The following is a 66258-nucleotide window of genomic DNA, read 5'->3' on the forward strand; positions in this document are numbered from 1 at the left end:
TATTGGTCCGCTTTGGTTTATCGGTTAAACCGAATTTTTTTGTGTATCCTATCACCTACAAAATGATTATAAAGCGGGGAACAAAATGAGTCAGGCCCAAAAACTAAGTGTTGGGCTCAAGTGGCCCAGAATTTGTGAGAGCTGATGCATTATTGACGTGTGGTGTGACAAATAATCATGTAACATGTTCTGTTTTTCCTAAATACGAGGTTAACCCATTCAACAGTCTCCACAACCAATCATTCCATGGGAGAGCTTTGTCTGCTAGGAGGAGACAAATGAGAAGGAGCTCTTACTTAGATGGTTTTGCCTTCTATTATTTTGTCCAAACAAAAGTTTCCATTTTCTGGTCCTTAATTTTGGCTCTCATATTTTTATCCCTCTTTTACTTTCCACTTTATACATACATGTGTACTTTATACATATATGCGTTGTGTGACTGTGTGTGCCCAATCCACTTTGCCAGTGCAATGCTCCACAGAAAATCCTAGTTGGCATGGTTTTACTTAAAAATATGCTAAACTCGTTTGTCAATAATTATAGATATTTCGAATTTACGCTCTCATGCTTGTTATATCCTTGGTCAAAGTATTGAGCGTAGGTGCCTAACACAATTAAATTTGTTTTTAAACATATTATTTTCGGTGTGAAGTAATATGTTGAAACTAAATTTATTTGTATTGATAATTATAATTTATTCGTTCCAAAATAAGTGTCATATTTTTTATTTTTGTCTCTCCCAAAATAAAAGTCCACTTTTATTTTTCAAATACGGAGTAATATATTTCATATCTTTCCATATATGTCCTTTGAGTTTAAAATTTCAAACTTAGCCCATACACTTTATACACAATACCATCTACATCCCACAAATATCTACCTTTAATATATAGATATAGATATATACATATATACGAGAAAAGTTCATTATGCCCCTTTCTTAAAATGGCAAAATCGGGAGAAGTTCCCGAGTTTAAAAATCGACCCGACTTCTGAAAAATTCTAAAAATGATACCATCACTTCTGATTAACTTAAAGTGATTAAAAATAAATTTCCAAAACCCTAGACTCAATGAATGACCAAAACGCCCCTCGGGGCCCACGTGGCATACAAAACGAGGTAAGGATTAAAATAATCCAAAAAAATCAAATAAATTCCAGAAAATAGGAAAAATCGATAACATTACAAGTAAGGGATTTAGTAAACTAAAATCCTTTATCGAATCCAGATTACACACCTTTTCACACCACCCCATACCCTTGAACATAATGGTATAGCTGAATGTTGTCACCGTCATATTCGAGAAACGAGTCTCACACTTTTAAGTCAGCCTCGCTTCCTCTAAAAATTTTGGTTAAATGCATTTCTCATTGCCGTCTATCTAATTAATCGCATGCCAACACTAATTTTGTCTCTCCAATCTCCGTTTGAAATATTATTTGGTAATTCACCAAGTTATACCAAACTACGTGTTTTTTAATATTTATGTTATCCTTGGTTAAAACTTTACACTAAGAACAAACTTGAACCTCTTACATAAAGTGCATATATGTTTAGATCCCACCACCAATCTTTTCTTTGTTTCCAGACATGTTAATTTTGTAGAGACAATCTTTTCATATTTTTCTTTTGACCAAAACTCTACACACATTAATTCCACGTGGACCTCCCATGCAATTACTGAACCTCCCATCTTTCAAATTCCAATCCCCAATTCTCCTACTTCTTCGATCTCTAGCCAGATTTCCTCCCTAGAAATCTTGCCAACATATTCTCTTACAAGTAATCCTTAGTTTTCAATTCTATGCATGAGATGACCAACTCACCGATTCAATCAATCCCTTTATGTGGTTCCTCCCCTTGCGAAATTCCTCTCTCCCATGAGAATTTCGATGACCCTGTTACTATTACGGCTCCTCCTACCATGAACCATCTCTTCAGCCCATGCGAACCCACACCATAGTCACCCGTTCGCAAAATAACATACACAAACCGAAGAAACTCTTTGTGACTACAACTCACTCTCTCAGTGCATCACTTGAACCTTCATGTGTCTCACAGGTAATGGAAATTCTTGAATAGAGAGCTGCTATGTCGGAGGAGTTTGATAGGGGTGGCAATTCGGGTTCGTGTGTCATAATCGTGTCGTGTTGAAGTAGGGGTATAACACTAAACAGGTCAACCCGAACACGACACGATTAATAATCGTGTCACATATCCTAAACCCGAACACGACATGTTTATTAAACGGGTAACACGACACGACACGTGTAACCCGTTTAATAAACGTGTCGTGTTAGACACACCAAACACGACGTGTTTAACGACCTATTTAACATGTTTACCGTTTAACTTGTTTAACCCGTTTAACCTGTTTAACATGTTTAACCCGTTTAACATGTTTAACCCGTTTAACCTGTTTAAAATGGCTAAGGCCCAAAGATTAAAATACTAGCAAACATCCAAAAGAGAGATTAAATGCCAAAGATAAAGATTAAGTCACAAGTCATAAGTTACAAACTGAAATAAAGATAAGTCATAAGTTATTACAAACCGAAATAAAAATATTTAATAGAAATGTCAAGTAACATGCAATCTTCTTAAAAGCCAAAAATCCACAACTCAAAAACTTCCTTCTGGAATTTGCATGCACTCTTTTCTGAAACACCCAAAAGTAGAAATTCCTACAAAATAGGTTAGTGTAAAATAAGTTTAGATAATAATAATTAAAAAAAAAAAACAGATTGAAATATAAAAGATTGCATATAACAAATTATGTGAAAAATAAAACAAATGTAAAGGGCTTTTTTACCTAGCTGAATTTTAATATTCGGTCACGCTAACACTAGTGGAACATTGGCCTTCAACGGGGTCATCATTGTTGATATTAAGTTTCATCACATTATCAATCAAGTCATCCACTTGAAGCTTCATTGTATCTATAGTAAAACATACACAAAAAATTTATTACTTCACTATTTTCTGTAATAATAAAAATATAATTTGAAAATTATTATAAGTTATTTACCTTTCAAACCAAAAAGCCAATCCCTCGTGCATACCAAAGCCTCCACATTTTCTGGTTTAAGTGCACTACGATATTGATCAAGAACCCGACCACCAACACTAAACGCAGACTCAGAAGCAACTGTAGTGATTGGAATGCTCAATATATCACGAGCCATTTGAGCAAGCACGGGATACCTAAACTGATTGGCTTTCCAATAGGTAAGCACGTCAAGGTTCGCATTCCTATTGATTTTTGGTTCATCTAAATAGAGTTCCAACTCTGATTTTTGGGCATTTCCAAGCAATTTATCATTCTCAAATGAGTCAAATTCCTACATTTCAGTAATTAAGAAAAACAAATAGATCAATCAATGCTAAAAGTAGAAAAATAAATAGATGTAATGAATAAAATAGGCATTAAATGAATTTAATATCTCACAAAAGTATTATTCACCTTCATAACATCAATGAACTTTTTAGTTAACTGTCCTTCATCAACTTGCCGGTTCCCACTTTCATCATTTGGTGAAGATGTGGATTTGGTGGTACAAGCCATAGGAGAATTCAACAAATATTGATCAAAAAGGTTAAACAATGCATCACGAACTAGTGTGCTCTCAATGTTGTTATCACCATTAAGCTTGTTATAGCTAAAAATAACAAACCCAAGCTTGTATCTAGGATCTAAAATCACAGCAATAGCAAGAATCATGCTATAATCAGACCAATACTTTGCAAACTTTGAATACATTTGAGTTGCCATCTTGCTCATAAACTGATCCTTACTATCCATTTCCTCTCGCAATGTCAATTGAACCGAAAACACAGATGAAAAATACAAGTTTGCTGTAGGATACTTGGATCCAGAAAAGATGTTTGTAACATCATAAAAAACAGTCAAGAACTTGTAAATCTTTTCTATCCTACTCCACTCCTCTTGAGATGGGCAGAACTTGTAATTTGAATCACTCAACTGCAAATGACAAAAAGCCCGACGATAATAAATGGCTGACTCAAGCATAAGATATGTCGCATTCCATCTTGTAGGAACATCTTGCCTTAACCCTCTTTTACATTCTAAGGAAACATGAGAGACACATTCCAAGAATTTTTGTTTCCTCATTTGAGAACCTTTGACATATTTAACACTCTCACGAATCTTTATGATAGATTCATCAACCTCTTTTAACCCCTCTTGCACTATCAAATTTAAGATATGTGCACAACAACGAATGTGAAAAAACTCCCCACCACTTAATAAAGCATCATTCAAATTGAGTTGAGACTTCAGCAATTCAACAAATGAACAGTTTGAAGAAGCATTGTCTAGAGTAATTGAAAATAGTTTCTTTTCAATCCCCCATTCAGTTAGCAATGTATAAATCTTTTCTGTCAAAACAACACCATTGTGTGGTGATGGCATGTAAGAGAAGTTCAAAACTCTTTTTTGTAAGCGCCAATCCACATCAATAAAATGTGCAGTAAGAGATAAGTAACCATCAGTAGTCAGAGAAGACCACAAATCAGATGTTAGAGAAATCCTACCATTTGTTGATTCCAACATATGTCGAAGCCTACCCTTTTCATTTTTATGCATCCTTAATATGTCAGCCTTGGCTGTGTTCCTACTTACGGGCTGAGCCTCCTCATTTAAATAACGACACATGTTTCTAATGCCCTCATATTCAACAAATTGAAATGGTAGATCATGCATAATGATAGCAGCACTCACTAACTCACGAAATTTATTAAAATCAAACTTAGAAGCACGCATAGATATGGATCTAGATGACTGAGATAAAAGCAACTGACCTATGTCCCGTGTATCCCTCCTAACACACGAATCTATATGCCTCTTTAAATTACCAGTGCTATACCTGCCCTCCGCAATATACTCAGTCCCACACTTTTTACATCTGCATCTTCTTTTCTTGTCCTTGCCGGGTGGAAGTATATCATAGTGCAACCAAACTTTTGATGTGAGTTTTCTTTTGCGCTTCGAGTCCTGTTTCTTTTTCGGTTGCACTTGCACATCTGCATTTTCATTCTGATCCACTTCAAGGTCAATTAAATCAAGATCATATTCTGATCCACTTTCGTCAAGTCTCATGGCAGAATCCATCTAAATATTACCAAAAATAAATAAATAAATAACATATATAATAATTAATAAAGAGGATATATATATAATAATTAATCAAACAAAAATTAAACAACTTGACATATTCACCCCCTTTAAATTATTAAGTGTGAATCACAACTTAATCAACATAACAAAATGTTCGACTAAGACGATAAGGGTGCAGGATACAATAAACGTTTTATAAAAAGCGTTATTGTGTTACGGTTCCAATGTTTCTATGATTTTATTAATAAAAAATTGTTGTAGTGCAAAGTTGAATATGTCTTGAAAAAGAACCCACAATACCCTCTTTTCTTTCATGATTTTATTTCCCAACTTCTATTAATATAAAATTGTTGCAGTGTTTGCATTGTCTTGCTCTTTTATCTTTCATGATTTTTTTTTTTCCTTTTATTAATATAAACTATATCATTCCGGTGGAATAAAATTGGTCCGTTTAGATCTTCCTAGTCACAGTGCCGCTCATACTCTCTACAATGAGTTGGCAATTTTAACTAGTCAAACTGTCACATAGTTGAATATCTATTGACCTACATTACAAGTAAAAAACTTTAGTGGTGGTAGAGTTTAAATTAACTTAAACTTCTATAAATAGTAATTTGTAAGTGTCAATTAATTAAAAATTATATCATTTTTTTTAGATATATATTATTACTAATTAATTCTTTATTATTCTATTATTTATTTTATTATTTTACTAAATAAGACAAACGACGTAAAGCCACGTTCGCCTTAACAAAGCCCTTAATTAAGATATGATTGTCTCCTTAGAATGAGACCAAAGTGAGAATAATTGTAGATTCTGTAAATCAAACTTTTGACTTTGATCATAATAGTGGTAGTATTCGAACCATTTTCCAATTGGAAATTGTCCCCCTTGGTTCAAATGAAATAAGCTTACCAATTCAACTCCAGTCAAGCTTTGACTTTGATCAAACTACTACTACTACCTACTGCACTAATAAATTGATGTCACAACAACTGAAGGCGATCTGAAAGAAACAATAATAATGGAAAAAAATAACAATAATAATGGAAAAAAAAAATAACAATAATAATGGAAAAAAATAACAATAATAATGGAAAAAAAAAATAACAATAATAATGGAAAAAAAATAGATAAAACTTGTTTAAAAGTAGATCTGAAAGAAAAAAAATTAAAGAAAACTTGTTTTCAAATAGATCTGACAGAGGAAAGACAAAAAAAATCGACCTCTTGTTGTTTCAGAGTAGATCTGAAAGAGAGAAGACAAAAAAATTAAAGAAAAGTATAAAACTTACTTCGTGTTCTTCGCTGGTTCGCTCGAAGTGTAGACTGTAGTGTTCTTGAACTTCTTGGTCGCTCGAGGTGTGCTGGTGTGGTGTGGATTTGAGAGAGAGAAGGAGTTGTCTGGGTTGAATTTTTCAGAGAGAGAGAGAGAGGAAAGAGGAGAGACCGAGAGACTGAAGAGTGAACCGTGATTCTGTGAAGCACTGAAGGCGCCGCGTAAGGTAGTGTTCAATGATTTCAATCTGTTGATATAATTTGTATAATAGCCTTAATAGGGTTTCTTGTGTAACAATAAAATGACCAAAATGTCCCTAATAATCAGGTCAAAACAGGTAACGGGTTAGACGGGTTCATGGGTGACACATTTAATTAAACGGGTTAAACGGGTTGAGCCACATGAACCCGAACACGACACGTTTAACTAAACGGGTTATTCGTGTCAACCCGTTTACGACACGAACCCGTTTATGGTAAACCCATTACCTATTTAACTCGTGTCGTGTACGTGTCGTGTTGGCGGGTCGTGTCGAACTTTGCCACCCCTAGAGTTTGATGCACTTATTCGGAACAACACTTGGGAACTAGTTTCCCTCGTCCAACTCTGGATCATATTGGTTGCAGTGGGTATTCTGTGTTAAACGAAATCCCAACGGCTCAATTTCATGCTACAAAGCTCGCTTTGTAGCAAAGGGCTTTCATCAGCGCCCTTGAATTTATTATACAGATACTTTTAGTCCCATTGTCAAGCCAACGACGATTCAGGTTGTTCTATGTCTTTCATTTTCTCATAGCTAGCCACTTCGCTAACTTGACGTGAACAATGCCTTTCTTTATGGGCATCTCACTGAGAAAGTCTACATGTCTCAACCATCAGGTTTTATTAATCCCACATTTCTAAGACATGTCTGTAAATTGCGCAAAGCTCTATACGAACTCAAACAGGCACCACGAGCATGGTACACTGAACTCAAGCATTTTTTACTATCAGTAGGTTTTTAAAATTCTCATTCGGATACATCATTGTTCATATACTCTCATGATAGAACTTTTATTTACTTGTTAGTATATGTTGATGATTTAATTATGACGGGTACCAGTATATCCATGATTCACAACCTTATTGCTCAGCTTTCTGGTAAATTCCCTATCAAAGATCTTGAGGCTCTCAACTATTTTCTTGGTGTCGAGGTCATTCCCACTCGTCAGGATCTTTTTTTGTCTCAACACAAATATATACAAAATCTCCTTGATAAAATTGCCATGCTTGGAGCAAAGGAGGTTGAGACACCGCTATCCACAAGCTCATCTATCACTATTACTGCTGGTTCCAACTGTTGGCACAAAGCCTTTAACCAAGGACAATCTAGTGTTTTTTATGATCACAAACCATTAATGGTGTTTATAGATTAATATTTACATTGAGTGTTATAGATGAGTCATATTCCAAGAATGACCTCAATGAAGCAATAAAGATCACATAAGTGGAAAAAAATAAATGCAAAGAAACATGAAGTTGTAAGGAACCAAAGATAGCTTGGACTACAATGAACAATCAAGCAACTCAAAAAAATGAAGAAACCAAGAATACCTCAAAGCCTAAACGATCATGGACAAAATATGAAGAAATGGGTAGACAGTATGGTGAGTGTTTAGGATTCAATATCAAATTATTTATGAATCTATTTGAAACTCATCTCAATAGAACCATGCATATCATATCATCATTCACATGTTCCTATATCCACTAGCAATAGATTATGCACGTCATCACACATATATCTGACACATGAAGTCATTGCTAGAGAATGAGTGAGTTCAAACTTGCATAAACTTTGAAAAAACTCATCACTTGAGCTAGAAATGATATGACTATGCACATTTATCATATGTTTTATTTTGGTCTTTAGAAAGTAAAGTCTAAGGCATTGAACTCACTTTTTCATCCACAAAGCCTTTGTTACCATGACTTGGTAAATGACTTTACGATCTGGGCATTTCTAATGAAAAACTGTCTTTTGTTTTTTTAGCCAAGTATGGAAAATATGATTTTTTGAAATAAAGATATTTCAAAATATTTTTTCCTATAATTACTCCCTAAACTTCAAATAGCCTAAACTGATTTTATAGGATTTTTTCATCAATTCTACATAGGCCTACGCGAAGGATCAAGTTTCACAAAAACTGTCGAGAACCCCAATTTGTACTAAAACTGATTTTCTACATTTTGATATAGTTGGATTTCAATTTTCTTATATTTTTTGTTGAATCCATTTTTTTTTTTTTTGGGGGTGGGGGGATACTTCCTTATTTACATTGTAAAACTTAAAGAAAATGGACATATAAATAATGTAAAAACATTTACTTGGCACCATTATGTCGATCAGATGACCAAAACAGAAAAAAAAATAAAATAAAATAAAATAAATCATTTTTTCATTCTGTCATCTAACCGACTAGATGACCATGTACTTGCACAGATCAGTCCATGTACTTGATCAGATGGCCCCATGTAGTCGATCAGATGCTCAAAACAGTGAGCACACTCTTGAATCGCATTTCACCATGTAACCGACTACATCATATATGTAGTCGATCATATGAGATCTAGATCTAATGTACTCGATTAGATTACTAATGTAATCAATTAGATGGTTTGCTGAAAGTATCCTAACGGGCAGAAACTTCATGGGAACTTACCATATTGCCCCCTAGCGGCTACATTTTTCAAAGGGGTTATATTTTTTCCTAAATGAATTTTTTTTTATATAAATATAAAACAATATCGTACAAAGCAATAAGTGAGGAAAACACCTCACTGAAACAACATTAGGAAAATAGAAACAAACCCCTATTCTCTTAAATTAAATAAGCACATCTTGAAGACACATTCCAACAACATCTAAAACATCCCACACAATACTTTTAACAAGATTTGAGGGAGATCTCAAAATATCTCTGTGAAGCCTGCCATTCCTCTTATTCCACAGGTAGTACATGGTAGTTGAGAAAACCATCTTTGATATCTTGTTCCACACAGACTTCACTATAAATAGCTGTGCTAAAACAGCAGCAAAATCCCCACAAGTTGTCTTCTGAACCCTCCAATTAAACATACCATCCAATTCATACCACACCTGCCAATAATAACTACATTCAACGAACACATAATCAACTGACTCCTCATTCTTACCACATAAACAACATCTAGAAGCTAGAGAAATTTCCCTTTTATGTAAATTATCACCAGTGAGGACTGCATTTTGTAATATTAAGGCACAATACACTGACCATCTCGGCCTACCACCATTCCAAACCAGAAAATACCAAGGAACAGCTGGTGTAAAAGTTCTGCAAACCTCCCACGCAACTTTAAAAGTAAACTCCTTATTCTGCCTCAAAATCTGATCACACCCTCCATAAATTCTGAACTGTTGTATGAAATTTTGAACCTCCAAAGGTACATCAATAAAATACCACTGATTCTAAACAATACAAGTTCATAAGTCACTCTGCTTGTTGGTAGAGATACTTCTCAAAGTCCTGAAATTGAAATTTTCAGACAGAAAATGTACATCACACTATGGATCCAAAAACAACTTCAGCTTCTGTCCATTGCCTATACGAAATTTGCAATTTTTTTCAATATTTTCCTAACTAAAATAATGTTTTTCCAAATGGCTGAATAAGCCTCTCTAGGCACCACCAACCAGAAATTTGAGTGCTTGATATAACATTGCTTATACGAAGCAGCCCATAACTTGTCCTTAGATAAAAAAAGATCCCAAGCCAAGGCACACTTGGCTGCTTTATCAATATCCACAAGTTTTCTTAATCCCATACCTCCTTCTAGTTTTAGAGCAATGATTTTCTTCCAACATAACCAATGCAGCTTAACAGTGTTATCCTCATGCCCCCAAGCAAAATTCCTTATCCTTCTCTTAATTACATTGATGACAGCTACTGGTAAAGTGAAAACTGAAACCTAGTAGTGCACCATTGGTGCACCATTGGGATAACAACATATCTTAATAACTCAACCCTACTTGCCATAGAGAGATTCAATTCAACCCATCTAGTAGTGGCTACCATCAATTTGTCTAACAAAGTCTTACAATCAAGTCTCTTCAATCCTTTATCAGAGATAGGTAGTCCTAAATAAGTGAAAGGAAGAGTGCCCTACTTGCAGCCAAGAATTCTCAGAATATTAGCTTTTCTTTTGACAGAGGAAGTAAGAAAAACTGCTGACTTATCCTTATTTACAGACAAACCAGAAAAATCCTCAAAATTCTATATTATTCTTCTAAGAGTGAACACAGAAGCCATGTTTGCCTTTACCACCATAAGCAAATCATCAGCAAAAAATTGGTGAGAGACCATAAGATTTGCTTTCCCAGCTACATTGGATACAACCAAATTCCCTCTTCTTCACTCATACTCAAACATTGATGAGATATATTCTATAACAAGGGTAAACAACAAAGGGAACAGGGAGCACCCTTGTCTAATTCCTCTAGTTGGTTGAAAGAAGCCACAAGGGCTTCCATTGACAAGAATAAAGAACCAAACAAATGATAATAGGCCTTAATCCAACCAGTCTACCTATCACCAAATCCAAACAGCTATAAAAGAGTTAACAAAAACTTCTAACTAACTGAATCATAAGCCTTTCTGAGGTCCACCTCCCAGGCCAATGTAGGTTTAGTATGCTTGGCACCAAAGCCCCTCAATAACTCACTGGCTAATATCAAATTATCTTGAATTTTCCTTCCACCAACAAAAGTGTTTTGCTCCTTGCCCACAATTTTGTCCAATACTAATCCTAGCCTATCGGCCAAGATTTTGGTTATAATTTTGTATAGCAAGTTACATAGGGAAATATGTCTGAATTCCCCTACCTTAATAGCCTCCTTAGCCTTGGAAACCAATGTAATAAAGGTACTATTCAACCCTTTACCTAGTATAGGATGGTTGAAGAACTACAGCACTGCATCTGTAACCTCAACTCCTATGACATCCCAATAATCTCTAAAAAATCTAACTGTGAAACCATCTGGTCCAGGGGCTTTGTCCATCCCCATACTGAAAAGAGTTCCTTTAACTTCCTCCCTACTAATTGGAACTTCAAGAGCTGCAGCATCTTCACCATTAAGAGTCTTCCTTAATTTTGTATGACACATTACAAAGGGGTTATAAATACATAATGTTTAGACATTATAGGTATGCATCGGAGAGAAATAGAGAAACCTTCTTGAGTATCAAAGAGCTTTTGTTCTTCATCCTCTCATACATATCATTCATAGAGTATTGAGCTTCTTTTGTATTCATTTATACTCTAATTGTGAGCCTTGATTTGCATATCAATCTTTAAAAGATATTCTTGTGCAACAAATTTCTATCTACAATCAATTGTAAGGATCGGTGTGATCCAGCAGAAGTCTAAGAGAGGATTGTTCTATTAGCAAGAAAAATTAGAAGCGGTGTGCTTCTTATACCGGTTTGCTCTCCACCCGTAAGGAGGTGCCATAGTGGGATTGGGAAAGTCTTAAGAAGGATCTTGAGCTGAGGGGTAGGAGTTACTGAATCTCGCTAAATCGTTGTATCAAGTGTTTGCATTTCTTTTCCCCTTTCTCTTTTACAATTGTGCTATTAATTGCTTGAGTTTATTTCCTGGTTATTGCATAATTGTTATAAGGTGTTTATTAGATTTTGTAAAACAATTAAAACCAAAAATTGGTTATTGTTTGCCATAGACTCTATTCACCCCCCTCTAGAGTCAATACTTGAGCAACACCAACCTCTCTGATGCTAAAAGTATCGACGGTTTGTCAGCAGTTTTCAATATTTGTCAATCACCCGTTCGGACATTGCATTCACAGTGAACAAGCTCTCACAATTTATGCATAAGCCCACTACTCTTCATTAGGCTACTGCCAAATATCTTCTTTGATACCTCAAGGGCACGATGTCTTATGGTCTCTTTCTCAAAAATAACTATCCACTACATCTTCATGCCTTCTCAAATGATGATTGGGTGGGGTATAAGGATGATCGCACCTCCACCAGTGCCTATGTTATTTTTCTGGGTCATAATCCAATTTTGTGGAGCTTCAAGAAACAACGTTCTGTTGTTCGTTCCTCAACAGAAGCCGAGTACCGAGCGGTTGCAGCAACAACTGCTGAATTAGCATAGATTCAATCCTTACTAAAGGAACTTTGTGTCACACTCCCACAATAGCCAACTATTTACCATAACAATGTGGGAACTACTTATTTATGCGCCAACTTCGTGTTTCATTCTAGGATAAAACACATCGCTATTGATTTTCACTTTGTTCGTGACAAGGACCAGCTCGCGAATGCTCTCACAAAACCAATGTCAAGGCAGCGACTTCTGTATCTTCAGTCCAAGATTAGTGTCTCTGATGGGAGCACCATCTTGCGGGGGCATATTAGAGATACTCCTTCATCAATGAAGCTTCAATTGTCAACGCAATCCTCTACTAATTCACTGCAACATTTACGTAAATATCCCGATTATAGCAGCAATTTATGTAATTAGTTTTCCTGTTTTTGATAGTTGACTGTATCATATAATTAGGATCTGCCTTTATTTATTTACCATACTTAGATAGGGTTTTACCTGTATATAATTAACACAGTGAATCAATGATAATTGTGTGCATTATTTCACTTTCTTATTCGTCTTTATTTCTTATAGCATACCCAACTCTACCTCTATTTATAAAGTCTTTAATCAATTCCTTCTTGAACAAGGATTCTTATACATTGTCTAACAAGAAGTTACCAAATATATAACAACTCAAATAATAAAAACTTAATGAGACACAATTTCTTTTTTAGAATGTCTTCAAATTGTTACCCGTAAAAGTCCCATGACATGGGTGAGATTTAAGTCGCGGAATTACACATTAGATGGGATTCGAAACTCACACTCGGTACACTAGATACAATTCGTAAATGAGACACCATTTCCTCCACAAGTTTACACTCTCTAGGAAAGAACATCTTCTATTTAAGAAAGTAAATCCATAACTTATCAAGCAAGTGCGGCCGATTGGACTTAAAGTGCGACCTATGAGACTCAGAGAAGTGTTACGACAAGAACGAGTTGGACCGGTCGAACTCAAGTTAGACCTGTTAGACTGCTTCGAACATCATCAGTCTTCAAGAATTTGGGATACAAGCCCAACAAAGAGGTCACATACCAAAATACACATGCGTATATTATCATACAAAATTGGTACCATACAAAAAATGCGAACCATCATTCTTATTAAAGAAATTGATACGAATAATGTCAAATTAAGCAGGTAATGAAGCAATTTATTCCCCCCTAAGCATCATTAGATGCATGTACCAGCTGGTTTATATGCTGGTGTTGACATTTTATGTTTTTTTATATAAATAGACATGGCAACCACTTTTAGTTCTCTTTAGTGCTTGCTTCCAACCACTCTTTAGTCACCAATTTTCCTATTGGAAGAATGTTTGATAATTATTATGATTTTGAACCTTTTGGTTATACATACATTAGTGAGTTATGGATTCAGAACCATTATCTTAGTGATTTCTTTCTCCACCTAAACCACTACCATCAAAGGCAGAAAGGTCGAGGGTTCAAATTTTCACAAGAACATTGTGAGTGTGTAAATGTATTTTTTGTTAATAAAATATATATATATATATATCACAAAAGAATATTATACATTAATTACTAGTGTTAATCACATGATTATTATAGATAGCTTGGATGACTTTATTTTTTCTTCTTTCTTTTTGTGTGTGTGTGTGTGTGAAAACAACATCTTAACTAGTTAAGCTTTGGTGGAGTGGGGCTACTGAATTGAATACTATATATTATGATTCTGATATTTAAATTTGAAGATTGTACAGATCAGGATTCCACTTAATTTATTGTAAAATACATATTTTAGGTTTGTATGCCAATGATGATAGACCTTTTCTAGGTATAACATACAAAAAGCACTATGACATACTCTTTTCTATTAGCCATAGCCACCGAATATCTTCAAATTAATCACAATTAATCTCACTGTAAGTTTTACAGAACATTCAAATTAACAAGTAAGCCAATGCTAATCAATGCTAATTAATAAGTCTATAGGGTATGACCTATTACCCTTGGACTCTCTATTCTCCAAGTCATGTTTCAGCTGAGTTCAGAATGATCCCATGTAAGATGGTTTTAAGAAAGAAGATTCGAACAAATGACCCTGACATCATGAAAACGGTCGGGACAAATTCTTGATTAATAATGTTATTCAGGGTAAATACGGACAAACCACAACCACAATCAAAAAATGACTGGAAAAAACGTAAAATATGCATCACACAAGACATAATGATTTACGTAGTTTGACATGTCCATGAAGAAAATTTACTAAGAAATTTTGTTCCGCTTTCAGTGTTCTTTGATGCACATAATACAAATTCTAGCACTCTAAGATGTTACAACAGATATTAGAATACGAGTTCACCACCTACAGTACATACAACCTACTTAAATAATTTCTTTGAGTCAAAACTAAATTGCAATGTGAACCAAAATAAAAAGGGTAAATTACACTGACCTCTTTCGAGATTTGAACAAATTACATACGGATAAATCATTCAACATTTATTACTTTGGCTTTCTTTGAGTTTTACCGCATGTGCTCAATAACACCTTTTGCATTTTCTTTCTGACTTGACCAAATTTTATAAAATGATAATTTTGTTCTTCCCTTGTATGAGAAGATAATAGGGCAAATTACATTGACTTCAGTCTGGGCAAATTACACACCGTCACAAGAATTTTCAGGTTAACAAAAATTTGTAATATAATATTATTATAATGAAAGGGCATTATTAACTTTTCGCATTCGAAATCACCTGTAAAGTAATAAATGTTGAATAATCTAGTCATATGTAATTTCTCCACGGATTTGGAATCTCTCAAGCCAAATCTCTCTTCTGAAATCAAAGACCTCAATCATGTGATTTAGATTCAGCCACATCATCATGTTAAAGTCCAACACTTACAAATCCAGTTGTAACTTCAATATGAACTCTAACCAGACGATGACGTGTCTGAATTTGAACTACACTATTGAGATTTACGAAGTTCAGAAAAAATATTTGACCAAAAGGATCCTTTTTTGTCTTAAAAACCTAGAGAGAGGTGAGTGTAATTTATCCAAATAAAAATTCAGCCACAACTTGACAAACATGAAAGCGTAAATTAGCGGATTAAAGAGTTACATGATTGAGATTAAAGTTGTGGATTAACTGCCCTAGACAAGAAACTACCAACACTATTAACCATAAAACTGTCTCTACTCCACTTCTTTATTAACTTTTAACAGTCTCCATCTTTAAGGTACCCTTTATTGCCTTTACTGTCTCCTCACGATATCCATTATGTCAGACAACAACAAAATAGAAATACTCCCTATTTCGAAGTCATGCCTCAATTTTTGCTTCTCTCTAGAAGGTCTCACACTGTCCCTCTCTCTCTCTCCCCTTTGAAAATGAAATGAATCAACAAACGCGTTTATTAATGCACACAATGGGACTCGGTTATGATATAATTAATGAGAATGAAGAGAGAGAAAGATGATGTATATAATATATACATATATAGAGAGAGACAATAAAGAATGATGTTAATGCTCCCTCTCTCTCTCAACAATGCCACCTTTCCTTTACCATTAGTTTACTTTTCAATTGTTTCCACTCTGTTCCTGCCTTTCTTGAACCAGACTTAGTCCACGCCTGCCATTCTCAACCATTTCCTCCACCATATATATATATATAAACCCCTCCTCCTTCAAATTTTCTTCTTTTACAATTAATGGTATTACAAAACATTCACATCTTTTGTTCAATCCACACATTAAAATCAGTGCTTGTGAATTAGGAGGGATGCACAGATGGGTACGTGTTACTGTAATTGCAGCCTCCGTCGGCCTCCTCATCGTCCTCGCAGTGGCCTTCATCCGGTGGTGGCGGTGTTGCTGTTCGAAGCAACGGAAAGCTGTTGCAGCAGACATGAGAAGGGGCAGAACTGAGGGCATCCAAACCGGGATTGCACAGCTTCACCAAGTGAGTGTTCACCGCCAAGCCGATCATCTAGACAGCAAGAGCAGAGCAAATTACTCTCTGTTTCGACGCGGGGCTTCGACGAGACCTCTCTTCAGTTGGGCTGACAATCCTGCCCTCGTCACTGACGCTGTCGAGAATGGGTGGTCGCGGTTTGCTTTCGTAAACTACACTTCCTCTCCGTCAATAAGATCCACCAGGTCGGCCTTGTTGGGCGTCTGCGCAGCCGGAGATTATAGCAGAGGAATGGTGGAGGTGGAGATCAGTTGGGAAGTATGTCAAGGATCGGCGGATTTCATGCAGAAGATCAGGATGAATTCCGGGTTGAAGAAGATCAATATCAGCAATTCCATCATGGCTGCAAAATCTGTGATCAAGACAGCTTTACCTTTGCCAGGTCCTCCTCTAGGGAATTCTTCTTTTCCCCAAGAAGCCTACTTTGAAATTACAATCTTGCCCTCTTCGAGTCAAGATCATGAACATGAGAAGCTAAAGGTAGGTAAGACAACGGAAGGCGAAAAGACGAAGCTCATCCAAGAGAGTTTTAATGGGAAAGTGAATTCGGAATCTTTGGTTCATGTCACAAGTAGTCATAGTCATGGCCATGGCAATAACAAGCTGGAAGAATTGAGACTTGGAGGGAAGGATGATGGCAGAGGAGGAGGAGAAGTTGTGACGGTGTCGGTGGGGCTTACCGGAGGAGGGGCTCTTCCTTTGAAGCTTCCGGGCACCTATCCAGGCTCGATTGGATTCAACTCTAGTGGTTCTGTCTATCTTGATGGTAAGCTCTCTTCTATTTTTCTATCAATAGTGATCATTGTTAGAAAATGCTCAAATTGCAATTTTTTTTCTGGCAAATGCTTGTAGAATACCAACATTCACATGTCATAATAATAGATGTCATAGGGAAATTAGGGTTACGTCCTCAAAGTCTCCGAGATTTCACTATGATGAAGAGCATAACAAAATTATAGAGTTCAGAATGGTTAACCATCACCCCGCGTTATAGTATCAAGATTTCATTATGATGAAGAGCATAACAAAATTAGAGAGTTCGGGATGTTTAACCACCTCCCACATTATGCTACAGAATTAGGACTATACAACAAGTGTGAAAATACAAAAATATCCTCAAAAAAATTCGAAATAAGAATTACAGTATTATAAGGCTCTACACTACCTTACAACTATCCTCTCTATGCTTGTGATACTATGTCTTCGCAAATGATATTTTTTCTGTCATTAGTATCTTCAAAAATTGAAATGTGTATTGATGGTTTTGCTTTCTCAGGAATCAAACTTGTGTTTGAATCTGAAAAAGGAGAATGGGGGAAAACAGAGAAGGTGATTGGTTGCGGGTACAATCCAAGCCAGGGTAAGGTGTTCTTCACGGTAGATTCAGAACTTGTACATGTAATTCATTGCCAGTCTGAGGATTTTGGGACTCCACTCTATCCAACATTGGCAGCAAACACTGACACTGCGGTTTTGGTTAATTTCGGACAAAGTGTATTCAAATATGCAGCAGCAAATGCACAAAGAACTCCCAATCCTTGCTTCATTGGCCCTCTTGTGAATTCTCCAGTTCTGGGATATGAAGACAGCAAAGAGCTTTTCTCGATGGGAAGAATCGACTCACAGTGGCTCAACCGGTCTGCAACCAGAACCGGCTATAACAATGGAAACAACAACAGAGGCCTGGATTTTGATGAGGAGTCTGAAGGCGATTTGTTTGAGATCGTTTTGGAGAGTAGTGGAAGATCACCATACACAGCATCCCGTTGATGCAAAATTCAGCACGGTCCTGAAACAGAGCCTTCCTTTGACTTATAACGGCTCAAGTACTAACTTGAGCGTTGGAGTGCACAGCTGGCACCATGCTGGTGGTCACTTCTCTTTTCTCGCAGGAAAGCCCCCCGCTCCGGACCTGCTGAATTTTGCATCAACAATACAAAAAGATGCAAATATAGCTAACAATTGGCACAGGTATATATATATATATATATATATACACACATATATATATATGTATATCATGCAAGTTCTCATTTTGGTACGGTCAAATGATATGAACATGTTGCACATGAATTGATATAGAGAAACAGCAGCAACTTGAATGACTTGCTCTTCATCATGAAACATCAAGCGGCATATTGATTTCCGCTATAGTTGAACAGAAACAGTTCCTTAAAGAACTGCACAAATTTTTTTTGTTAATCCTCTTCTAACTTGAGGTTTTCTGTTTTTGCTTTTTGCAAATAGACATTTTTTTGCTTTGTATATAATACAATACTAGTTGTTCATCAAATACTATTGTTTTTCCTTTGAAGTGCATTGTCAAGATCAATTTTTACAAGATATTCAACAGTGCTTGTGACTATGTATTTTTATTTTTTTATTATTATTTTTTTATCATGTTTCATTCATGGAATTTCCTTCTATCGTTTTTGCCTCAAAGAATAATATATTAATGTTTCGCAAAGAATCAATATAAAACAAATGTTGTCAAAATGTATTAATGTTGCGCAAAGAATCAATATAAAATAAATGTTGTCAAATATATTAATGTTGCATTTGAAAATACCGAATTAGTGGGTCTACTTGGTTTGTCACTCAGAAAACAGTTCAAAAAAAATAGAGAAGTGTGTTCAGAAAATTATAAAAGACAGTTATCTGAAAACATTGCTTAGTTTGTAACTCTGATAACAGTTTTCTGAGAATAGAAAACTGTACAAAAAACTCTGTTTAGTTCAGTTTTCTGAAAACTGTTTTTTGAAAACTCAGTTATAAAAAAGTTTGTTTTCAGATAACTGTATTTTATTATTCTCTGATAACTGTTTTCAATTCTCTGAATAATTGAAAACTGTTTTCAGAGTTACAAACCAAGCAAACCCTATACTTTTTTTAACTGAGTTTTCAAAAACAGTTATTAGGTAGTCACATCGGGAAAGTGAACAGACGAGTAATCCTAGCTCATAAACTCATAGCTTAGGTTAACGGTCAACCAAGCAGGTTTTTGTACAATTTTTTAAAAATTAAAAAATTATTCTCAAAAAACTGAACCAAGCGGAACAAAATTTCCTTCCATTCCAAGTTTGAAATCCCCGATTTGATGCTTCAAAATGTAGTTTGACATTTGTCGATTCTTGATGTTACAATTGGAAAAACAAATTATCATGGTGTATTTGATACAGGGAATAAAGTAGAAATAATTGAGAGGGCTGAGAGTTTGAGTTGAGGAAAAGATGCTTAGCAAAAGCTTTTGGTATTCTGTGAAACTTTACATGATTAAAGGGTTGAAATGGAATATTTGCTAAAAATGGGAAGGGGGGCACATTTGATTCAAATTTCAGTTGGCAGGTGATAAAAAGGAGAGAGAATAAGAAAAGGAAAGATAGTGATGAGATCTTTGTTGGAATGGGTCAAGGCTCAGGATAAGAAGCATGGACACGGTGTTAAATGTGTGTGTGTGTGTTGTGAGAGTTAATATTTGACACGAATGCGTACATCAGTTGTTGACTTGGCAGAGTAGAGAAGGGGTCCAAAATTCAACATTCAAACGGCAAAACTACTTAAAAGTCATATTCGATTCGTCTTGAAGCTCTATTTAGGACAATATTGCAGTTGTGTGTGAGAGATTGCTTAAATCTTACTTTTCTTTTTAAAGCAAAAAAAATTAAAATTTAATAGCGTGACGTAAAAGCGTGACACAGATGAATGGAAAAAGATATTTAGATAGTAGGACAGAAACTGTATCTAGTATACTAAATGTGAATTCGAATTCTCTCTGTTGTGCGTCTACGACTTAAATCTCACCTGCTGGACCTTTAAAAAATAATAGTAAAACCATTAATTCTGCTATTATTACACTTTATAGAATAAATTAAAACTTTTAGAGTATTAAATTGAAAATAATATTTAATGAATTTAAAAATATATAATTAGGTATTACAAAAGGTAAAGTTGAAAGTTTGGGAGATTTAGAACCAATATGAAAACAAGGATTTAATGGTCTTATTATAAAAATTAATAAGATTTATTGACCATTAAAAGAAAAAGAAAAAAAATGGCCAGGCACATAGGTTGGCGTCTGTCGTAGACAAAGACTAAGCTAAATGAGCTAAAAGGCCTCTATCAACAAACTGAGCTGCCTGGTTTGTCTCCACTCCAAGAAGTCAAAACTCTTTTTTACATATAATCAGGGGGGAGCCTAAATTGCAAAATGGACCGGACTAAGAGGGAGTCAGAATTACAAAATGAACCGAACTAAGAGTAAGAGTAATATATTATATGAACCTAAACTGATGTACAGTATTACTATTTTTTTTTTTTTTTGGGACCTATACTTAACCCAAGTTAGCCCTTCAGTAGCTCCACCTGAGCATATAATGTTTCTGAATCTTTAACCAGATCCTCCAAAATTCTGCTAACTTAGATTGCCAGTGCTCGTAAAGCTAGACAAGCCACTTATAAACACGAGTAGTCGCTAGAACACAGTTTTAAAGAGGAGATTTTGTGGAGAGGATGAAGAACGATGGCAAAGAACGACCTCAAGGGGTGGGGAGTCATAGCGATCTCCTCCTGGCACTTCCACCGGTCAAAAGTCAGGTATTCGTCCGGAGGGATGGCGCCAAAGCCCTTTGTTGATGTTATTATGTTCTAGGATATGTAAATCTGGCTAGTGCTCCTCCGTGGGATGAGAATAAGGATTCCACTTTCCGTTTTGACTCCACAAATGTCGATTCTACAGCACCCTGCCGCCAACTGTGGGGCAATAGTACATCTTCCGTTTCTATTTCTTTTCCTTCCGGGCAATACAATGTACTGAAACCCAAGCTCCTAAAACAAACCGCACGGATCACTTATGGCCATGGCAGCATTATATACAAGACAAATAGTCATCGAGCATCATTTTGCAAGAAAAGAGAAGGTGGTCTCAGAATGGTGAAGCCCTCCAAAGAAACCTCATCATTCTATCATTCCATGGAGCTCAATAATATGGGGTAATAAAGGTAACAGCATGCAGCTAGAAAAATCATGGCACTAGCTATTGAAATGCTAATATCAATGCACACTTAGGGGGAAAAAAATTGTCAATCAATGCACTTCAATCCTTTAAAAAGAGATGGAAAAAAAAATAAAAAAATTCCAAAGCAATTCGAAGCCATAGGGAGTTGCATCATTCCCTCTAAATCCTTTTTACTACAGACATCGATTTGTAGTGATCAAAGTTCAAAACTATTTAGCGCGCCAATGACACCACATTGACCAATAAGCCCTTCGAGGTAACTGTAAAGTTGGATATTTATCAGGCAAAATTTTCATAAAAGATCCACAAAAATATAAGTGTAATCTTCTAGCTCTAATCAGAGACATGATCGAACCTTTCAGTTTTCTCTTCCCCGTAAAAGTTGCTTGGTAGGTCATTTTGTGGATCTCTTACCAGCAAACTCTTCCAAGTCAAAATCGCATGGTAGGACAACTTCATAAATCTCTCTTACAATCACATTTCTAGTCAGCAGACCAGCTCTTGATACCATCAACACCAATGTCAAACCTATAATATTCTCCATAATGGAAGTTAACAGCTTAAGAATCACATTTCATAATAGGTAAACCATATTTTTACATTTTATCTAGAATAGGGACATAGCAAGTTATGGTTAAAGTTCTATGACCATAACAAAGCAAAGCAAGTCCTGAAATAATCATCACATTGCCATATAGCAATGCAAACCATAACAAAACATGCATCTCCACACAGCTGATATAGCCAACTAGCAGGATTAGAGTTCTCCTAAGCCATGTTTAATCACCACCACAAAAACTAACACTAACAATATAAGTTAATCACAACCAGACAAAAGACACCTACAGTCTACTATAATTACCAAGCAAAAGCACACAATGACATTACACAAGAGATGGGTACTGCTTCGCCTGCTGTCTCACCCTTCTCTTGTACTCCGCAGTATCCTGCAAATGCCAGTATCACATTCTTTAAAAAAGAAGAATCCTGTTCCTCAGGAACAACACTTTACAAAGATTACTCACAAAAACAAAAATAATAATAATAATAAATAAATAAATAAACAAAATCAAGAACGTGAAATTTTAAGAGGGATAAATACCTGCATGTAGAGCTGATACCCATCAGTTTGTGCAGGATCCGCAGGATTGGGCTGGTCAAGCAAATCCTGAATCCCCACTAGAATTTGTTTCACTGTTATTGCCGGTCTCCATCCCTAGACAAAACATTGAACAAATTAGTAACTGACGATTTAATTGAATGGTGTATACACCAAACAGCAGGATCAGCAAAAACATGCAAGAACAGTAGCAAACACTTACACTGTCCTCATTGAGGATGGACAAACACACAGTTCCAGAAGGGTAGACATTAGGGTGGAAGAAACCTTGAGGGAACTTGCACTTGGGGGGTTTGCTAGGGTAGTCCTCACTGAAGTGGAGTGTAAGTGGATAGAAACCACCATCCCAGTCGGTCTGCAACAACAAAAAATTCTTGATTCACTCTCCCTCAACTCTTGTTCAATCATTTTTACATTTGAGACATGATGACAGCAAAAACAATGTACCAAATCAGGATACCCAATCATAATGAATATTGTAAACAAATATATTTAAAAAAATAAATGATAATGCAAGCTTAATAGGCAAAAATCCAACAATGACAATCTCCAAACATAAATGTCAGTCATCACGTGTATATATATTTGAAAACAAACAGAAATAACATGACAATAACACGCATCCAGATGAACGCCCAAGCTTTTGGCACCACCATTCAGAGAGAAAGAGAGAGAGAGATGGGTGAGGTGACGAAGGAGAGGGAGTAATGAAAATAAACAACGAACTGGAGAAAAATGGAGGAATGACACAAGAAAGAAAAAGAAAAAGACCAGAACAAACAGGTAAAGGTTTAATGAGAGGAAACCATAGTGACGTGAAATGCAAAAACACAAACCGCAAGTACTAAGAGCTTGTATACACCTCCAGAGGAGCATGTCTCCTTACCAGCAGACAGACCTCCTCATCGACATATCCAGACCATCAGTATACTACCAGTGTATCCTCATCAACATATCCAGACCATCAGTGTACTACACGTCTACACGGCAAGGGCCAACAAAGATTGCAAATCTCAGGTTTTATACATGAGAACTCCTTGGAGTAACAATGCAATAGGATACTTAAAAACAGCTGATGGGGATAGACAATTGAAAGTGGTGATTAAGGTAATAGAGGTATCAGTCATGACAGAGGTACTTGGGCTTATAATGAGATTGGTCTGTCAGGTAAGAGTATTTTGGCCTCTTAAATGCAAGGCCAAGGCTAACTTACAGTCATAGAGTGTAGGTGAAACAATGCCCTAGCAGATGTCTAAAGAGAGGATGGATGACACTTGTGAACTCTCTAAAGGCTGCAGCTCAATGGGACAATCCACATGGCTCCGTGATTACTTGCTTGTGAGCGTTTAGGAATTAATAGCATGACGTATCATGATCACTTACAGGGTACCATGAGTAACTAATGAGGCATATGTACGCTAAATACAATGAGATGTTATTGTTGAAATATTATATTTATTATTATTTATATTATAATAAAAATAATATTTTATTTTTATTTTTATGAGGCAAATGTACGCTAAATATCTGTATTATTATTATTTTTTTTTTATTACCTGTTTTCAGCCTTTAATTAGATTTTTTTGTAAGATCTCTATTATCATGGGATCACGTAGATAAGATCCCCGTAATTATGGGATCACGTAGATTTTCGCATATTTCCTGTTTTTCTTTGATTTGGTTTCCTTTCTTTGTACCCTATTCTTGCATATAAATATAGCTATTGGCTCTCGCTTTGAGCAAGTCAAAACCCAAAACTTCTTCCTTTTTGATATCAAAGCAAAACAAAAACCTTCGCCTCTCCCATCTTCCTCCCCAATGCCGCCACCTTCTCTCTCTCTCTATCCATTTTCCCTCACCCCTCACCTCCGGCGAACCTCCATCTCCTCCCAGCCCTTGCGCCGATCCCCACAGGTAACCCTCTGTTTTTTACTCCTTTTTTAGGAGAATTCCCTTAGGTTTTTTATGACCTAAGGGTCCTTCCATAGTTGTTAAAGGCTCAAAGCGCACAAAAGCGCAAAGGCCTCCTGGAGCCTGAGGCGCAAGGTGAGGCACGCCCAACTGAAGCAAGGCGCATGTTGAAAAAAAAAAAAAAAAAAAAAAAAACCACCCAATAAAGATGCAATAGTATATATAAAGATGCAAAAGTCAACTAAATCAATTACTTAAGTTCAATATTCAACATACAGATGCCAAGGCCAACTAAATCAAGTACTTGAGTTCAACAGTGAATAATCAACATATTAATATAAACAGAGCTGTCCAGTTCTAGTTCAAAGAAACAGATTTCTTTAAAAAAAAAACTGAGCTACTAGTAGATGAAGAAGAAGAGTAGTATCAAAAAAAGAAAAGAAAAAAAGACATAGATTTCATTAAAAAAAAAAAAAAAAAGAAAGAGAAAAAGAGAAACAGACTTCATAAAAAAAAAGAAAAAAGAAATGCAAAGCTACAACTTGATGAAGAAGAAGAGTAGTATCAAAAAAAAAAAAAAAAACCAAAAGAATCAAAAAAATATTTCTGCCAAAGAAGAAGGAGAGAGAAAAAAAGAGAGAAAAAAGAAGCCTGCCAAATAAAAGAGAAGAAGAAGTCTGCCGAAGAAGAAGGAGAGAGAAAAGAAGAGAGAAGAAGAATTCTGCCGAAGAAGGAGGAGAGATAAAAAGATTTCTGCCGAAGAAGAAGAAGGAGAGAGAAAAAAAAGAGAGAGAAAAGAAAAGAGGAGAAGAAGTCTGCCGAAGAAGAAGTTGAAGAAGGAGAGAGAAAAAAAGAGAGAGAAAAGAAAAGAGAAGAAAAGAACTTACTTGGATTCGGATGAGCAGAGATGAGATCGTGATTCGTAAGAGAGCAGTCGCAGATTCACTTTGATTCAATCGCAAGCCCTAGCCCCTTCTTTGAGTCTCTCTCTTTGATTCACTTGAATCACTTTCCTTCTATTTTTATTCTTTTTCTTTTTTGTTTTGTCAAGTTGTAAACTAAAACAATAATAATAAGTTATAAAAAGTATAAAAATAATAAACATAGCATAGCATTTAAATACGTTAATAAAAATAATAAACATATCATATAAAATGGTTAAGCTTACTAAGGCGCGCCTTTTACACGCCTGGAGCTCCTCGCCTCTGATGTAGAGGCGCACACCTGATCAAAAGGGCTCGCCTGAGTCCCTTGCAGGCGCAACTCATGCACCTGTAGGTGCCTTGCACCTCCAGCGCCTTTAACAACTATGGGTCCTTCTGGTGTTGTTTTTCTTTGTGGGCTGCCGGTGTTTGTTCGGCAGCATATTTGGAGGAAAGCGCCGATTTTTCCGGCCTTGTTTTTTTTTTCTTTCCTCCTGCTTTGACGTGTAGACCAGTCTTATTTTGGTACTATAACTGATTCTAGTAGCCAAAAGGACACTTTATCCTCCATCCAGCATACTTTATCTTCGGCACATCAAACTCCGAAACAGCGGGTTACTAGTGTGCTCTTGAATGGGCGCAACTTCTTGGTCCCGTTATCTTCAACGCTATATTGGAGGGAAAGGGAAAACTGGTTGGCTTTTGAGCCTAGTCAAGGAAGGAACCGGAAAAGACGGATACTAAATATATTGCATGGGACATGGACAGGTGCACCATTCTGGGTTGGAACTTCAACTCAATAGAGGAGCGTATCTATAATATGTTCATGTTTCACACTTCAGTTTTTTTGTCTGTGGCAAGCCCTTAACAAGATGTATGCCCATTCCTGCAATGACGCTCGTATCTTTGAACTCTATCAGGAGATTGCTCATGCATCTCAGGAGGCACTCAAGCTGTCAGTATCAGAGTATTTTGGGTACCTCCAGTCTAGGTGGGAAGAATTAGCACAATATGAACCTCTCTCCGATTTCTCTGAAGAAGCTGCAACTCTTTTGGTCAAGAGACTAGACCGCCAGCATACCTACTAGCTTTTTAAAGGTTTACGATCAGAGTATGATGCTCTTAGAACTCAGATCATAAATGCCTCTCCTATACCTGCTTTATATGATGCCTTCGCTACTGTTGACCATGAGGAGCATAGACGTTAAGTCTCTCAACCAGTAGCTTTACTAGAGACTCCAGTGAATCAGATGGCTCTTGTTGCTAATTCTAGACTTTTAAAGGGGAAGGTTATCTGTCAACATTGTGGAGCCACGGGTCATGTAAAGTACCGTTGCTTTAAGCTTCATCCCGAGCTAAAGCATAAATTTTCTTGCAATCGTCCTTCTGGCCGTGGCCGCATTGCCGCAGTAGCCGATACTATTGGTGGGTATACTACTCCACAGATTGTTGTCCCTCCTGCTCACAGTTGTTAAAAGCGCCCAAGGCATATGAGTTGCGCCTATAAGGGACTCGGGCGAGCTCTTTTGATCAGGCATGCGCCTCTGTATCGGTGAGGAGCTCAAGGCGTGTAAAAGGCGCGCCTTAGTAAACTTGACCCTTTTAAATGATATGTTTACTATTTTTATTAACTTATATAAATACTATGCTATGTTTATTATTTTTATACCGCTTATAACTTATTATTATTGTTTTAGTTGACAACTTGACAAAACAAAAAAGAAAAAGAATAAAAAAAAAAAAGGATAGTGATTCAAGTGAATCAAAGAGAAAGACTCAAAGAAGGGGCTAGGGCTTGCGATTGAATCAAAGTGAATCTGCAACTACGATTACTCTCACGAATCACGATCTCATCTCTGCTCATCTGAATCCGGGTAAGTTCTCTTCTTCTCTTTTCTTTTCTCTCTTTTTTTCTCTCCTTCTCCTTCTTCGACAGACTTCTTCTCTCTTCTTTTCTCTCTCTTTCTCTCTCCTTCTTCGGCAGAAATCTTTCTCTCTCCTTCTTCTTCGGCAGAATTCTTCTTCTCTCTTCTTTTCTCTCTCCTTCTTATTCTTCTTCGGCAGACTCCTTCTCTCTTCTTTGGCAGACTTCTTTTCTCTCTTTTTTTTTCTCTCTCATTCTTCTTCAGCAGAAATCTTTTTTTGATTCTTCTTCTACTTTCTGATTCTTCTGGGTTTTTTTTTTTTTTTTTGTAATACTACGCTTCTTCTTCATCTAGTTGTAGCTCTGCTTTTCTTTTTTTTTTTATGAAATCTGTTTCTCTGTTTTCTTTTTCTTTTTTTATGAAATCTGTTTCTCTGAACTAGAACAGGACAACACTTTTTTTTTTTTTTTTTTTTAAGAAATTCTGTTTCTCTAATCTGGAACTAGACAGCTCTTGTTTATATTAATATGTTGATTATTCACTATTGAACTCAAATACTTAATTTAGTTGGCTTTGGCATCTTTATGTTGAATATTGAACTTAAGTAATTAATTTAGTTAACTTTTGCATCTTTATATATGCTATTGCATCTTTATTGGGTGGTTTTTTTTTTTTTTTCAACGGGCGCATTACTTCAGTCGGGCGCGCGCCTCGTCTTGCGCTTTAGGCTCCAGGAGGCCTTTGCGCTTTTGTGCGCCTTGAGCCTTTAACAACTATGCTCCTGCTTCAACTCCTCCTAGACCATCTTTTCAGTTCTTCAATCAGTTACTTGGTCAGCTTCAGGAGCAGTTTGGAGCTTTATCTACTAGGGCTGGCTCTTCTATTCCCACGGCTACTATAGCTACATGTACTCCTGCTTTTCATGTTAAAGCAGGAAATCCTGCTTGGGTTTTGGATTCCGGAGCCAATGATCACATGACTGGTGAGTTGTCATTATTTTCTACTCTCGTTACCCTGTTAATCGGGCTGTTAGTCTAGCCAATGGGTCAACCACCATTATTCGTAGTAAAGGAGATGTCCATCTATCCCCTGATATTATTTTGCCATCTGTTCTTCATGTTCCTAACTTTGCATTTAATCTTTTATCTGTTAGTAAACTTATCAAATCACTAAACTGTGCAGTAATTTTCTTTCATCATTACTGCATTTACAAGACCTGTGTTAGAAGGGGATTTTTGGTAAGGTACTTGCTTCAAGCCTCTGTCCTTCCAATTTATAGATCTTATGATTTTTCTTTTCAGACTTTAAATCTATGGCATGCTCGCCTTGGGCATGTAAACTTTCAGAATTTATTTTGCTTTTCCCTTCATTAATAACGGCTTGTAAGGATTATAAGTTTCAATGTGAGATTTGTGAACTTTCTAAACACACTAAAACCAGTTATATTTCTCATATGCATCATGCACCTAATATGTTTGATCTCATACATTCTGATGTGTGGAGTCCTTCTCCCACTACTACTTTTTCGGGGCATCGTTATTATTTCACATTCATTGATGATTATTCCTGCTGCACATGGGTATGTTCACTCAATTCTTCAAAATGATCAAAACTCAATATAAAACTGTTGCTAGGAATATTAGGTCTAACAATGGTTGTGAATATGTTTCCAATGAGTTTCAGTCTCTACTTAACCAATAGGGTATTCTTCATCAACTTAGTTGTCCATATACCCCTGAACAGAATGGTGTGGCAGAGCGTAAAAACCGCTAACTAATGTCAGTTGTTCGATGTCTTTTAAGTGGTATGAATGTGCCAAAGTCATACTGGCACATGGCGGTTCTTACAGCTACTTTTTTCATTAGTTGTACCCCTAGTAGAGTATTAAATGGTAAGGCCCCCTTACAAGTGCTTCAGCCTGATATTACTCTTTTTTCCATCATGCCTCGGGTGTTTGGATGTACATGTTTTGTTCAAAATCATAGCCCTTCTTGTAATGATCCGGTCATTTTACTTCTTTTCTTTTTTTGGTAATTTTCTTTTTTCGTCTTTTCCCTATTTCGTCTTTTTCTCGTTTTTCATTTTTCCTTACATAACCTCACTTTTTGTGCTCAGATTTGACTCCGGCCTTACATACATCCATGATATTTACATTCCATGATATCTACATTTTTACTTTTGTAGAAAAACATGTTAATTGTTTACTTTCCTTGTAAAGGGCATGGATGCATGACTTTTTGGTAAATATTCATAACTTGAGGGGTTTTTGTGTAGTTAAATAAAGTAATTATTTTTCGTCTTAAGGACCATTTTGCAATTTAATTTAGAAGATATTTTGAAAAAGAACCTTTTTGCAATTTTTGGAAAGTGTGACAAGTGTCACACTCCCATGGAGCCACTTGTTGGCATTGTGGTGGAATTACTTGGAGACTTAGTTTGATGACACATGGAGGGTGGAGATTGACCCATTTGTTAGCTTAGGATATGAGCACTTGTTGGCATGGATGGTTGACAAATGTAGGCTTAAGATCAAGCCTTGGATGATTACTTAGGATGGTGACAAGTGTAGGCACCATATTTTGTCTTGCATTTGTGTGTGTGTGAGAAGTAGTGTAAGAGCACATAGTGAGTGAAGGAATACTAGATCCTCCACTCACCTCTTTTTCATTTTACTTTTCTTATCTCTTTACTCTCAAATCCTAACCTAGCCACCATTGAAGGAAAAGCTTGGTTTAAGGCTTTAGGCTTCATTTTGGTGCCCTTCCACTCACCTTAGAACCTAAAACTTGGAATACTTTAGCTTCCTCTCACTCTCCTCTACAAAACCCTAGATTAGTTTACCATTTAAGCTTGGTTACTTTGGATTACAGAGATTCAATTCTCTATTGAGATAGGGGTGGTTGTATGTTTATCCTCTTTGGGTTTTATATATATTGGAGCTTGATATATATTGATTACATGCCTTTTAAATTCTTGTACTAGCATGTAAATAGAGATTTTATATGCTTGTCTTAGGATTTATGGATTAAAGCATGTATATGACTATTAAATTGTATAGGTAGGTTATTATCTAATAATTTGCCTAATACTTGTGATTTCATTGAGGGTTTATTATGGATATCTTGAGATTACACTTATGATGTTCTGTAATGTAGATGTCATTGAAAACTTAGGATGAAAATCTTTTGTGTGGCACTTATAATTACTTGTAGATAGAATTCTATATTGCATGATTTGCAATTATAGCCTACATCGATAGTAAATTGATATAACATGATGTGTAGTATCATTAACTTGCCACTTTAGACATGTAACCTTAAGACATGGGTTGTGTGGTTTTACCCTACTTGTGCTTGGTAGGTAGTTTCATGCATTGAGATTGTATAAATGTCATGGATTTGTTGATTTTTGGAAGCTTGTAAGGATATGAAATGTTTGATGGCTAGGGTTTGGCTCTAGTATGGAGGATAGGAATTCTCCTAAGTCATAGTGCGCACTAGGTAGTACCTTGTGGGTCGTAATTACCCAAAATAACTTGTATGGTCTCGTGGCCACATATCCTAGTCTTTTCATTATTTGATTTCGCATTACTTTCCAAGTTGTAAATCATAGATTACTTGTAGCATGTGATTTAAAAAATCTTAGTTTTAATGCATTAGTGTACTTGTTTATATATACTTGGATGCCATGTGTTTATCAATTCAAACATTTGTAACATTTGTATAGCTTGAGATGATCCCTTAGAGTGCCTTGAAAACATAGACGTTAGGTGGAATGCACCCTTGTGATGGTCTATGTTTGGTTCACATTATACTTGAAACTATAGGGTATGCGCATGCACCACATCCTACGAGTAACTTGATTACTCACCCTAGTTGTTTGGGTTGTTTTTCAGGTAAAGAAGCATTGTTGTGGGATGCACAACACTCTTAGGATTGCTAGTCTACTTGGAGCATTTTTGTTATGTTGGGATATGCACCTGTTAGCATATCATGCTCTATTTTTGTTTATTTTGACAATATATGTACCTAATGTTCAAACTATGTAATGTGCACTTAAGTACACCTTTTAACACTCCTAAGATATGTATGTAGTGAGGCCAAGGGCCAAAGACACTCATATGCCATGTATACTACTTTATTTACAAAGTTTGTGTATGGATTATAAGGGATTTCATGCATTGAAGGGTCATATTTTGCATATGACATGCCATGAGGCCGTAGGCCATTCTAGCGCGTCTAATTCATCATTTTACACATGCGAGCATGATTACATCTCAAGGAATACATGGATTTCAACTTTTGAATTATTTTTGGATGATTTATGAAGATTTCAGCAAAATTCATGCATTGGAGCATCATTTAAAGCTTCACTTCGATTTAGCATGTAATGGTTGTTCATTTAAGGTTTAAAGATGTTTTGAAACTTGTTTGGATCACTTAGGATGCATGTGTAACCTTAGAAACAAGCCAAGCACCTTCCCTTGGGTTAAAGCAGCTTTTTCTGTTGCTGCTAGGTCCATCGGTCGACCGAAACGTGTTAAAAATGAGATCCCGAGAGTTTGCACCTGAAAAAGGGCGTTTCGGTCGGTTGATACTGTACATCAGCCGGCTGATGAAGGGGTTTCGGTCAGCTGGTACTGTACCGTCAGCCTGCTGATCCTCCCTGAAGCTTGGTTTACTTTCAGCATCTCGGACAGATTTCTTGGGTCAACTTCAGAGGGCCATAACTCCTTCATTTCTAATCCAAATCAGGTCATTCTTGAGCCTAAACTCAAAAGCTTGAAGTCAGCTTTCCAATGATACCAATTACACACAAAAACTCCAATCGTACTGAGAGTTATGACAATTTTAGTGGGATAGGGTCGTGGTATCTCTAAATCGAAGATGCCCCTTTGTGCTAATTTTATATCTTTTCTATTCGGACTCTGAATCAAGTAATTCTTGAGTCTAAATTTATTAATTTTTCATTGTCTTTCCAATGGTATGCTTGGTAGCATCCATTTCTCTATTAAATGACCATTTTACCCTTGATCCATTTCTTGTAGAATTTAAAAATCCTTGTTTGCTTCTTGCTTCCGTCGAGTCTCAGGGCTCCTCGAGAAGTTACTTCTGAGCCCAGGGATAACGTACATCTCTAGAGACCTTGGTTTCACCTTTTGCTTTCGCACTCTGATTCATCATTGGACTTGCGTTTGGTTTATCTTAGGACGCACTGGCCTAAAAACCAGGGCCGTCACACTTCTTGTACTAAACTTGATGACAAGGCCATTAAATGTATCTTTTTAGGATACTCTTCAATGTCAAAAGGTTACCAGTGTTATGATCCTGTACACAAGCACATGTATCACTCGAGCATACCCCTTTTTATGGTTCTAACACTATCTTGCAAGAAACTTCTAGTCTCGATCAAGAGGCTTCTCCTCTTGCTCGTCCTCTTCCAATTTTTCAAGAAGGGTCTTCTCTTGTGGTTTCCTCGCCGCCCTCGTGCTCCGCCTCCACTACCTTCATCCTCCTCAGACACGTTCAGGTACATATCCACTCTCTCCTTTACATTTCCCTAACCTTATTCTTGAGTCTTGGTATCCCACTCGGGACCGTAAACCCCTTGCTCGATTTGGATTCGCTTGTAGTACTGATCATCCTATTTCGTAGTATATCTCTTATTATGGTCTTCCAAGGTCTTACCGAGCCTTTCTAGGCAAACTTGATTCCATTTCCATTCCCAGAAATGTCTCTGAGGCTCTCTGGAATCCCAATTAGATGTCTGCTATGATGGTAGAAATGGATGCTTCGCAGCAAAATGAAACATGGGAGCTTGTATCTCTCCCTCCTAGTGAAAATATTGTTGGTTGCAAATGGGTATTCAGTGTTAAATATCTGGCCAATAGCTTTTTTGATCGGTATAAGGCCCGTTTGATGGCCAATGGGTTTACTCAGATTTCTCGTAAAGACTTTAATGATACCTTTGCTCCAGTGGCTAAATTGACCTAAGTTCGTTTGCTTGTCTCCCTAGCTGCCTCTTCATCAGCTTGATGTGAAGGATGCTTTCCTTAACGATGATCTTCTTGAGACTATTTATATAGATCCTCCACCCAGTTTTCGAGCTGAGGGGGAGTATGCTGGAAAGGTCTGTCGATTACGGAAGTCTTTGTATGGGTTAAAACAATCTCCCAGCGCTTGTTTCAGCCGCTTCAGTGATGTAATTCTATCCATAGAGTTTGTTAGGTGCCATTCTGACCATACATGTTTTATCCACCGCTCTTGCACTAGTCGATGCATCATTATTCTTGTCTATATTGATGATATCATCATTACTGGCAATGACATCCCTGGGATTGCTCAAGTAAAGCTTTAATTGGCTAAAGCTTTTGATGTGAAAGACATTGGGCAGCTCAGATATTTCGTGAGGATTAAGGTGCTAGATCTAAGCAGGGTATTTCTTTATCGCAAAGGAAATATGTCTTAGATCTTCTTCGAGACACGGGTATGCTTAGATGTTAACTTGCTTCCACTCCTATGGATCCTAATATGAAGATGGCTGAGTCTGGAGATCTCCTTTCTGATCCCTCACAGTATCAGCGCTTGGTAGGAAGATTGATTTATCTTACCAACACCCGTCCTGATTTAGCTTTTGTTGTTAGTGTTGTGAGTCAGTTTATGCACGCTCCTCGTACAGCTCGATGCGGTATATCATATTCTTCGATAACTAAAGTCCTGTCCTAGACTTGGATTATTATATTCTTCAAGCAGGCAGGTTGAGCTATCCTGTTTCAATGATGCAGACTATGCTGGGTCCAAGACTAACAGACGTTCCACATCTGGCTTCTAAACTTTCTATTGAGATCATCTTATATCCTGGAAAAGTAATAAGCAACCTATAATTTCGAAATCTTCAGCGAAGGCAGAGTACGATGCCATAGCCCAGGGTACTTGTGAGATTCTCTGGCTTCGATCTTTCTTGGAGGAACTAAGGCCAAGTGAAAAACAGTCCTCAGACCTGTTTTGTGATAACAAGTTAGCCTTCATGCTTGCTTCAGATTCTGTTCTTCATAAGAGGACTAAACATATAGAGGTAAACATTCATTTTATCAAAGAGAAGATTCGTTCGGGAATTATTAAGCCGTGCTTTGTTCGGTCCTCTAATCAATAGGCAGATGTGGTCACCAAATCCATTGGTCCATCTTTGCTTCATTTCTCAATTACCAAGCTGGGCTTGATTGATATCTTCACTCCAGCTTGAGGGGGAGTGGTAAAATATCTTTATTATTATTATTATTATTATTTTATTAGATGTTTTCAGCCTTTTATTAAGTGTTTTATGTAAGATCCTTATTATCATGGGATCATGGAGATAAGATCCCCGTAATCATGGGATCACGTAGATTTTGGCATATTTCTTATTTTTCTTTGATTTGGTTTCCTTTCTTTGTACCCTATTCTTGTATATAAATATAGCTCTTGGCTCTCGGTTTGAATAAGCCAAAACCCAAAACTTCTTCTTTTGTTATCAATATAGCACAATGCTTGTTACATGCTAAAAGACACTGTAGAAATTTGTAGTCAGGTCATACCAGGCAGAGGCCATTTTGGAACTTGAAGGTCCCTCTTTCTTCAAGCCATTACGTATTATATATAATAGGGTAAACTAGTGTGACCTCCCATGAGGTTTGCAACTTGCACGGTTGACCCATTACAATAAACTCTCTCAAAAACTACTGTAGCACCCCCTGTCAAAGTCAGAAGCCCGAATGTCTCCATGCTTAGGTTAGGAATGAAATGACAAGTTTACCCTCATTATATTACAGCAACGAAAATCTAATTTGCTAATATCATTTTAATCGTGTGAAATCACTGAACTGACCTAATGAAAAATGAAGCCTAAACAAATTCTCTCTCTCTCCACCTTCACTTAAACTTTCTCAAAAAAATGCCTTCTTCGGCAAGGAAATCCACATTTTTTGGATAGCTTGAGGGTAAAGGCTTTGGCTTGATTTTGTAATTGGGATGCACTTCCCTTTTGAGTGCTTTTCTATTGAAACCTTACTTATCAAGAAGTAGAAGAAATCCACATTTTGGTCTGTGATCCCAGTTGGAAAACCCGCACTGGGTTTAGTTGTATACATGGTGGTCGGGGGCTAGGTGTCCAAAAACGGTGGTGGATGATGATGATGATGGGTTATGTGCGCGAGTGTACTGGTAGCTGAGAGGATGACAGAGAGAATCTATGGACAGTGCTGTTGACTATGAATATAGCCATAAGATAGGATAATAACTGGTTTTCATTGAGAAGCCATTAAATAGTATAATACATGGTATGGCCGGTGAAGAAACATGTTATAGCGCACACACACAAAGTATGTGTTTTATATACAAAGGTTCAATTTATACAAATGGGATTTTGATGGGCTTCAAAACCCACCCAAGGATGTGTGTGTGTGTGTGTGTAGGGTAAATTAAACTGACACACCCTTAGATACGGCCTAATTACACGTTATTTAAATGCTTGCCCCTGAGATTTGGCGCATGATAACCACCAATCCGAACCAGTTAACTAACTGTTGGGTCTGTAACTTGACACGTGCCCTTGACTGACTAAAAACGCATCTTTAACCCTGAAGTATGACATGAAATAATCAAAGTGTCGCTTTAACGCTTTTATTACTAGACAAGGTTATCCTCTTTTTTTCTTTCCATTTTCCATCTACCTCTCATCCATCCACCACTCTCTCTCTCTAAAACTTTCTTCTCTTTGAAACACCTCTCCACCACTGTCACCATCCCCCACACTATCTCTTCTCCACCACTACAGCCACCATGCCCCCACTCTCTCTCTTCTCTCCATCACTAAGCCACCACCACGTTTTATTTATGCACACCTTTTGGTACAAAAAAAATTTTTTTTTTTTATAAGTAATAATAAATTAAAAAAGCGTTCAAAAGGGGAACGCGTCCCTAGAACAATAACCGGGGACTAAGGCCCCAAAGAATCCAGAAAAGAAATTAAAGCATCAGAAGAAGAGCAAAAACTCCTCTTCACATAACTAAAGAGAAAGCGAATAATAATAAGTTTTAGTGTCGCTGTAGACGACTCTTTCCCTTCAAATATTCTACTGTTTCTCTCCTTCCAAATGCTCCACCATACGCAATGTGGGACATTTCTCCAGAAATCGCACACACCTCTGCTCACGCGACATCCTCTCCAGGCATAAATCAAATCCTTAGTAGAACGTGGCATTACCCAACACATACCAAACAATCCAAGAATAAGATTCCAACAATCGTATGCCACAGGGCAATGCATAAGAAGATGATTAACAGATTCCCCATCTTGCTTACAAAGGCAACACCAATTAACAATTCCCCTCTTCCTTAAATTATCAATCGTCAGAATCTAACCCTACACAACTGTCCACACAAAGAATGCCATCCTAGTAGGTGCCGAAGATCGCCATATGGTTTTCCACGAGAAGACAAAGCTAACAAAATTAGACAGACATAAGAACAAAGATCTTACTTCAAAACGACCGTGAGAAGAAGGAATCCAAATCAAATTGTCATGCCCCCTACCAATTCCTTCCTGCCGATACAATTGGTCCAAAAAAATACTCACCTCGTTCAACTCCCAGTCACCAAAATATATATAGACCAGGCACCAAAATAAACCAGTTAGTAGCAACATGCTCGTATGCAAGTTTCACCCCCTCCTCTTTGCAAGTACAGAAGAATGCATGTACAACATAAATTCTTTTCTATTTTGCATCTTATTACTCTCTATGTTACCCGGACTTGGGTACGGGTGTCTGACATGGGTACATGTCTAGAGGTCAGATCCATCTATGTATCAAATTATAGGACACAGGGACACGGAATAAAAGTGTCCAAAACTTAGACACGGGTACTTGGACACTTCATATAAATATGGAAGTATGTAATTACAACTGGATTCAGCAGCTTGGGCTGAAAACCAAGGCCCAACGTCGGAGAGAAAACATTGCATAGGCACCACAAATAAAAGCCCAGCCAACGTATTTGTTTGTGGTCAGTGATGTAATTCACATATAATATTATAATGAGGTTTTTGTTTTTATAATGATGATCCAGCCTATTTTGGTAAAAGCCCAACCCAACGTATTTCTTTTTGGTAAAGTTGGTATTGGGCTTCATTAATAGCCAAAAAGGCTGACCACCATGCACCAGCTGTCTTTTCTTTTTATTTGAGGAACCAAATGCACCAGCTATCTTTCTTTTTTTGTCCTTTTTCTTTTTGGTAAAGTGGGTAATAGGGACCACTTGCAGCAACTGTCTGGCCAAAGCTTTTCACATCATGTGGCCTGTTCAAGCAAAACTATCAGCTATATATTTATAAGAATAAAAAGTCAAGGCACGATAAACAAAAAAATGTCTCTTCTTTTCACAACTGCTCCTTCAACCTTTCTTAACCCTATTTTGAAATCGAAGACCAAAGAGCTTCATCCTATTTTCAAATCAAAGACTACCAGAGAGCTTCATTGCCAGCTAATCAACCGTGTCCGATTCAAAAACAAAGTGTCCGACCTGTATCCCGTGTCCGTGTCGGCGTCGTGTCGTGTCGTGTCGACACGGACACCCTCGCCTGAACCGGAGAGTCCAAGTAACACAGGTTACTCTTGCAATTCTAATGGCACAAGAAGCAAGTCATACTGTTTGCGAATAGTATTGTAGTGCGTGGATGGAAATGGTATAGTAGTATCTTGCTATGAATTATGCCACCTCAAAAAACTGTAATACACTCATTGTGATCTGGCCTATAATGAAAAACCATCCCACCAACATAATGGAGCAAGATATATACATGTATAAACACATACTATGTTTTTTGCATTAGCATACATGACAATGTAGGCAGGGCATGAGAACATGGCTCGCCACGTTATAAAGGGCAAATTTGCAGTAGTTGTCTCTGCAGGTACCAAAAGACGCAATCATATGGAACATTTTGCCATTCACAAGGCTGATGGATTCGGTAGTTCAGTTTGTTGGTGACATGGGTTTCAGTGGTATGGTCGACCGTGGTTGCGATCCGTAGGGCAATGTGTGTCGGCGGGTAGATTGGTGCAGCAGTAACGACGTCGTTTTGACAGAAAGGATTGGGGTTTCCAGCATTGTGGTTGATAGGTCTTGTTTGGCTGACTTACGGGTGAAGAGATTCGCTGGAATGCATAGAGGGGTCGATCATATGGTTAACGAAAGTTAAGAGAGAAACTAGAAAGTGATTGAGCGAGAGGAAAATTAATTGGTATGGCAGTATCAATGACATTCACGTGAAAATTTAAGATCCATTATGACTCTTAACTTTGACAGGGGTGTTAGTGTAGGTTTTCACAAGAGTGTAGTTAGGCCTTACCTCAACAGATGTCCATGTAATTTACCACATATACATACATATATATGTATAACACAGGATTCAATTGCTCTTGCTCCTGCCACTATCTTCAATTGCTATACATTTGGTCTTCTTGTTCTTTTTCTTCTTCACTATCAGTCATAGATGAGAACTATCTCAGCCTCAAAGAACTCTTTTGGGAAGAAAACGGCAAGAAAGGAGAGCAGCCATTTGCAAAAACCAAGTAGCTACTTCGGTTGAGAGCAAGCATGCCACTCTTTAACAGACGGGATCAAGAATCATTATTATTTTGACACAAGAAAAAGGAATTTTCCACACCCAGCTAATCAATTATTTGAAATATGGACTATGCAGGGAGTGAAGAAGTTGCGAACGACAGATGATGCTGATAACAGTAGAGTCCAAAGATCTCTCGCTTAATCACAATGAAGCAAAAGATGACATACTGCTAGTAAAGAAAATGGTTACAGCGTACACACATACAGATGCACATTTATGTTTAAAAATACACATACGTGTATAAAGTGTATGTGTTTCATATAGAAGGGTTCAGTTTATTTAGATGGGATTTGAACGGGCTTCGAAACTAGTAGAGGCATATAAGGATACATACATACCTACATACATATATGTGTGTGTGTGTGTGTGTTACATGGGATTCAATTTCTCATGCTCTTCTTATAACCTTTAAATGCTATGCATTGGGTCTACGGATTTCAAATGCATTTTGATGAAATGCGTAGTTATACGAGTGTTAAATGAAGCTCAAATGCTTGTGAAAAGATATTTAAATCCAAATGAATGTAAATGCAAGTGTTGATCTCTTAAAGGGTAATTTTGTTATTTCTAAAATGCCCAAATTTGTCATTTAAAATGATGAGTAGGGGTAATTGTGTTATCCTGTTACAAAGGAGGAATTTTTTGGCAATAGAAGAAAACATTTAACGGGCTTAACGGTCCCAAAGGCCCAAATGGCTAGGGGAACCTATATATTTGGCATAACCTCAGGGGAGGTTGACCATAATTTTTAAGAAAGTTTAAAGCAAGGGTGCAAAGGAATGGGCATTCCAACTTCATTTTGGGAATAAGAAGCTGGAATGAGGATTACATTCAAAACCCTTCTAACATACCAAAGGTGGCCTTGAAGTCCTTCAATATGATCTCTGCCAAAGGTCATTATCTTGTCTTCTCTAAGAGAAAATAAAGAAAATGTGTTATCAACTAAATCAAGCCGTATAAACTTGAGTTCATTCCACATCAGACCAAAAAGTGGAGATGCATCGACCAGTTAATCAAGCTTCAAAGGAAATCATGTACCTGGAAGATACCATGCAGCAAACACTAACTAAAAAGCAATCTAAAAAATATAAATAAAATTAGATAATCATTCGCCAATCTTACTTACCAAAGGTCATTACTTTGTTATTCAGGAAAAAAAAAAAAAAAAGGGTGATTAACTTGTCTGTTTTAGAAGAACCAAAGAAAACACATATTTTAGTTAGTTCAACTAAATAAAGCCGTACAAAGTTACAAACTAGATACACAAGTTCATGTCACAACAAACAACCTAGTGTACATGAATATACCAGTTAACCAAACTTTAACGAGACAATATAATTTTATATATCTAACACACTAACACATTTTCCATGGTATAGCACTGAAAAGACAATCACTAACTAATCATCAATCTAAAAAACAGTTAAACCTAAATTCATTAATCCATTTATGAAAAGAAATAAAGAATACAGGACCACTTTGAGCATGAACTTTACTTCAAGACTACCAAAGCACTTGAGAAGCTGTGACTCTGCAATGGTGACAGTTGGTGTGTATTCTAAGGTGTCCACTGCATACCACATAATCATGAGGCTGACGCACACTGGTCGATTTATTCTTCGAAAAGATTCGTATAATGTTCTTTTTTTTAGGAAACAACTGAAGACATTGTTTGTGTCAAAACCAGTATATAATAAGATGGCCTATATTTGAGATATTCTAGTGCTTCAACTAAAATGGATGAACATGGAAGTTGCTAACCGTTCAAATGATCTAATAAGTTTCATAATAACTAAGCAAGGATGTGGGACATTGTGTAGTCACAAACAAATTCTTCATAAGAATTACATTCACCAAACAACAAACTGCATTTGGCACGACATAGGCTACAAGACATGTTTGATTTAGTACCATGAACAACAATTGTGAAGTCTAGTAAAACCACAAGTTTACAGCGAACATCAAACACATCATAAAGAACTGTGATTGACTGATAAAGCTGGCAATGAACATAGCAAGAGAATTCTAGTTTACAGTAAACAGCTAACGAGTTTCTTCAAAACAATGATGTCATGCTAAACTACAAGGGGTCGTACACGATTAGGGATGGCAATTTGACCCGCCCCGCGGTTACCCACCCCACCCCGCACCGTTTTTGACAGTTTTGGGGGACCGTTTTACTTATTTGGGCGGAGATGGTTTGATGTAATAAAACCCGCACGGGTTTGGTGCGGGGGCAGGGGGAGGTCGCCCCGCCGCGCACCGCCCCGCCCCGTTTAGATAGGCAAATTACTTAAGTATCTATATTTCATTAGTATATATATTTCCCACTATATATTTAGTACCCTATATAACAATATTGAAGTAAAAAATGAATTTGATTAAAAAGAAATTTGCAATGGTGAATAATTGAAGATGAGGGAGAAAAAAAGAAAGAGCAAATTTATTTCAACAATAAATAAATTATGGTCTTAAACGGGGCGGGGCGGGTACCTGCGGGGGTAAAAATATTAAACGGTTACGGGGATGGGGTGGAAAGTACCCCCATTGTTGTGGTTTTGGGCCGGGACGGGGGCGGGATTTTTAAACGGTTGTGGGGGCGGGGGAGGGTACACCCGCCCAAACCCGCCCCCGTTGCCATCCCTACACACGATAAAACTTGCATCAGTGTAAGTCCAAAAGGATTGGACCTGCAAAATCATCAAGAATTATGACGATAATGCTTATCCTGTTGACTTTCATGAGGTTAGAGATATCAATCTTACCTTTTTGCTAACCCAGTTACCTTTCATTGTTTCAATTATAAAGATAGGTCAAAGAAACACATACTTAGGTGGACTAATTGTAGAAGAAATCAGAAACCACAAGATTCACTGGTGAATGTACCATACATTAGGTAAATCAACAGGTAAAAAAGCTTTGATCAAGGCCAACTGTTCACCGGCATATTAGAGCAGCGCTAGGATCTAATGCATGCTATCAAACATAATATATTTACCACTCAAAAAATGAGTAAATTTGAATAAATATGAAGTCAAATAGGTTTTTACCATCATCAGTAAAAGCATTAGCATTAGCTACGTGATAGAGCTGTTCCTTGCTCTAGTTCATTTCATGCTTTAGAAAATCAAAAGATTCAGTAAATTTGAATAAATATGAACTAAAACAGGTTTTTACACCCTGCATCGGTAAAGCTACTAGCTGCATGATAGAGCTGTTAGTTGCTCAAGTTCACTTCATGCTTTAGAAATCCAGTCCAGAAAGTTGCTTACTTGGGATAAATAGAAAAAATCAAATATTTTGTTATGTTGAATACTTGAGTTGATGTGAATTTAGTGATCAAACAATGCATGCCAAGTCTACCAAAAGGAATACTAATACATTATAAAATAAATCAGCATATCTGCCTGTGAAAGAGAAGTTGACGCACTTTGAATCATGGATTCATAATAGTGAACAGAACAGAATCGAACCTTCTAGCGTCAATGAAAAGGGGGATGAAATTATTTAATCAAAAAATAATAGGACACTATCATTTGCATATAACATAAAACAGAAGAACAATGTGAATCTTCCGATTCTTAAAATGGAGGCAGGCTAGGCACCGATATCTTAAATATCCAAATGACAATGGAAACATAAAAATTTGACAAAAAGGAAAATAAAAAAAACATAAAACAGGAAATAATGGGGGTCATTGTTTGGTGCAATGGTAAAAAATTCAGACTAACAAATGTGAGGAGATGTGTTCAAGTCTAATAGCAGCCACTTTGTCCAAAATCATGCCAAAAGTTAGGTTTCTGTCCCCTCCCAAGACTCAGCATAGGCAAACCAGCATTCAATAATGGCCTTTACATCAGAAGTAATACAAGTTAATCTAAAAAATGTAAAACAGCTAACGTTCAACCATAGTAATCAAGCAATTGTTTTCAAATAGGGCTCCATTCACACTAACTCCAGCAAGACTTCACTAAAGAAATTAACTAAACCATTGTCCCGTGCTGACTATAAGCAACACCGCAGACCGAATTTCACTGACTAAAATTGTATTTTAGTGCAAAACCCATGATAAAGTTTAAGGGGAAAGTAAAAGAACTATATCAGAACTAAAAAGGGGGGAAATAAAGCACTCAGAAGAACCAGAATGTAATTGATGCGTCAGGAGTCAAAAGCCACAATGATTTTTAAAACAAAATTAAAAAAATAATAATAATAATCTAGAAGTGACAACATTACCATTCACTAACAGAAGAAACTTAAACCAAAAATTAAGCAGCAAAAACTGAACATAATACGCACAGTCCCCCATTAAAACCCATATGCAAACATAAACTGGAAACAAAAATAAATAAATAATGGAAGAAAAAGTATAAGTTTCATTTTCTTTCACTGCAATTTCTCGAGAGAACTTACCCCAGGTTTACCAGGGATGGTGCAATGCCAAACCATCAAATTGACGGACCCATCTGGACCAGTTTCCGGCTTAGCCACGAAACCCTAACAAAAAAAAAAAAAACAAACAAACAAACAAACAAAACAGAGACAACCATCATTACAGTAAAGAAGAATTACACCATTTCAATGGACATATATATGTATATATATTATAGAGACAAATAAATAAATATATATATATATATACACACACACAGAAGGAATTGTGGTACTGACATGTGGATGATTCTTACGCCATGCTTTCCGCTCCTCGGCAAGACGACCACGCGCGATACCTCCCGACATGTCTGTCCTCTTCCTCTCTCTCTCTCTCTAAGCTCGCTCTTTGACTTCTGATTTTCCAAAAAGCCACTTCCCAATCTTAATACTCGCAAGTTGCAAGTTGTTGGACGAAATTACTAAGATTTGAAAGAAGGATCATCTACGATTTTTATCAAAATTTTATACCAAAATTTATTTATGGTAAATTATATTTAATTATATTTAACTAAATTAATTTTTTTCCCGGCTATCATCACTTCAAAATTGAATGATACAATTTTTTTCGCAACGTTATTTTAATTTTTAAATTGGGTAACTATTAATTTTTTGTAAGAACAAATTTGTTTAATTTTTATATTAACTTAAATTTATAAATAAAACAATAAAGAATATGAAGTAGCGTTACTTTAATTTTTAAATTCAGTAACTATTTATTTTTTTTTAAGAACAAATTTGTTTAATTTTTATATTAACTTAAATTTATAAATAAAACAATAAAGAATGTAAATTTTTTTAATTCTTTTCCAAATTTTACTATGAAGAACAATTTTGAATCCCACAAATTTGATTCAGGTTTAGCGTGTATAGTTTCAGTGTGTGATGTAAATATTTCAGCTTTTTCATTTTGTAACAATTTGTTTATAGAATTTTTTGGAATAATATTTTTAAAGTGTAAATTATTTTTTAACATATTTAATTTTTTTCGCATAAAAAATCTCAATAAAGCACATAATTATTCATACCTCAACAATATAAGAGATGATAAAAGAACAAAATATTTTCTATCTATGCCTTTTCCATTTCTCAACAACCATGTCTTTGACATGTAATTATATATGCATCTAATAATAATATAATAATAAAAGCATACTTGCATATGTAATTATTGTGAAATATTTTTATTCCTTTGATGGAAATATTGTATTTTTAAAGTGAGTAATAAGAATTTGAGTCTTCAAAAGAGTAAAGTGAGTATGTGACTTTCTTATCAAAAAAAAAAAAAAAAAAAAACTATAATTTTTAATTACTTACTTATAAATTTTTAAAATTTAATATTATTTCATAGATGAATTAATATAGTTTAAAATATATTTTAATTATTGGTAAATTTATTTCCAAGGTTCCTTTTCATGGACAACCCAGAGGACACTTACGCTTGTCAAAAGATCCCACATAAATTTTTAATAATTTTATATTATTATAAATTTATACCTTTTAAAATAAATTATGATTATTAATAATTTTACAATTAAACAATTCCTTTCCTACTTGGCCACCAATAAAAGGTAAACCTTAGGGGTGAGCAAATAATTTGCGAATTCGATCCAATCAGATCGGATTACTAAACTTACGATTCTGCGGTGAATTCAAAAAAATCGAATTCGTAACTCATGAATCGAATCACGAATTGAGTTATTAAAAATCCGATCTGTGAAATTTATATATATATATTCAAAGAATGTATTAGTTAATTTAATTAGTTGATAATCAATTAATGGATTCTAAAAATACATTAGTTAATGATCATTTAAATATATAAATTAAGAGTGATAAATTGAAATTTTATCTATTAGGTTATGGTTAAAAAATAAATAATATAGAATTATTTAGGCAAAACCATAATCCGTTAATCCGATCCGTGGGTTAACGGTAGGGGTGGCAATTCGTATTGGTGTGTAGTGTTCGTGTCGATACGATTAAGACACGAACACGATTAGGGTCCATACGAACACGACACGATTATTAATCATGTCTAAGACCCTTGACATGAACACGACTCGATTATTACACGTGTAACACGACACAACACGCATAACCTATTTAATAAATGGGTCAAAACTTAACACGACACGAAAATACATGTTTAAGTCATTTTTGACACGAATACGACATATTTATTTTACACGTTTAGTTAAATGAGTCATTTTTTATACGAACACGATACTTTTAGTTAGCGGGTCAATCCATGTCAACATGATTACGACACGAACACGATTAACCAAAATCTAAACTCTCTTATCTTGTGTTATGTTAGCGTGTCGTGTCAAATATTGTCACCCCTAGATAATGGATTCAAAATTTTCCAATCCATTAGGAACGAATTGAATTAGGATTGGTACCAAATCCGATCCGTGGTCACCCCTATAAACTCTCACCAGATTGAGGTTTCATTAGTTTTCAGAAAAAAAAAAAAAAATGGTGAATCCAAAAAAATTTATCTCGAATAAATTATTTCTTCTGATAAGGCCAAAAAAAAAAAAGTTTAATAAAGGATAAAGTACAAAAAAAAACCCTTGAACTGTTATCATTTTGCAAAATAACGCTCCGAACTAAAAATTACTTCACTGGGTTATTGATTTGTTGCAATTTAAGACAAACCCATCACAAAATACTATTTTACCTTTTCTCATTAAATTTGTCATCTTATTAAGTTATTTTTATCATCTTATCTAAATATTAATTATATTATTTACCTTAATTTTATTATTAGTATTAATTTATTATAATAATGAAAAAAAAATAGATTTGTAACTACCATTTTCTAAAATAATTAACTTATTATTAAAAATTTGTTATTTAGTATACTCAATTTAGTATTTTTTACCTTAGAAAAATACCTTCTTTTTTCATGTACTATACTTATGAAAAATTAATAGGAAAAGTTCGGTACTAGACAATTGTTCAGTCGAGGGACGCCCTCGTACCATTCCTCCTGTAATAGATCTGAGGATGCCCATTTGATTAGTGAAGAGTCCACACCCGATCAAAGATCCCCGGCTCATCGATTGTCAATGCGCAATGTGCCCCATTCCCATTTTAGCCTTATGACTGATTCAATCCAGCCACGGGTTCCCCTACGGCTACCTTGTTGCGACCCATGAAAGATAGGAATTTAGTACAAGGTGGCCTGTTGTCATGCCAAACCCGAACCTTGTCTCCACTCACAATCCGCCACCTCATGCCAAGCCTCACTATATCCTTAGCTGCCATGATACTCCGCTAAACCCAATACCTTCTTTTTCATGTAATATATTCATAAAAAATTAAGTAATGAATTAAATTATTTTAAAATTTTATACTTAAGATTTTTATTTAAACAATTAATTTTAAAAATTAAAGGCAAATTTATGCAAATTTAATAGAGAATATTTCTTCAAATTAGTATTATTTTTTTATAATTTATTTCAATAAGAAAAATATATTGACTGTTAATTCAATAAGAAATGACATTATAGTCATTTAATAAAATATAGTATAGGCATTAGGGCATTTTGCAACAAAATGTGATATTTTAAGGGGTATTATGCACAAATACTTCAAGGAAGTTATCTACAAATCCGATTTTTTTTTTTTTTTTTTTTTTTCACTTTACACTTGAATAAATTATCTCTTTTGATAGGACCATAAAAAATTATCAAAAAAAGGTTACCTCTTTTGATGGGACTGAAAACAAAAATACATTTGAAAAAAAATTAACTTAATTTGTTGCTTAAATTATCTGTTTTAATAGGACTAAGAAAAAAAGGTATAGCATAGTATAAAGTAATTAAAGAAGGTTTAGTATAAAGGGTAGTTATGGTATTATAAAATAAGAGAGGATACATATTAATAATTTGTTTATTGAACTTATTGTCATTTTTTTTAAAAGAAAAAAGTAAGTGAAGGAGAAAAGTGAAATGCGAATATCGCCTCCCTAAAATAATTGTAAAGTGGACTGCAAGAGTACAATGCACAACAAATTTCAACTCATTGATTACATTAAATTATTCAATTTTTTTTCTTTTTCCAATAATAAAAAGTGGCTCAAATTATTTTAGTCACACAGTCACCGAATTAAAAAATAATAATATAACATGAAAAAACAATACAGAGAACTTACCCAAATAAATAAATAAATGAGAGAAAAAAAAAAGAAATTAAGAAGAAAAAAAACAATACAAATAATTAGATTTTAATTCAAGAGAGTCCGATCATGTAGAGTTATTATGTCAACAATGGTCCAAATGAATAGCTATCCTGAGTGTGTTGACTTTCTTCTGTCTCTCCTGTAATAGGAGTTTCCTTTGAACTAAGGGTATCTATGCGTGTCAGAGTTGCGATTTGTTTTGGGGCCTTTTCCGATTCCCTTATTTTGATCTTGCTTTGTGGTCTTCCTTCCCTTAATTGTGTGTTGTTTAGTCCCAAATTATTTCTTTCCCTCCTCCTGGAACCACTTGTTATTTCTTGTAGTGGTCTGCTAGATCCATTTCCTTTTGCTCAGTCTTGGCTGTTTTACGGTGCGGCGAACTCGGTGGACTCCTTTTCTGATTTTCATAGAGGCCCCTTCCATATCGTTATTGCAAAATCTTGAAGTTACAGTGTCGACTATACAGGAAATCAGTCCTGTTGAGGCATCATATCGGCCCAATTTTGTAGCTAATCGAAATCAAGATCTAACTATTGGGGGAATTCTTGATCGCTCTCTAGTGTAAGCAAGGATGGATTTCCTGCTTTCATTGTCGCCGGTGCTATCGTGAACAGATTCTCAGTCATCATCGGCTATATTAGTTATGCACAACTTTCCACAAAGTGCCGAAGCGTCTGGAACAAGCCAAACTAGGTCTGCCAACCAATTGGATTGAGTCCATAATCCTTTTTGGGCAGCTACTAAGAGCCCAAAAACGGTATCTATGGGTATAGGTAATAATGGGCCAAATACTCATGTGCCCAATGTAAGGATACTGCAATAGACTATTTTTGATGGGTCGTCTTCTTCTTTTGCTGTGAATAGGAGTTGTGGTTCACGATCTACTGTGGAGTCTGAAACTGGAGGTCGATCCCAGGTCGGCAAAATGTGACTGATAATATGGAATTGTTAAGGCCTGGGGAATCCATTGACGGTCTAACAACTTATAAAAATACACCAGCTGCACTCCCCTGAAATCCTTGCGCTTCTAGAAACAAAGAATAGAAGGGATTGTATTGCTCCTATCCATGCAAAACTTAGGTATCACCATGCCTGCGTATATGATCATGTGGGTCGTTCCAGTGGCATCGCGCTATGGTGGAAAGAGTTGATTCATTTGTAGGTATTGGAATATAATGAATTTCATATTACGGCTATAATCTATCCTTCCCACAAACCATCATGGACACTCACTATCATTTACATAATATTATAGCAAATCAATGGAAATATTTGGCACAAAAGGCTCACTATTGGCCATCCACATGGATGTTAATTAGGGATTTCAACGATATCCTTCATCCATCTGAAAAATGTGGAGAGGTGACTAAAACCGGTTGGAGATTACAAACGTTTCAATCTTTAATGGAACAATGTAATCTATGGGATTTGGGTTTTTTTGGATATCCATTCACATGGAATAATCAACGCTCTGGTTATACAAATATACAAGAGAGGCTGGATTGAGCTCTGGTAACTACAGAGTGGTGTTCTGTTTTTCCACAGGCTACTATTTCCCATATTTCAATGGCAGGATCTGACCACAATGCTTTGCTTCTCAATCTTTGTCCAGCTGTCCACAAAACAAAACGTCAATTTCATTTTAATGCGCGATGGACTATAAATGACAAATGTTTGCCTATTATTGCCGATACGCGGAGTACACCAATCCAAGGATCTAGACAATTCTGTTGGCAGCCAAGTTGAAAGCTTGTAAAAAAGCTCTCATTGAGTGGGCTAGAGATCAACATAATTCTAAAGCTAAAGTCGGCTAAGTGGAGTTACATTTGCGATCTTTAAAGGAAAATAATGTGGATTATAATCATTCTTTGGTACTTCAGGCTAAAGAAGATCTCAAACAATGCTGGTTAGAGGAGGAGATATATTGGAAACAAAAATCTAGGAATCAATGGTTACAATTTGGCGATAAAAATACCAAATTTTTTCATGCAGCGACACGCCGAAGAAGAGCTCGAAATTTTATTTCCGGTGTAACTGATGAAATAAGAGTTTGACGCGAGAAGGAAGTCACAATCCAAGATACTTTTTTTATGCTATTTTCAGCACCTCTTTCAATCTCAGAATCCTCAAAGTATTGATCAATTTTTGCGCCACATTCCGTGTCAAATTTCTACTGAGATGAACCAATCTTTACTAACGATGCCGACAGAGATGGAAATCAAGCAAGCTGTGTTTGCAATGGCCCCTCTGAAAGCTCCTAGTCTAGATGGAATGACGCCTCTTTTTTTATCAAAAATACTGGGATGTGGTTAAAGATGTAGTGGCTGTTGTTTCTAGTTTTTTCCAAACCGGATATATGTTTTCCTATCTTAATCACACTAATATTGCTCTTATTCCTAAAAATGTGCCTCCTACTTTAGTTTCTTATTACCGACCAATTTCTTTATGTAATGTGACTTATCGAATTATCGCAAAAGTGATGACTAATAGGCTGAAATGTGTTGTAGATCAAGTTATTAGCGCGTCTCAATCTGCGTTTGTTGTAGGCCGCCATATCACTGACAATATCCTTATTACACATGAGATTCTTGATTATCTGAAAAATAAAAGGAAATGAAATAAAACTTTTTTAGCGCTAAAACATGACATAAGTAAAGCCTACGACCGCATAGAATGAGAGTTCTTATTCCGTATGCTTCACAAGTTGGGTATGAATTCTCATTGGATTAAAATAATATTCTCATGTATTTCCATAGTAACCTATTCTCTTCTTATTAATGGTAATTCAGTCGGCTTCTTCCATCCGCCGCGTGGGTTGCGACAAGGCGACCCTCTTTTGCCATACCTATTTATAATTTGTGCTGAGGCACTTTCTATGGCTTTTCAGAGGGCACAAGAAGTTAAAATTTTAATGGGGGTAAAGATTTGTCGAGGTACACCATCCATCTCTCACTTGTTCTTTGCGATTGACTTTATCGTATTTTGTCAAGCTTCTGAAATGGAGATTGGATCTTTAAAGCGAATTCTTCATGGTTATGAGTTGGCTTCGAGACAAATGGTTAACTTTGAAAAATCAGCCATCTTCTTTTCAAAGAATGCTAAATTTCACTTACGGCGTGATTTGGGTCAAATGTTGGGCTTGTCAAAGGAAAGCTTTTAGACAAAATATTTAGGAGTGCCAGTGATAATTGGTCGATCCAAATATGATGTATTCAAATTCTCGCTTCAAAGAATGAATGATCAGTTGGCGTCCTGCCAGCAAAATACTCTTTCGGATGGTGGGAAGGAAATATTGATTAAAGCGGTGTTGAATGCTTTACCCACTTTTATTATGTCTACATTTCGGTTACCTAGTAAATTGTGTTTAGAGTTAATGAAGCATGTGCGGGCATTTTGGTGGGGAAAAAAAGATCGGACAAAATCCATTCATTGGGCTCCCTGGGATCTTTTATGCCATAGCAATAAACGCGGTGGGCTGAGATTTCGTGACCTTGAAGCATTTAATTTGGTTCTACTGGCTAAACATGCTTAGAAATTCCAAGTTTCTAGACACGGAATGGCTTATCAAATGTTCAAAGCAAAATATTTTCCATCGTGTTTATTTATTGAAGCGTAGATTGGATCGAATCCCTCTTAGGCGTGGCGCAGTATTTGGTTGTCCCAGAAGCTTCTGAGACATGGCTTGCGATGGTTGGTCGGGAATGGTAAGTCTATCAATAATTAGAAAGATAAATGGATTCCGAGACTTTCGATGCCAATATGGCTAAGGGCGATAACTTCTAATTTTTCTTGGGTAGCTGAATTAATTGATGAGAATCAGAGGAGGTGGCATATGGATGTCTTGTGGCAGTTTTTTACTCCTTATGAAATTCAACTTATATCTCAAATTTCTCTTAATCATGGCCAATTGGAGGATTCCAAAATTTGGGACTTAGACAGCTCGGGAAGGTTTAGTGTCAAGTCCGTATATTATTCCGCTTCACTTTTTTATAATACTCAGCATATGTGAGACGTGAGGAAGGAAAGATGTAACATGGATACTGGACAGTTTTGGAGTAAGGTATATCAGTGTCCATTGCCTTCCAAAGTGAAACACTTCATTTGGAAATGTTGTTATGGTATAATTCCAACGGGGACTACTCTTGTACGTCGATGTTGTTTAGCGGACCCGGTTTGCTAGCGTTATAGAGTGGAAGTAGAGGATATCCTTCACCTTTTTTTCCGGTGTTCTCACTCATTGCAAGTATGTAAATTAACCCCCCTTCACTGGGATTTTACTCAATGTCAACCTCCTTCTTTTTTTGCGTGGTGGGTTAGTCTATCTATTTTTTCAGTGCCTACACCGAAAAAAATAAAATATTAGGTTTGGCTTCCTTTTGTGTTTGGACAATCCGGAAGGCTAGAAATAAAAAGGTTTTTGAGATGGAAGCTTGGAATCCTTTAATGGTGGCAAATCTAGCTACGAATCGATTTTGAGAGTATTTGGGTTTGCAGCAAAAATGTCACATTCTTCTCCACCAACCACAAAGGTTCGAGTCCTTTACTCATTGGGTTCGTCCTTTGAATGGAGTTATTAAATGTAATGTTGATACTAGTTTTTTGACAATTTCTAAGTTGGGAGGTGGAGGTGCAGTGTTTCGAGATTCTTCTGGATTTGTTCTTCAAGCAATAATTTTTAAACCTTTTTCTTCATTGTTGGTGTTAGAGGCATAAACATTTTGCTTTAGATGTGACGACCCTGGAATTTTCAACCCAGTGTGTCCTGTGATGACCCGAACTGGATCCAGAATACGAAAGCAAAAGATGAAACAACAATCTCTAGAGATACAACACATCTCTAAGACACCAATGTGACCCTCAACGAGGTCACGGAACCCAAAAGAAATAAATGCGGAAGCGGCATTTCAAAAACGGACAAGAATGAACCTGGGGAAAAATGGTCATTTCTAACATGAAAGTGAGTGCTACCAAGTATACAATTGGAAGGACAACGAAAAATTAGTGAACTTAGACTCAAGAATCACTTGATTCGGAATCCGGATGAAGAAGATATAGCTAACTGAAGAAGAAGGGGCAAAAAGGTCAGAAGGAGCCAACCTTAGAATATATAACCGATTACCACACCTTCCTAAGGAGGCCAAAAATCACGACCACAACACTGCCCAAGCACATCTAACCGTTTAGGAGACCCCTTCTAACCGGTTAACGAAGCAAAAAAACAGAAGGGTCAACAAGGAAACCTGGCAGTAGGGGTTTTTCGTTAAAAATTGGATTTTTGAGGGCCAAGATGACATTTTTTGGAAAAACACAAAGAATAAACCCCCCTCAAAATTGAGTTTTCTACATGACATAATGAAAGGAATCGAAAAAAAACTCACTTTAAGATGCCCAAAATTCCCCTTCATGAAATCAGGTCATGAGGGTCCAAAAAGCTGCTAAATGCAAAACTGAAAGCTGAACTTCGTGAACGATTTCCGGTACCAAGAAGACATTTTTTGAAAAACTCGAAGAAAAAACCCCCCCTAAAATCACGTTTTCTATTCAATCATGTTGAAAGAAGAAAATAAAACTACAGTGAAAAGTCAAGAATGCCCCTAGATCAGATTATGTAATAAAAATGCAAAGTGAGACCATAAGAGGCTCATTTAACCAAGGAAGTAGTTTTTCTTGAAAACGATCATGCACGCAAACGTAACTTATCTATTAGGACACACTACAATGATCCACGGCTTAAAAATACCGCCAATGCAAAATCCGACCCCCCAACGGCCAAAATGACAAAAATGAAACTTAGAATGAAAACTCGGAATTCAAAACTATGAAATGGTTTCAAAATACCGTTTGGCCATTGGCCACACTTCATACATGATTAATGAGATCCTATGGAAGAATCAAAATGGAATTCTCACACCCAATGCAAATATGGTGAAGCAAAAACTCAATATTTTTTCAATATTTTCATAATATTCCATGAAGTAAAAAATTACATAGGATACAAACTACATATCATTGGTCTCCAGCCTCATCTCATACATGTCAAATACATTGTAAAGAGTGTACTCATATACACATTACATACATGGAATCAAATATACACATTTTGACATAAAAGGCTATAAGTGGTTTTCCAAGCCAACCTTTACAAGAATTTAAACCTTCAAGTCTAAAATCATCCAAGTAATGATGAATATCACGAACCAAGTCTTCGTACTTGAAACAGTCCCCCAGTAACTTCGGGGTGAGTAAACAAGTTTACTCGTAGAGAATGAGCATGCATGACTTGATTTCTTTAGAGATTTTTACATTGACTTGAAATAATTCAAAAGGGTCATGCCACCTAACGTCTATGTCAAAGGTTAGACTCAGGGAGTATTCTAAGTTACCTTAGAACATTTCTAGCATACATCACATCCCTCATGCAATTCCAAACGACATAAGAGTATGCTATACAAGCAACAAGATAAAGGTTCCCAAAGTTATCAACTTGAAATCTAAAGTATGAGAATAACTAAATATAACCATTCAGCATAATTAGAACTTCTAATACGATGCATCAAGATATAGATTCTCAAAGTTGTCAACTTGAAATCTAAAAGTGCAAAAACGACAAAAGTGGGTCATGCCACCTAACGTCTATGTTCCAAATGAACCTATAGGATCATTCCTAAGCTACATTTGAACATTTAGCATAGATGTACTTAACAACATCAAAATTTATCATGATTCATTGAAATCATAAAGCTCGGATGTACTTAACAACATCAAAATCGCCAATAATCAAAACCACAAGTCACAATTAAATATGATTGTCAACTTGGAATTGAATGCGAAATCAAATAGTGGAAGACTTGGACATCTAAGCTCGGAATTCTGCCGAGACCTCAATGGTTATTCCAGGCACTAACCCGCGGGTCATACCACCCCTAGTGCGCACTATCTCAATTGGGGAGAACTCATACCTCCCGCACTAGAGCCAAACTCTAACCATGTCACTTGTAACAACAATGTCCCAAGACTCCAAAATAAATCAAATAAGTTCACAACTTATACATAATTTATATAATGCATGAAAACACCTTCCATGTGCAAGTAGATTGAAACCACACAATCCATGCCTTAGAGTTTCAGTTTTAAAATGGCATACATAATGTCAATTACAAAGTGTGCAATTCATTACACAAGGTAACAATATATTCCACAAAGAAAACATATTCTCATGAATATAAATATAACAACAATGTTATCCAATGCTCAAAATACAACCAAGTGAATACACAACAAGTCCAAGTCCATGATTTGAATATAGAAACAATTTCTAAAACACAAATAGATCCATGGAGCCATTAGATAGAATTTAATTAAACAAAATAATTAAATTCTCTAAATTTCAAATCAAATTCAAATAACCTCTAATTAATATATGTTAAACAATATATCATGCTTATTACATATATCAAATCAAAAGTGTAAAATGAGCAAGATATCATCAAATAGAATTTAATTAATTTAAATCAATTAAATTTCTAGATTTCAAAAGTTGTTCAAATAATCTCAAATTCATATATATCAAGCACTAAGTCATGGTCATACCATATATCAAGTCAAGAATGGAATACAAGCAAAACTCAATTTACTAGAATTTAAATCAATTTAAATATATTAAATCTCTAGATTTGAAAACTCATTTAAATCATTCCAATTTAATATATATCAAAGATCAAGCTATGGCCATGTCATATACTAAGACTAAAGTAAGTAATATGCAAATTATGATACATCATTAATTTCTCAATTTAGCAAAAAACATGCATACAACTTACATATCACTACGAAAGTAAGGAATACCCTTAGGTAATAAATTATAACACCCCCTACCTTACAAGAGGATTGTTCCTCTTGAATCCAAGGCAAATCAACACAAAATGGCAAACCCTTCAAGAGTTATGAAGAGGAGGATGAGAGGAATAAAAAGTATTCTTAAGGTTAAGTTTGGAAATCAATGGAAGGCTCTCAAAAATCAAAATCAAAGCTTAAGGCTTTAAACTTCATCCATAGAGGCTAGGGTTTTTGGTGAGGAAGATAATGAAAACAATGAATGAAGTGTGAGTGGAGGAAATAGAAATCCTCCACTCACTATGTGATCTTACACCATGGTTAATACACATAAGTTTGGTCAATTGTACAAGAAACCCTTCTTTAAAACCATAATCTCAAAGTGGCCCAAAAATAATTGCAAGACTTAATTGTGAACCTACACTTGTCACAAATCCAAGGTTCCTTCCTAGGCTTAATCTCAAGCCTACACTTGTCAACCATCTAAGCCAACAAGTGCACCAATCCTAGGCCAACAAGTGGGTGAATCTCCACCCTCCAAATGTTAAGAGATCATGCTTCCAAGTCACTCCACCCTAATGCCAACAAGTGGCACCATGAGAATGTGACACTTGTCACATTTTTTCAAAAATTACAAAAAGGTCATTTTCTAAAATTTCTTCCAAATTAAATTACAAAATGGCCCCTAAGACGAAAAATAATTACTTTATTTAATTACACTAAACCCCCATAAATTAAGAATAATTATAATAAAGTATGCATCTTTACCCTTTACAAGAAAAGTAAACACTAAACATGCTTTTCTAAGAAAGTAAAAATACACATGGCATGAAATTTAAATATAGTGGATGCGTGCAAAATCGGAATCAAATCCGAACACCAAAAGTGAGGTTGTGTAAAGAAAAATGATAAACAAGAAAAAGACGAAAAGTGAATAGTGTCCGGAAAAATAAAAAATGTGGAAATGACACAATTATTAAAGGAAGTTGTCAATCCAAAAAAAAGAGTCTCGGAAATCATTCCAGAGCACTCGTGACGACATCAAATGTAATACCCCGTATTTTATTTCAGAGTTTAGTTTATTTAAAAAAATTCATTTATGTGAGGATTTCTTTACCTATTATTGTGCATACTACATTGTTATATTAAGTTCATTTAATGGTGCATGTAAATTAATTGTGTATATTAAAATAGTAAATTTATTCATTTAATTGTGCATGTATTATTATAATTAATTTTATTTGTTGATTATGTTTAATTAAGCAATATTAGTTAATTAAAGCATTATATTTATGTTATAAAGTATGATGATGATATAATGTGTTCTTATGTAATAGTAATAATAATAATAATAATAATAATATAATAATAATAATTATTATAAAAGTTTATTAATAATAATATTAGTAATAATAATAATAATAGTTATAATAATAATAATAGTATTAAACCAATGTCATGATGAAATTAGAGATTAGGATAGGATTGCATCAATGTTTATAGGTGGAATTGAAGCCTTATGGCTGGGAAGATGGTTAGTAGATGAAAAAAATTAGATATTTGTAATATTTATATTATATATTTTGTATATAAATTAGCTAGCTTACCTTAGAAGAAAAGAAAGGGAGTTAGAAGCAAAGTATAAATTCTAGTGAGCTATTTTATAAGAGTGAAAGGAAAAGAGAGAGAGAAAGAAGCTTGGACCGGTGTAGGCGATTTTACCCGACTACGCGCAGACCGGCGGATTTATTTTAAATCCAAAAAGGCAAGTTATTATCTACTTTTCCCCTTTGAATCCATAAATTATTCATTTAATTTATTTTGGGTTTTTAAGAGACTAGAAACCATGCTAGGAGTTTCAATAAATTATTTTTAGTTTATTAAAATAATGTGTTTTAATTATTAAAGAGGTTAGTTATTTATTTATTTAGCCTATGTAATTAAAATATAGCTGAAAATAATTAAATAAAGCTTTAGGGATTTTTCTAGAATTTTCTAGATTTTTTCGGGGCTTTTCTGCAATTTCCGGCGACCTTCCGGCGAGTTTTTCGGTCGCCGGCAATGGGGGAGATGACCGGAGTGATCCGGTGTGATGCGGCGCACCATAGGAGGGTATACGCGCGCATCTAGACCATTAATCAGCAGCGATTGATCCGGTGCACTGCGGTCCATGTTACCGCGGTACACTCGGATCCGTGAGCGTAGGATGGAGGGAAGGTAGGTGGATCAATCCAGTGTAGCGCGCCCACATAGAAACGGTACAACCGACCAACCAGCACACGCCGCGTCAGCAAGGTACCCTTAGTGCGCGCGTGGCAGCGCGTGCGCGCGCGTGGGACTCTCCAGACGCGCGTGGGAGCGCGTGGCTGATGCCAGACGCGCGTGGAGGCGCGTGGGAGAGTGGGGAAGGTTGGGCTGCGCGTGGGGAGGCTCTGGGAGGCGCGTGAGGGCGCGTGTGGGGTCTCTACAGCTACTGGAAAAGACCAGAATACCCCTAGGGCCTGTTTTGTAAATTCCAAAACCTTAAACTTGGATTTTTAGGTACTGAGTTGGTATTTACGGGTTTAACGGGCCACGAAATTATTATTTTAATACCCGTTACTTATTCTTATGGCCGATTAATCTTTTCTAAGCATTTATTGGCTCGTTTACAGTACAGATACTAATGTGATTTATTTAACGACATTGTTAAGTATAAATAGTGTTATTATCTTATTAAATGGTATCAACCACTACTGATAAATTAAATAAGGCCATGGTTGTAGTCAGATAAATTATCCATGATATCTTATGGGATGTTTATACTGTTAATTGATATATAAACCATGATCATTATGCTGTGTGCATTTCAGGAAATAAATGGACTGTTTAATTATGTCGCATTTATATTATATGGATGTGTTGCCATATAGAACCATATGAGCTGGCTAATAAGTTTAGACTCATTTATACCTTATGCATTCGTTGCGATAGACAGATGTGTGGCTGTCGGGGTATGTGGTTTAATATTATAGGCATGTGTTGCCTAATGGACATGCTCAGTCTATTTAGTAATATTATTGGCATGTGTTGCCTAATTTGTATGCTCAGTATATTCATCAGTACTTTGAGAGGTGTTATCACTGTGTAGTTCGTTATAGTCTGTGATGTCAGTATCGTGCACCATGTATAATAGCTGATTTCCCGGGTAGGGAAAGGCGACACTTGACCACCTAGTGTGAGTGTAAGTGATCACCGTCTATTCTGGTTGAGGTCATGTTATACATGGGATAGTTCCCTTAGGATGTATACAGCTATAGTACTCAACCGATTCCTAATGATTAATTTATTTGATTCTCTGATTTGGGTCATAGTAGAGAGGACTTGCTCGTGGGGTTGACCCACCATTGTTGTTATTTCAGGATACGGTCAGTACCCGTTTCAAGGCTGAGGTTAGCAGTGTGGGACCACCATCCGAACTCATCTACTCTTACGATCCATTGCAGGGTAGAAGTTTTACGTAATACTTCAGTTTCAGTTTTTATTTACTTTTGACGTTGAACTCTCAGGGTTATATTTAGGGATCCCTGACGTAGGATTTCCAAGTTGTAATGAAGTACTGTATTAAATAAAGGATGGATGGATGTTGTATTATTTAATGTTTCTTTCCTGTCTAAATTCTTTTATTTCCATCATTTTGTATTCCATGCTTGTATATTGCCAATTGTTTTTGATATCCCTCGTTTTTCGTGTATAAGCCTGATCAACTTATGCGTGGAAAATGTGGGGGTGTTACATCAAGCTACGAGAAACCGAACACAAAAAAGAAAAAACAACGGAAAAAAAAAAATCTATAAAAATCTAAGAAAAGGAAAAGAAGGAAAATAACCAGGTCATTACATTAGACGTGCTATCTATTAGGCTCAGGCATTTAACTTTCAGATTGTGTGTTTTGAATCGGATGATAAATTGGTGGTGGATGCCATAGAAGGGGTAAGCTGTGGAAATGTTGCAATTGCGTCTATGATATATGACATCCGGACAACTCTGAAGAATTTTTCATGGACTTCACTCTCGCATGTTCAACGTAATGACAATAGTGTGGCCCATGCTCTTGCAGGACTTTCACAAATTGATATGGAATTGGACATCGTTGTTGCTTCATTGCCGCTGGCAATTTTTCGACTTCTAGAGCTTGATGTTGTTGGTAGTGTTTGTTGTTCTTCCTTTTTTCTGTTGTTGTAGTTGTCCAGGAAAAAAAGAAAAAGAAAAAAAGAATAGCTATCATAACTATGTAAGAATTGATTATGCCTGTGAATGAATTTTGATCCGAAATAAATACGGAGAAGAAAATAATTTGAGGATTATGTTCGGGATATAATACACATTTCATGAAAATTAATTAATAAATAAATATATATATAGAGAGAGTACTGATCTCTTGCTCTCCATGAAGCAAGAAAATTCATCTGCACTTTCTATAGTGACCATTAGATCTAATCCAACAATCATTATAGAAATCTACTTATATCATTTTCTTTTAATATAAAACCATTATTACTATTTCTAGTTTCTAAATTTAATATTTTCTAATACCACTAATTACAATAATAAAAGGTAATTATTCCAAATAAAATTGAAACCTTCACCTCTGGAAATCACATCTCCCTCAAACAAAAAATTACAAGAGACAAAAAAAATAAAATAAAAAAATTTAATCCATTAAATTTTATGCGGGTGAAGTGTCGTGAAAAAAATAAAAATAATAAAAATAATAATATTTTTATTTTTATTTATTTTTGAGTCGATATTTCATATGTCATTAGTTTAATTTTCCTAATGTGAATAGGTATTGTATGTATGATTATGACTATTTTAGTAAATGGTTTGTGGCACTTTTGTAAGAATCAGAACTTATGATTAAAAGGAGACAAAGGAGATAGAGAACTTGCAAATTCAATTTGTATGAAGAATAAGAAAATACTCTTGTAGGTCTTTGTTTGAAAGAGACGGTGAAGAGATTTTTATATATATTTTTTGAGTAATTACCTTTTATTGTTATAATTAGTGGTTTGATAAATATTAAATTTGAAAATTAGAAATAGTCATGGTGGTTTTGTATTAAAAGGAAAGAATATAAATGAGTTTCTATAGAGACCATTAGATTAGATTTAATGATCTCAATAGAAAATGCAAATGAATTTTCTTGCTCCGCGGAGAGCAAGATATCACTGCTATATATGTATGTGTGTACATACTAATTGAAAACTAAGTTGATTTTAGCCTTGGAGATTACAATCTCAGTCAAATGAAAAAAAAAAAAAGTATTGGATTACGGCAACTACATAATACACTTCAATCCAACTTATATAAAAAAATGGGTTTTGAATTATACAAAAAAGTTTAGAACAAACTGATTACTTGAATTATACAAAAAAGTTTAGAACAAACTGATTACTTGAATTATACAAAAAAAGTTTAGAACAAACTGATTACTACTCTAATTACTACCAGTTTGTTGGTCTCGAAATAAAGTTTATTGATTTAGAAATAAAATCACTCTCAAATTTATAACACCCTCCTCCATTAGCAAAACTAGCAATTGTAAACATCTATTTTTGTTGACTTAGAAATACAACCACTCTCAAATTTACACCCTCCTCCATTAGCAGAACTAGCAACTATAAACATCTATTATCTAATCGATAACTCGACTCCTGCGCATGACACACTCGGATAGCTCTCAATGGTAATTTATTGTTTACAAATCAAACATATATCCTATTTATAGGGATCATCTCCTAATCACTAGAATGGTTTACAATCATCTACCCTCTAAAATTATCCACAACTCCATGTCATTCTATATTTCTCTCAAAAAAAAATGTTATCTGTCTACACACAGTTGCAACTTTATAAAATTCTCTAATACTCTCTACACAACTCTAAAAACTCCAGAACCTATATATTCTCTAAATTTGATGTCATGCAAAGTCCTCTTGCGCAACCTCCTCTAACGGCACTTTGAGAATATAGTATATTCAAAATACTACCTAAAGAAAGAGAAAACATATTTAGTTTTGGAACAAGTTTGTCCTAAACTCCTAATCACGTGTTATACATATATAAAAAGTACAAATAAAAAGTTTATAATCATTTATAAGACAAGAAAATGTCTCTATCAATTTCATAAATTAAAAAAAAAAAAATTGTAATAAAAAATCGAAAAGGAAGTACCAATTAATTAACATCGCGCGATGATTGGCTCTAATGTTAACATTGCAAGTGATCAACTAGGAAAAGAAAATGCCAATAAAATGTCATGAATTGCATTTTAAGAGTTTGAGATCACATTTTAAAATTTGAAAGGAAAAGAAGAAAAAAAGTTGAAATGTCTCCAAAATGTGAATGTGCTTAAAAAAATAATAATAAATAATTTTTTTTTAGCTCTCTTGTCAAATGCTTACATAAAAATTCTATGGTGTCATTAAATTCACATTATAACATATAAATTGTCAATTTCTAGCTTTCAAGAAAGAACATTAATTCAACAACCTATGATATAGCTTATTAGACTTCCTCTTAGTTGTTTCAGAATCTCCATTTTCAAGCTTTCCGCTCATGTACCTCCTCGTCTACCGCTAGCTTTACGTGAATCAGTTCGCGATGGAAATGTTTTGTGTTATTTGATCAAGATTTGAAATTTTGGTGGTGAACAGAGTGGGCCTTAGGCGTAGGCGGTCACCTAGGGACACCAATTTGAAAGGGCGTCAAATTTAGGACATGTGCCAAGAAAAAAAAAAAAAAAAAGACACAAACAAGTTTAAAGGGTCCAAACACGCTTAACAATTGAATCAAAGTCAAACACATTTTACTCTTCTCTTCTCTTTTGCGAATGAGCCCTAGACGTTCGGATTCACGTCGACAGCTCCAAATATCAGCGCGAAAGTTTGTCGATCCACTCCTCCTCCTTCGACAACTCCAAAGTTCGATCTCAACTCAAAGTCAAATTGTCAAAGGTGCGTTTCCCTTTTCCAACTTTTCTCTCTGCTTAGGATAATTTTGTTGTTGTTTAATGACAGTATAACTTCAATTTATTGGAGTTTATTTTGAGGAATTTGGAGTTGTATGAAGTTCATACAATGACTGTGTAGAAATCTGGAGTTTGATTAAATAATTTGTTTTACTGTTTTGGAGTATAATTTTTTTGCTGTTATGTTTCTGTTTTTCTTCTCTACTGATTCTATTTCTTTTGTATATGTTCTGTTCATTACTGATTGTGAGTAATTTTTTTTTTGTTCTGTTCAGTTCATACTAATTGTGAATTTTTTTATTGTTCTATTTATTATTATTATTATTATTATTATTTTGAGTATTTTATACATTTATCCCTTTTAGGTTAAGGTAAAATATAAACATTGTGATTTTAACTTTCAATTACATCTCAAATTACATGTTAGGTTCTTACACATGCGAATTGACTCATTTATTCCAATATTTTGGTACTATTCAACTTTATTTGAATTCAAACTGTCCATGCTATTGAATTGGGAACTTTCCACGTGTCATGTGTTGGTTTGCTGTTTATCTATACATGTGTCATGTTTTTATTGGCGGGAAATTTTCCCTCCACAATTTCTTTTCTACATCTTGGAACTATTTTCTGGTTCAATCCTCATCATTGAATTGAAAGAAAATGTTTTCGTGTGAGATCTATCTAGAAGTGAAAACGATGGAAATGAATTTGAATCATCTCTTGTACCGGAGAAGTCGGGTCATATATAGTTATGTCAACAACCATAAAATGAATTTCTAACATAACTCTGCAAGAATATTAATTAGGTCTGCTAATGGATTGAGTTTTAATCCAAAACAAATATGATAGCTTGATTATGAATTGAATATTTAATTTAATAATTTGTTAATAATTCGAGGATTATGGTCAGTTTGGTAAGATAATAAATTAATAATATGATCTCATGAAATACGATATATAATATGTTACAAATATATTATTTGTCATTCAATTAGCGTGCATTTGATGAAAATTAATAAAATATATTATTTACATAATAATTTGTCATGTGTAATTTTGGATTCTTTTGATTTCGCATGTCACATTCACCCGCGATCAAATGAGTTGCAAACACTTTTATTTTATTTTAACAAATTAGAAATACCGTATTAATATAATAGTAATTGAAATTAAAATTTATAAATCACATTTCAATTTATAAAAACGCATTTTTATTACTTTATTATTCCTTAATTTCGAATCTTTATAGTGGATTTGATTATCATAATAAAAAATCTAAATAGGTGGTAATTCAACTATCATTATTAATGATAATTATATTTTTTTGTTTGAGCAAATGCTCAACTTTATAACTATTATACTAGAACTCATTAGAATAAATAACTTATTTTATACTGTTGGTTACTTTTTTAATTATAAATATAAACGATATCGAGATTTTCCTTTCAAATATAAATACGACGGCGGAGTTTTATCAATGAAAAAAAAAAAAGAAATAAAATTCCCCTCATCCTTAAAAACACATTTATCATTAAAAACACATTTTTATTATAAAATTATTATTACAAGTGACTAGTATATAATTTTTTTTTTATATATAATTAGTGTTGTATAAATGAAAAACTTAAGTACATCTGCCACGTGGGGCATCCCTCGTAATAGAATCAAGCAAATAGTCATTACAAGCCCATTTCTAGTACAATACGAACACTGTGCATATAACCCACAATACAGCCATCAAAAGACACTTGAGAAGCTTGTCTGTTCGCTAGAGGAATCTTTATTGAACTATTGGCATTCTCTTCCTAAACCTTTAAGGAATTAAAATCAATGATATGGACAATTTCTGTCAGCACATTACAATATAATACATAAAGAAAAAGCATATATGGCGATATTATAGGATGTGGTTACTAAACTCGTGTCGGGTAGCTCTCACTCTCATGCGTAGATTGTTGGTTTACAAATGAAACCAATATTCTATTTATAGACATCCTTTTCCTAATTGACGCTTAGGATGCATACAATCCACGGGTCAAGATATACTCTCTAAAATTATCCACAAATCTATGTCACTCGGATGCATTACAATCCATGGTAAAGATTTAGACTTTAAAATTATCCACAACTCTATGTCATTCTATACCTGTTTTTTTTAGAATATTATCCAATCTACACACAACTGCAGCTGTCTTAAATCCCCCAATATTCCCTACAAAATTCTGAAAGACTCTATCATGCATTGCGACCGAGGTGGAATCTTTTTTTAACGGCCCGTGAGAATATACCAAATATATATATATATATATTCTATACCTTTTTTTTAGAATATTATCCAATCTACACACAACTGCAGCTCTCTTAAATCCCCCAATATTCCCTACAAAATTCTGAAAGACTCTATCATGCATTGCGACCGAGGTGGAATCTTTTTTTAACGGCCCGTGAATTATATACCAAATATATATATATATATATTAAAAGCATTTTTGCGTTTTAAAACAAGTTCGTCATAATCACCTTGAGATATAACTTTAACTATTTGTGAGATGTACAAATAAAAAGTATAAAGTATTCATTTACAAGTCGAGAAAATGTTGCTGTCAATTTCATATATATATAGCCAACAATAGGTATAGTTTCTGTAAGGGATAGAGATATGAATAATGGTATCTCTATCCCTTACAGAAACTATACCTATGGTGGACTAGTCAACACTGTAATCCAGGAAGGTCAAACTCTCTGTAATGATCTGAAGTTACAATCCCAGTTAAAATCCCAAAGATTAACTGGTAGAAAGGAAGTAGGTGAATTTTGTGATCAATTTGCCTACCAGACTCCCTTATCCTATCCTAAGCCTAGGAAAAGAAATAAGGTTGAAAAACCTTATAAAAGGAATTATTCCAAAAGAAAGAATTATTCAAAGGAAAAGGATAATTCTAGACAGTATACTAAGCCTAAAAGGAAATATATTCCTAAAGCAAAGGGTAAAGAAAAGCCCAAAGCTGAGGCTAAATGTTTCAAATGTGGACGTATCGGCCACTATGCAAACAAGTGCAGAACTAAAGAGAAACTCAGCAGTCTTCATATCGAAGAAGAACTGAGACTTCAATTAAGTAAATTGTTACTTAATACTAGTTCTTCTGAACCAGAATCATCAAGTGATTATGGGGATGTTGTCATGGAATTACAGTCTTCTTCTTCCTCTGAAGCAGAGATTGAAAACCCTAGATGTTCCTGTATTCCCTCGCATGATGATTATTATAAGGCAATTGTTGAGATGAATGGGTTAAGCTTAAATGTTTTAACTTCGACTCAACAATCCTTATTGGATCTTATAGATCATATCCAAGATCCTCAAATCAAGATGAAAGTCTTTAAAATAGGTTCTGCTTTGGCACGATCTAATGAGGATACGGATAATCCAGATTTTCTGCGAGCAGAAAATCATTACAGCATGAAGGAAGTCCTAAGCAGATTAGAACACCAAGGACAAAATTCTCGTCCTGCTAATCTCCCTGATCTCAGGATGGAGATTAATCTTTTAAAAGAAGAAATTCGTCAATTAAAGTCTCGTCAGACCAAGATGGACTTGGAAATTACTCTTTTAAAAGCAAAATCTGCAATTACACCTTCATCATCCCAGGAGAAAGTCCCTCAATCCAAAGGTACTAATTATCTTCAACTCTTGAATCAAGTTACTTACCAAAAATGGTATATATCTATCAAT

General features: G+C 35.5%; 2 protein-coding genes across 2 annotated transcripts; one reads left to right on the plus strand and one right to left on the minus strand.

The window, feature by feature from the left end:
- The first annotated feature begins 16058 nt into the window (after positions 1-16058).
- On the plus strand, positions 16059-18853 carry LOC132279356 (uncharacterized). The gene is made up of 2 exons (XM_059781315.1): positions 16059-17326; positions 17837-18853. Exons 1-2 carry the CDS (start codon positions 16369-16371, stop codon positions 18328-18330), a joined length of 1452 nt encoding a protein of 483 aa, XP_059637298.1. The 5' UTR covers positions 16059-16368; the 3' UTR covers positions 18331-18853.
- Positions 18854-22120: 3267 nt separating this feature from the next.
- LOC132276528 (SUMO-conjugating enzyme SCE1) lies at positions 22121-43908 on the minus strand. The gene is made up of 5 exons (XM_059777985.1): positions 43729-43908; positions 43471-43554; positions 22897-23049; positions 22677-22790; positions 22121-22521 (listed from the first exon to the last, which is right to left on the minus strand). Exons 1-5 carry the CDS (start codon positions 43795-43797, stop codon positions 22459-22461), a joined length of 483 nt encoding a protein of 160 aa, XP_059633968.1. The 5' UTR covers positions 43798-43908; the 3' UTR covers positions 22121-22458.
- Positions 43909-66258: the final 22350 nt, after the last annotated feature.

This window comes from Cornus florida, unplaced genomic scaffold (genome assembly GCF_030987335.1).
Source record: "Cornus florida cultivar Cherokee Brave unplaced genomic scaffold, ASM3098733v1 CherokeeBrave_3.0.0_Hap2_Chr10, whole genome shotgun sequence".
Taxonomy (NCBI): domain Eukaryota; kingdom Viridiplantae; phylum Streptophyta; class Magnoliopsida; order Cornales; family Cornaceae; genus Cornus; species Cornus florida.

Coding starts and splice junctions, on each gene's coding strand:
- LOC132279356 (XM_059781315.1), top strand. CDS start 16,369: ATGCACAGATGGGTACGTGTTACTGTAATTGCAGCCTCCGTCGGCCTC. Junction 17,327..17,836: donor TGGTTCTGTCTATCTTGATG/GTAAGCTCTCTT, acceptor TTGCTTTCTCAG/GAATCAAACTTGTGTTTGAA.
- LOC132276528 (XM_059777985.1), bottom strand. CDS start 43,797: ATGTCGGGAGGTATCGCGCGTGGTCGTCTTGCCGAGGAGCGGAAAGCA. Junction 23,050..43,470: donor CCATCCCTGGTAAACCTGGG/GTAAGTTCTCTC, acceptor TTGTTGTTGCAG/ACCGACTGGGATGGTGGTTT. Junction 22,791..22,896: donor CCATCCTCAATGAGGACAGT/GTAAGTGTTTGC, acceptor TGTTTTGTCTAG/GGATGGAGACCGGCAATAAC.